Raw genomic sequence first — 72,089 nt, 5'->3', positions numbered from 1 at the left:
AAATTGTTTATTTCTCATACAGTTCAAAGATCAGGTTTCAGAGTAGCAGCCGTGTTAGTCTGTATTCGCAAAAAGAAAAGGAGTACTTGTGGCACCTTAGAGACTAACAAATTTATTAGAGCATAAGCTTTCGTGAGCTACAGAGTAGCTCACGAAAGCTTATGCTCTAATAAATTTGTTAGTCTCTAAGGTGCCACAAGTACTCCTTTTCTTTTTAGTTCAAAGATCAATTAGCTTTGCAAAATCAGGTTTCTGTTTCCATCTGCTTAATCCTGTGTCATTCACAAATAACAAGGAATTAGGATGGGTTTATCTCTCTGTTTTGTAGCAATGATACAGAATGCAGGAAGGAAAGGAATTAACAGGGTTTCCAGAGTTGGGGTTGATCTAAAGGACCAAGCTAATGAGAAAGCAAGTTGTTTTGGTTTGCAAGTGAGCAAACAAGACCTCAAAGACATAAAGCTGTGTGAAAAGTCATGATCTGTGAGGGTGTTTGTGTCTGTAATATGCCCTTCTAGTTCTGTACTGATACATTAACTTACATTAACTACTGATAAAAAGATACCTTGTTTATTTCATTTTCCAAATTATATTTCCTTATAATGGAAAATGTTTAGTGTATATATATTCTAGATTTTTTTAATGACTTCCAAAAAGATTTTACTTTGCTGTTTCTGTAGGTATCGGGTGTAAGACATGGACAAAGCGTTTCCTATGCCTTGTGGGTTAAAAACAATTTACGTATAGATTGAAATTGCATTCATGGGGATAGCACCCTGGATAACATGCCTGATTTTTTTGTGAGGGTCCTACTCATATGCCACCCCTTGCCTGCTTTCCCGGGCACTTCAGTAAAGTACAAATGATGGAATGCAGGATGCTAGGTTGGAGAGAACAGGAGGAATTTCAATCCAATGTCACTCACAAATTTATTACACAATGTTCTGTTAGCACTCACCTCTGGCTACAGCACTGACTCACCCACCTAAAAAGAAAAGGAGTACTTGTGGCATCTTAGAGACTAATAAATTTATTAGAGCATAAGCTTTCGTGAGCTACAGCTCACTTCATCGGATGCATCCGATGAAGTGAGCTGTAGCTCACGAAAGCTTATGCTCTAATAAATGTGTTAGTTTCTAAGGTGCCACAAGTACTCCTTTTCTTTTTGCGAATACAGACTAACACGGCTGCTACTCTGAAATCACCCACCTAACAATCATTGAAGTCAGTTGGACTGGGCCCCAAGTCCAACCACCCAGCAATTATCCACCCCAAAATGCATTCATCCATCTGCAGCTGCATTATCTGTGTTCACTATGCCTTGGGCTTTAGCATTCTATAAACCACAGCATAAGTGACAAGCTGTAGAGCTAAGGAGGGTTATTGTTAACCGGGAGAGGATGTTGTTGAGCAGCACTCAACCTGAAGGAATGATCAAAGCTCTTTATAGGGACTATGTTTGTAGAATTATACAGTTCTTAAAGACTCTGGCTACGACCTTCAGAGTCATCTGATTGTGAAGTTAGCTACACTTGCTGGCAGCTATTTGAATGATCAAATATTCACACCTGGAAATATTTGCATCACACTTTGGTGTTAGGAAAATAACGAACTGCCCATGCTCAGTGTGTGACCTTTAACTATTCATAATGCAAAGCCAAATGTCTTTAAAGTGCAGTTCTGTTCTGAAAAGTGACTGTGTAACAATGGCCCCTTCTTACTCAGCAGATGTGTTCCTTGGGGGAATTCACCCATGTGCTGCGGTCACTTTATGCCCAGCTGTGTGTATTCAGAGTCAGATCTGTTGACTTTAGTGAGAAAAGTACATTTCTATTGCTTTGTGCTCCTTCTAGCCCTGACGAACCAACAGGGAGGAAGCTGGGGTCTATTCCTTCTTGCGCATTCCACTGAATGCATCCGATGAAGTGAGCTGTAGCTCACGAAAGCTTATGCTCAAATAAATTTGTTAGTTTCTAAGGTGCCACAAGAACTCCCTTTCTTTTTGCGAATACAGACTAACACAGCTGCTACTCTGAAACCTGTCATTAATAGAACTGTTTGCTAAGGGCCAGTCTCCTCAAGCCTCAAGGGGTGGCACAGATACCATCAAGGGCCTACCTGGGTCTGAAGAACTCAGTTACTGCTGAGAATGCGTGACAAGGAAGAGATCAGCTTGACTCTCAGATCCCAAGGGGAGCTTATGGGTCTGGCAGTTTAACGACCCCGTCTTCCGCTGGTAGTCAGCCATGTATGATTTGGAACATGTAATAGAAAATAATCACTGAGCGCCATGCTGCCATTTTTGCATTCAAATAGAAATTATTTAAAGAACTATGAGTCAAGCCCCCAAAATCATGAGATTGGCTTAAAAATAATTAGATTAAAAAACAATAGTGTGGGATTCTATTAATTTGCCTTCTTGTTTCTGAGCCTGGGAGTGGGGGTGTCACACTTTCAGGCCTTTTTTCTGCAACCAGGAAGAAAACAAGAAAGAAAGAAGGAAAACTGAGAGTCTCATAACTTGACTTGAAGAAAAGTACCAAATATTCTCAGACATGGCAACACTAAGAAATGCACTTTAAACAAAGCCCCAGCTCTCTTTCTCTAGGCTGCACACTGCATGCGCCACATTAGACTGGGAACAAACCAGAGTTGCTGTGGTAGCCCACTGAGTGCTAGGAAGTGTCTCATCAATTGTCTCAAGGGCTGAAAACTCAGTGGATTCCTGATCACACAACCCACAGTACTTAGAACTTTCTAAAAACTGTCCCCTCTGAGCTCACCCAATGTCTGAGAAATTTCAGTGCAAGAGGGAATTCCCTCTCCAACCACGAAGGACTTGGAGGATGAGAGCCGGCTGCTTTCCCTCATCCAGGGCTGCCCTGTCCTTATCTAAGGAACCACATAGAGGGATCCCCAGCTCAGCCCCCCGCCTGAGGTCTTGAATCCCAGTGTCCATGCTAGAAACCTCAGCAGCAGGAGGACAAGCGTGGGCCTAGGGCTGCTCTGACACCCCAGCATACAGACACCGCCCTAGTCCCACAGGATCTGGTCCTAGTACTTGGTGTCTTTATGGTGGCACCACATGGAGCAGGAATACACTCCCCAGACCTAGTGCTGGAAGCAGCTGGGTCCGCCTGCCCTAAAGCACCCCAGGCTCCTTCTGCCCCCGCCCCCCGACTGACTCCCCTCCCTTCTTTTACTGTGGGGGCGGGGGCAGGGGGGCTCAAAGCAGCAGCCTTGAAGTGCTGCCTTTGTTTGCAAACCCATTGGCAGGCTGCACTCGCTGTGCTGGGCTGGAGGGGGAGGGGCTGCCCTTGGAGCAGATGGTCCCTGGCTGAGGCTTTTTGGAGGCCAGACATTCCTAGAAGGAAGGGGGGGTCAGTGGAAGGGGAGAGTGGCTTTCCCTTTCTGCATACAAGGGGTCCGTGATGGGGGAAGGGACGTTTGCCTCTCCCACGGTCAGTTTCCAGAGGAGCTGCTCGAGGATTACACCCCTATTCATCTCATGTAAATCGTATCTGGAGCAAAGGGCCAGCGCCTCCTTGCGCAGAGGATCTATTATGCATAAACTGCTCACAGAGGCATCTTCTTCCTCTGGCAGGCAGACCAATCCTACGTTAACTTCAGCTGCACAGAAACCAGCCAGCACTGCCTGCTGGAGTTTAGCCATCTTAGGAGAAACTGCTGATTAACTCTTCTCCCCCCCCCAAGAGGAGTCCAGAGCTATTGGGTGGGAAAGTGCTCAGTTTATTGTTGCATTTATTTGTTTATTTGCTCCACGTTTGCAGAGACATGAAGCTCAATGGGTCTGATTCTCCATGCCTTGTGTGCTCACATCCGCAGTGCAAGGGAGTGCAAACCCTACTAGATCACAACACTAGTGTTTCACACTGGCCTGGCACAGGTGTGATATGAACAGCTCCACGAAGAGCCAGGCAGGAAGAATGCAGCCCAGTGTCTCTGATTTGAGGAGTTTTTAAAGAAAATATCGATACCAGCTTTCTGAGACCTCGTCTACACTAGGACGTTGCACCTCTTTAACTGTATCACTCGGGTGGGTGCAGTTATATTGGTAATAAAGCTGCATTATCCCAGTTTAGCTGCTCCCACATGGGAAGGGGAATAGCTATACTGCTATAAGGCAGCTCGTCCCAGTATGACCGTGTCCACACTAGGGCTCTTACCAGTATAACTATTCTGATAAAAATCCGCCCCTCCTGCCCCAACCAAAATAATTCTGTGGGTGAAAAGTTCTAGTGTAGGCCAGACCTGAGCTCTTGCCGACACTCAAATGCTGTCATAGACAGAGATAAAAACTGGGACTTTCAACTCCATTGAGATGCAAGGGAGCAGGAGACCTTTCTGTTGGCGGGGAGAGACAGATTTCAAACTTAGGCACTGATCCTCTGGAAAGGGGGATGACAAACCCTTTATTTTATGGCATGAGACAAAGAGCAAAGCTCCCCTGGTTAGTCAGTGAGCCCCAAAGCCAGAGTTTTTAGCAGCGAGGACACCAGATAGCTCCCAGAGCCCAAGATGGGACTTTCATCTGCAACAGAAAGTCCCAGACAACAGTTAGAGCTTTTAACTCAGTGAAAGGGAATGAACCCAAACTGACTGTGTCAGGGTTGCTCCTGCATATTTGAGTGCATTTGCGTACTGCACTCCCAGTGGATAATAGGTCATAAAGGGGGGGTGTAGGCTTTGCTTATAATCTAGGGATACTGGAACCCCCAGCAGGTGTGGCTTGGCATGGCTTTGTGGAGTTCAGTGGAACTACATTAGTTCAGACCAGCTGAGGGTCTGGCCCAGTTCATAACCCATGTTAATCTAGTTTAACTCTCTCTCCTCCTCTAATGGCGAGAGCACATATAGAGGTTTATAAGTCAGCTGCAGCCTAACCCCAGCTGTGCTTGTATGTAAGGACATAAGAACGGCTACAATGGGCCAGACCAATGGTCCATCCTGTCTTCACACAGTGGCTGGTGCCAGATGCTTCAGAGGGAATGATGAGAACAGGCAATTATTGAGTCATCCATCCCTTGTTGCCCACTCCCAGCTTCTGGCAGTCAGATGTTTAGGGATACCCAGAGCAGGGCGTTGATTCCCTGACCATCTTGGCTGATAGCCACTGATGGACCTGTCCTCTAGGAGCTTATCTCATTTCTTTTAGAACTGAGTTATACTTTTGGCCTTCATGACATCCTCTGGCAATGAGTTCCACAGGTTGACTGTGCGTTGTGTGAAGAAATACTTCCTTTTGTTTGTTTTAAACCTGCTACCTATTAATTTCATAGGGTGACTTCCTGGTTCTTGTGTTATGTGAAGGGGTAAATAACAACACTTCTCTAGTCACTTTTTCCACATCGTTTATGATTTTATAAACTTCTGTCATATCCCCCTCTCCCCCAATTATCTCTTTTCTAAGCTGAACAGTCCCAGTGTTTTTAATCTCACCTCATTGGGAAGCTGTCTAAGGTGACCAGATGTCCCAATTTTATAGGGACAGTCCCGATATTTGGGGGCTTTTTCTTATATAGGCTCCTATTACCCCCATCCCGATTTTTACACTTGCTGTCTGGTCATCCTAAAGCTGTTCTATATCCCTAATAATTTTTGTTGCCCTTCGCTGTTCTTTTTCCAATTCTAATGCATCTTCTTAGAGATAAGGTGACCAGAACTGCATATGTAACATTGTCGTCAGCGGGTGGGATTGAACCTGGGACCTTTGAAGCATGAGCTTCTACCGCATGAGCTAAAAGCCACATGGCCCTTAGGTAAGGCTGTAGTAGACTCACTAATCATAGAATCATAGAATCATAGAATATCAGGGTTGGAAGGGACCCCAGAAGGTCATCTAGTCCAACCCCCTGCTCAAAGCAGGACCAAGTCCCAGTTAAATCATCCCAGCCAGGGCTTTGTCAAGCCTGACCTTAAAAACCTCTAAGGAAGGAGATTCTACCACCTCCCTAGGTAACGCATTCCAGTGTTTCACCACCCTCTTAGTGAAAAAGTTTTTCCTAATATCCAACCTAGACCTCCCCCATCTTGAAGTGGTCTCGGTCCCACTAGCAGGGACAGAGCACCAGACCCAGGAGGTGTGTGGGTTACACATGCAGTGTTCAAGGTGTGAGCAGACCATGGATTTATACAGAGGCATTATGATATTTTCTGTTTTATTATCTCTCCCTTTCTTAATGGTTCCTAACATTCTGTTCATATTTTTGACGGCCGCTGGACATTGAGAAGTGTCCACAACAACACCAAGATTTCGCTGTTGCGTGGTAACAGCTTATCTGTTGGTCCAAGTTGCTGAGCCTCTGCTTCTAGATGCTGAAGTCCTTGGTTCAGGCTTCACAGCTGACCCAACCAGGGCTAGCCTGACGTGTAATTGCTGAGTCAGCAGACGCAGCCCCATCCCTTCTGTGATGTCACTGTGCACAGTTTGCATCCCAGCTGCTTCCCTGCTGATTTGTTGTGATGTCACAGACACCAGCTCTCTGAAGAGAAGCGTGTCTGTCTGTGCACCATCTCCTCGGCTTAGGGTTGCCAACTTTCTAACTGCACAAAACCAAACACCCCTGCCCTGCCCCTTCCCCGAGGCCCTGCTCACATCATCCCCCCCTCCCTCTGGCGCTTGCTCTCCACTACCCTCACTCACCCGCTCATTTTCCCCTGGCTGGGGCAGGGGGTTGGGGTGAAGGGGGTTGGGGTGAGGGCTTCAGTTGGGGTTGCCAACTCTGGGGTGGGGCTGGGATGAGGGGTTTGGGGTGCAGGAGGGGGATCCAGACTGGGGTGTGTGGCCGAGGGGTTCAGCGTGTGGGAGGGGGCTCCAGGCTGAGGTAGGGGGTTGGAGTGTGGGAGGGGGTATGGACTTAGGGCTGTGGGGGTGCGGGCTCTGGGGTGGAGCTGGGTTGAGGGGTTTGGGATGCAGGAGCAGGCTCCAGGCTGGGGCCAAGGGGCTTGGGGTGTGGGAGGGGGTGAGGGTGCAGGGTTCAGGCTCCAGGAGGGAGTATGGTTCTGGGAGGGGGCTCAGGCTGGGGCAGGGGGTTGGGGGATGGGAGGTGGTGAGGAGTGCAGGCTCTGGGTGGCACTCACCTCGGGCGGCTCCCCAAAAGCGACAACATGTCCCTCGGCTCCTAGGTGGAGGGGCCAGGGGCCTCTGTGCACTGCCTCTATCCGTAGGCACCACTTCCTCAGGTCCCATTGGTTTCCAGCCAATGGGAGCTACAGAGTTGGTGCTCGGGGTGGTGCTAGGGCAGCGCATGGAGTCACCATGGCCGTCTCTCTGCCTAGGAGCCAAGGGACATGTTGTTACTTATGGGGAGCTGCTCGGAGCCAGGTCGGGAGCCTGCCAGTCCCTTACCAACCATACTTTTAATGGACTTTTTAATCGACTTGGTGTTCTGGCAAAAACTGGACACCTGGCAATCCTACCTTGGCTGTAGGCAAGAAGGATCCAAGCTGCAAACTGTGGATCAGGGTTTCTGTCCCCTTCACAATTTCCAGCTGTGAGTTTGCTTTGGGCCCCTTTGTCACCATTTCTGGAGGAGCCCCCACAGCAGGCACGCTGGGTGTTGAGTTACAAACTGGAATCTCGGGCCAGGTCATAGAATCAGAGAATCAGAGAATATCAGGGTTGGAAGGGACCTCAGGAGGTATCTAGTCCAACCCCCTGCTCAAAGCAGGACCAATCCCCAACTAAATCATCCCAGCCAGGGCTTTGTCAAGCCTGACCTTAAAAACTTCTAAGGAAGGAGATTCCACCACCTCCCTAGGTAACGCATTCCAGTGTTTCACCACCCTCCTAGTGAAAAAGTTTTTCCTAATATCCAACCTAAACCTCCCACACTGGAAATTGACACCATGACTCCTTGTTCTGTCATCTGCTACCACTGAGAACAGTCTAGATCCATCCTCTTTGGAACCCCCTTTCAGGGAGTTGAAAGCAGCCATCTAATCCCCCCTCATTCTTCTCTTCTGCAGACTAAACAATCCCAGTTCCCTCAGCCTCTCCTCATAAATCAGGTGTTCCAGTCCCCTAATCATTTTTGTTGCCCTCTGCTGGACTCTTTCCAATTTTTCCGCATCCTTCTTGTAGTGTGGTGCCAAAAACTGGACACAGTACTCCAGATGAGGCCTCACCAATGTTGAATAGAGGGGAACGATCACGTTCCTCAATCTGCTGGCAATGCCCCTACTTATACATCCCAAAATGCCATTGGCCTTCTTGGCAACAAGGGCACACTGTTGACTCATATCCAGCTTCTTGTCCACTGTAATCCCTAGGTCCTTTTCTTCAGAACTGTTGCCGAGCCATTCGGTCCCTAGTCTGTAGCGGTGCATGGGATTCTTCTGTCCTAAGTGCAGGACTCTGCACTTGTCCTTGTTGAAGCTCATCAGATTTCTTTTGGCCCAATCCTCTAATTTGTCTAGGGCCCTCTGTATCCTATCCCTACCCTCCAGCGTATCTACCTCTCCTCCCAGTTTAGTATCATCTGCAAACTTGCTGAGGGTGCAATCAACACCATCCTCCAGATCATTTATGAAGATATTGAACAAAACCAGCCCCAGGACCGACCCTTGGGGCACTCCACTTGATACCGGCTGCCAACTAGACATGGAGCCATTGATCACTACCCGTTGAGCCCGACAATCTAGCCAATTTTCTATCCACCTTATAGTCCATTCATCCAGCCCATACTTCTTTAACTTGCTGGCAAGAATACTGTAGGAGACCGTGTCAAAAGCTTTGCTAAAGTCAAGGAACAACACGTCCACTGCTTTCCCCTCATCCACAGAGCCAGTTATCTCGTCATAGAAGGCAATTAGATTAGTCAGGCATGACTTGCCCTTGGTGAATCCATGCTGACTGTTCCTGATCACCTTCCTCTCCTGTAAGTGCTTCATAATTGATTCCTTGAGGACCTGCTCCATGATTTTTCCAGGGACTGAGGTGAGGCTGACTGGCCTGTAGTTCTCCGGATCCTCCTTCTTCCCTTTTTAAAAGATGGGCACTACATTAGCTTTTTTCCAGTTGTCCGGGACCTCTCCCGATCACCATGAGTTTTCAAAGATAATGGCCAATGACTCTGCAATCACATCCGCCAACTCCTTTAGCACTCTCAGATGCAGCGCATCTGGCCCCATGGACTTGTGCTCGTCCAGCTTTTCTAAATAATCCCGAACCACTTCTTTCTCCACAGAGGGCTGGTCACCTCCTCCCCATGCTGTGCTGCCCAGTGCAATAGTCTGGGAGCTGACCTTGTTCGTGAAGACAGAGGCAAAAAAAGCATTGAGTACATTAGCTTTTTCCACATCCTCTGTCACTAAGTTCGCAAAAAGAAAAGGAGTACTTGTGGCACCTTAGAGACTAACAAATTTATTAGAGCATAAGCTTTCGTGAGCTACAGCCACTAAGTTGCCTCCCTCATTCAGTAAGGGGCCCACACTTTCCTTGACTTTCTTCTTGTTGCTAACATACCTGAAGAAACCCTTCCTGTTACTCTTAACATCTCCTGCTAGTTGCAACTCCAGGTGTGATTTGGCCTTCCTGATTTCACTCCTGCATGCCCGAGCAATATTTTTATACTCTTTCCTGGTCATTTGTCCAATCTCCCACTTCTTGTAAGCTTCTTTTTTGTGTTTAAGATCAGCAAGGATTTCACTGTTAAGCCAAGCTGGTCGCCTGCCATATTTGCTATTCTTTCTACACATCGGGATGATTTGTCCCTTCAATCTCAATAAGGATTCTTTAAAATACAGCCAACTCTCCTGGACTTCTTTCCTCCTCATGTTATTTTCCCAGGGGATCCTGCCCATCTGTTCCCTGAGGGAGTCAAAGTCTGCTTTTCTGAAGTCCAGGGTCCGTGTTCTGCTGCTCTCCTTTCTTCCCTGTGTCAGGATCCTGAACTCGAACATCTCATGGTCACTGCCTCCCAGGTTCCCATCCACTTTTGCTTCCCCTACTAATTCTTCCCGGTTTGTGAGCAGCAGGTCAAGGAGAACTCTGCCCCTAGTTGGTTCCTTCAGCACTTGCACCAGGAAATTGTCCCCTACACTTTCCAAAAACTTCTTGGATTGTCTGTGCACCGCTGTATTGCTCTCCCAGCAGATATCAGGGTGACTGAAGTCTCCCATGAGAACCAGGGCCTGCAATCTAGTAACTTCCATGAGTTGCCAGAAAAAAGCCTCGTCCACCTCATCCCCCTGGTCCGGTGGTCTATAGTAGATTCCCACCATGACATCACCCTTGTTGCTCACACTTCTAAACTTAATCCAGAGACACTCAGGTTTTTCTGCAGTTTCATACCGGAGCTCTGAGCAGTCATACTGATCCCTTACATACAATGCAACTCCCCCACCTTTTCTGCCCTGCCTGTCCTTCCTGAACAGTTTATATCCATCCATGACAGTACCCCAATCATGTGAGTTATCCCACCAAGTCTCTGTTATTCTAATCACATCATAATTTCTTGACTGTGCCAGGACTTCCAGTTCTCCCTGCTTGTTTCCCAGGCTCCTTGCATTTATGTATAGGCACTTGAGATAACACCCTGAGTTAACTCGCTGAGGTCCACTGGATCTCAGAGTGTGGCTGGGGTTGAACAATGGTCTCATGGCCAAACTTGGTGGTTTTCCTCTTTCAGTGAGAAACCAGGAAAACCCCACTGCTTGGGGTAAAGGTGGGAGTCACCATGAGAGGCCTGGGGTCTGTTTGTACCCCAAACTCAAGTGGGAACCCTGGCACTGCAAACTAAATAACCAGTTTGCAGCTCCCCTGTTGCTGAGAACGGAGCTACTCAGGTGTAGATACCCTTGCTAGTAAAATGCTCCTTGTGGAGTCGCATTGCTCACTCCTTAGGGCTGGGCTCCGAACTGCCCCTGAGGGTCCTGGGACTTGACTCCTCCCTCCCTAGCACTCCTCTGAAGATCTCCACTGTCACTGGGTTGGAAACCTTCCCCCTGTGCCTTGCTTCTAACGGAAGCAATCCTTGATGTGTGCTAGTCTGGGAATATGAACAACCTCATGCTCTGGGCTTCCCCACAGGAGCAGCAGGGCTGGCAGAGGGGCCTTCCGGCTCGGGGGAGTGGAGCACACCTGCTCCAGAGGCTCAGGGGATGCTGCATTCAGAAGCTACTTGATGCCAAAAGCCCAAAGAGGGCACGGCTCTCCTCTTGTGAGTTATGCGGAAATCTGATGAACTTGGAGTCAGGGTGTTGTCCCGCCCTCTTTTCTCCTCAAAGCATGTCAGCTCTGCCCCAAACATGCCTGATATTCCTTCCTGCTGCCCCTTACGCAGCCCCCTGTGCTGCTCCACTGACCTCTCTTTCTTCCAGTCCCTAGCTGAACACCCTCGTCTGCTTCTGGGCCACCTTCCCGACATCAGCCCCTTCCCCCCTGGCTGGCTGGGGAGAGCAGATGTTTATTCATTTCATAAAAACCTTTTGTCTCATTTGGAGCCAGGAACGTAGGCCAGGGCTACAATGTAACTGCACGATCCTATTACAGCCCTCCCCGTCTGTTCTCACATCCTGATCCGTGTCTTAGATTAGATATCAAGCACTAAGGGGCAAGGCCAAGCCTGCCCATGTATGTATAGTGCCCAGCACCGTGGACCCCTACGCAGCAGGTTGGAATGTCCCAGCACATCTCACAGGGCTTTATTAGGATAATTGGCTCAGAGACTCATTGTCAGGAGGCCAAAGACTAGGGTGCGAGCATCAACCCTGGGTCTTTTGCCGAAGACAATTTGTCCTGGATAACACTCATTTGCACAGCCACATGGCAATCAGTGCTCATGTGAGTGGTGAGCGTGCAGGCACATTTCTGAGTGTGGGAGGCTGGGGTAGGCGTAGGCAGTGGTTACAGCAGACTGAATCAAGAAGGGGACCTCCATCAGCCAAGCAGGGGGAGCTGTGGGGAGCCCCTGCTTACCCAGAGACTGAAATTAATGGGAGCACCTCTCTGCATTTAGGGAACAGGATGCACAGTGGGGCGTTGTTTGCTATGGGGGACAAGGGGCAGTTGCCCCATGCCCCTAACTTCTCATAGGTCTATGTGCTCCAGTATGTCTTCCATTCCCCCCCACCCCTGATTTCAGACATGGTCATTAGGAAAGCAATAATTGCCCAGTTTTTCTTGTTTGTGATGCTGCTTGGGACACAGAATTTCTATATGCTGACACAACTTTCCTTTCTCCAACCCCTCAACTTTTTCTGAAAATACACCCCAGTACAGCTGGTCAGCACCTCAGGAAACCTTACTAGAGCTAGAGAGATGAGCAGTGGACTTGTGTGTGTATGGAGGGGATGCGAGGGGGGGCGGGGGTTGCATGTTGGTGCTTGTTGTGTGGGTATCAACAGAAATAGTCTTCTTTGTAACCTACCCTTTCTCCTTCTGGCTCCTGCCAACATGCGTTACTGCTCTGCTTGCAACAGCAGAATTCGCTGCTCTGGGGATGGTATGTCCTATTCTGACTTTGGGAAGAAACTTCTGCTCGTTTGAGTCCCATCTCCTCTAAATCTGGGCCAGCCCAGTCCTCCCGCTAAGTTCCCTGCCTTTTGCTGCTCGTGCTCTCGCTCCTGGGGCTGGAAGTCAGCCCTGCTGGGCCTTCCCCCTGCACAGGTAGGGATCCCTTAGCCGTCAGTTTGCAGCAGTAGCCAAAGGACACACAGAGGTCGCTGTTTGTTTGGAGCAGGACTTTGCTGCTCTGGCAGCTGGGAAAGCACCATCTGGGGATTCCATTGCCTCTTACTTTTCCCTTCTAAACCCCCGTCCATGTGATGAGTTGTGATGGGGAAAGCAATGAAGTGGATTGTAGGCAGGGATCCAGACAGCATAGCACATCCTGCCAAAGAAGGGCTGGGCATTGCAGTAGTAACGGGGAAGAGCTGATGCTCCATAATTAAATGCCAAAATCAGTTTGGTGAATAACATCTCCCACAAGGCCCACAACCTGCTCACCATGAGCACTTTGCAACTGGATGTGATTTTCAGAGGGGTGGTGTGGTACAGGAGGGGCTTGCCTTTCGCTGTGCCTCCATCCCTGGCTTGACTGGGACAAGTTAGGGCTGATCACATTAGTGGAGTGAATTACTTTGTCCACCAAATAGAACCCTTTGCCCTGCAGGAATCATTCAGGAACTGATGCTGATTCCTGTCATGTCTTCGTTATTCTTAGGTATTCACCCCAGAGTTTAGGTAAACAATGTGCAGTCTTTTTTTATTCCCTATTCATTATTTGTAACGTATGATTGGTCATCTCTCTCTCTCTCTCTTCTCATTCATTTAAAATCTTGTGTGTCAGAGCTTTAGCTGATCTCTAACTATTAGAGACCAGGATAAGCCTTAATGTCTAATGTAGTGGGCAGATTATCCCACATACTTATTGTGGGTGCTTTACTGTCCTTGGAAGGGCCTACTGATGACCCCACTGTTGGAAACTGGGCTAGATGGAACTCAAATCTGACCCAATCTGGCAGTTCTGTGTTCTCACGGCATCAGCTCATCTTAATCACGTGGTATTGTTCTTGCTGACTTATTGGACAACTGACACTTTTCCAGCGGGAGCCTAATGAATGGCAAACACAGGCTAATGCACCTGCTGGGGCACGGTTCCGTGAAGAATCATGGGTGTTAAAATTTATGACTCTTTTGAATACTGTGACAACTAAACCTGCTGACCCTGACTCTTGGTGGGTGATGCCCCCTCTGTGCTCTCCCCAGGCAAGGTGCTGGCACTGAGCAGCTTGGACTGAGAACAGATAGACTATGACACATGCAGCTTGGCTGTTTACAGGTCACAGAGGCCATCGCTTAACTGGGCAGAGTGGGCATTCCACTGGTTTCATGGCAGCAGGGCATGGGGATGGCCCAAGAGATGTAAATCCCCAAACCCAGTGAACCAGCTGAATGGGACTTTTCGGTGCCAGGTGTTGTGCTTCCCTCAGATGATGATTCTAGCTTCAGCTGGGCCATGGAAGGAGGAGGTGGCCTGTCAGAACCAGGGAGGCCAGAACAAGTTGGGCCTATGTGGCATCCCTGGCTTTCCCGCTGCGGAGCGCAATGCACAGTAGCAGGTCCTGACCACTGGGGGCAGCACTCTGCCGAGCTCCCCGCTAGCCTCTTGCGATTCATCGCAGTGCGCAGCCCAGCTCCGCAGCAGTTCTAGCACGCACTGTGAGGCACCTGCCTAGCGCACAGCCCTTGCAGGCCACCCACTGAACCACCTGTTCCTGTGCGCCCCACCCAGCCCTCCAGCACCCCTGCCCCCGTGCCCTGGAGAGCACTGCCTGTCAGTGCCAGTCTCACTGCTGGCCCAGATGAGTCATAACAATAATGGGACGCAGCTCTGCTTTCCCCAGCCCCCCGCCAGCTGCTCGGCTCTGAGGCCTGGCGTGCGGCTCGCCTGGTACACTGCCAGAGGCCGAGCCATCATATCGCAGTGCCTGAGCGACTCGCTGCTCGCCTGCCCCAGCCTTGCTCCCACTGATGGTATTATTGGGCGAGCAGTTGGGTGCTGGGGAGCCTGACTTGATCTACGGCCCGTAGCATGGAGCAGCCACATCTCAGCAGCCATGTTTAATTCAGGCCGGCTGCTGCCTGGCTCCATAAATCAGCCCTCATTTCCACACATGCTCTCGGTTTAATGGCGCCCTGTCGCAACTGAAGGAATTAGTCATTCCCTACTGACAGGTTTCAGAGTAGCAGCCGTGTTAGTCTGTATTCGCAAAAAGAAAAGGAGTACTTGTGGCACCTTAGAGACTAACAAATTTATTAGAGCATAAGCTTTCGTGAGCTACAGCTCACTTCATCGGTTGAAGTGAGCTGTAGCTCACGAAAGCTTATGCTCTAATAAATTTGTTAGTCTCTAAGGTGCCACAAGTACTCCTTTTCATTCCCTACTGGCTCTGATCTTTATATACCCTTCTTGGCACTGCCTAATCCGAGAGGCCCGTGGGGGCCTATGCACAGCCGAGCTGCCATGCCGCCGCTCACATGATCCGAGGCTGATGACTTTCCTCTAGTCTCACTTTCCCAGAGGCTTAAGGGGCCCAGCAAGCAGCAAGGTGTAGAAGGGAGTTGACCAAACCTCCATGGAAGCTGGTGGGAACCTTACCATTTACCTCAGTGGGTGCTGGAGCCACCCCTGAGTGCTCACGGTTCTGTGACCTGCAGGGTTTGCTCTGCTGCTCGTGATTTCCTCACTGCCCGAGCACTCTCTTCCCCACCGCCCCCAGTCTCTCTGTTGCTGTTGGACCTCTCCTTGTTTTCCTACAAGATCTCTTCGGGGCTGTGAGAACAGCTTCACCAGCAAAGGTGAGAGGAGGTACCAGATCTGTGTTCCCCCATCACTGCTGCATAGGACTCCTGGCCCAGCTGCAGTCTGACAGGCCACCCTCAAGCGCAAGGTCTGCTGGAGTAGTTCTCAGTCTGAAGGGATGATCTATCACTGGGGAACATAGAAATACTTCTTTGGAGCAACTTTTTTGCCTTTGGGGGGCAGCAGATGGCATCAGTGTCCCCAGGCAAGTGACTGGCTGCCCCCCAAGGCCTCCACTCCCTGCCCTTCCAGTGGCCCATGCTGAACACCGTCACAGTGTCCTGCATGCTGATGAGGCATCAGAGAGAATCGTTGCCAATGAGGGCATGCAGCACACATTTCCTTGCCCACGGGTTTTTCTTCCTTCCTTGCTCATGGCTGGAGGAAGAGTTTGCTTCATATGATCATAGAAGATTAGGGTTGGAAAAGACCTGAGGAGGTCATCTAGTCCAACCCCCTGCTCAAAGCAGGACCAACACCAACTAAATCATCCCAGCCAAGGCTTTGTCAAGCCGGGCCTTAACAACCTCTAAGGATGGAGATTCCACCACCACCCTAGGTAACTCATTCCAGTGCTTCACCACCCTCCTAGTGAAATAGCATTTCCTAATATCCAACCTAGACCTTCCACACTGCACTTGAGACCATTGATTCTTCTTCTGTCATCTGCCACTACTGAGAACAGCCGAGCTACATCTGCTTTGTAACCCCCTTTCTGGTAGTTGAAGGCTGCTATCAAATCCTCCCTCACTCTTCTCTTCTGCAGACTAAATAAGCCCAGTTCCCTCAGCCTCTCCTCATAAGTCATGTGCCCCAGCCCCCTGATCATTTTCGTTGCCCTTCGCTGGGCTCTCTCCAATTTGTCGACATCCCTTCTGTAGTGGGGGGACCAAAACTGGATGCAATACTCCAGGTGTGGCCTCACCAGTGCAGAATAGAGGGGAATAATCACTTCCCTTGATCTGCTGGCAATGCTCCTACTAATACAGCCCAATATACTGTTAGCCTTCTTGGCAACAAGGGCACACTGTTGACTCATATCCAGCTTCTCATCCACTGTAATCCCCAGGTCCTTTTCTGCCAAACTGCTGCTTAGCCAGTCGGTCCCTAACTTGTAGCAGTGCATGGGATTCTTCTGTCCTTAAAAGGAAAAACAAAGGACCACAAAGTATAGAAGGGATTGATGCAGCTGTTTTACAAAAGAACAACTGAAGATTTGGTAAACCTGCATTACAGTGAGAAACAAATGGGTCTCAATCTATGTAGCTTATCACGAATCTGTGACTTGATCACAGTCTAACAGTACCTTCAGAAGAAAGAGATTTCCAATCAAGTGAGCTGTAGCTCACAAAAGCTTATGCTCAAATAAATTTGTTAGTCTCTAAGGTGCCACAAGTCCTCCTTTTCATTTTGCGGATACAGACTAATACGGCTGCTACTCTGAGATCTCTCCCTTGCAGCTGCTCAACATGCAGTCCCCATGTGTCCATGGAGAAGATATTTCAACACTCCCTTCTTCTGGGAGAAGCAGGCACACTCCCCTCCTGCAGCTACTATGTGGCAGCAGGAGCCCTGGGAATCTGATTCACACTGATTGAGCCAAATTGGCATTACCAAACAGCGTGGTCATGTTGGCTGTGGCAAACCTGGAGGATCAGTCACAATGAGGATGATACAAGCTATGGTCCGATTGTTTTAGACCTTGGGGCCCTGGGTTGTGGATGGTCCTTCCCTTACATAGAAAGAGCTACAGTACTGCACAGCAATGATCCAAACTGCTGCAGCTTACAGTAGTGACACTGCAGCTTATGGGACTGTTAGTGTATGTCTACGCTGCAGTTAGACAACTGCAGCTGGCCCGGGCCAGCTGGGCAAAGGGGCTTGGGCTAAGGGGCTGTTTAATTGCAGTGTATAAGTTTAGGCTCTGGCTGTAGCCTGAGCTCTGGGACCCTCTCATCTTGTAGGGTTCCAGAGCCCAGGCTCCAGCCCCAGCCCAAATGTGTACACTACAATTAAATAGCCCCTTAGCCCAAGCCCTGTGAGCCTGTCAGCTTGCATGGGCCAGCCACACATTTCTTATTGCAGAGCAGACAGACCCTCACTGATAAAGCTCATGGCTTACCTCCATACATCACATTCAGAATTAAATGTAAAACTCACATATTGACAGTGGCTCATTACAGACACACACACACACATAGAGGCATGCATGCATACCAGCAACAAAAACACCTGCCACTGGGTAAAAGAGAGTGTATTCCTATAATTTTAATTTTTACTTGAGAATTGTGCCAATATTATGGTGATATGGGCCACATGAGTCAGACAGACAGATAGCTAGATCTCTCACTTACCTTAAGTAATGATACTTAGCACTCATATTGTGCTTTTTAGGTCAAATGCTGATCTCAGCACATCCGTGTCAGTTTAGAACTCATTTCCCATGATTATCCAAGTGTGAGAGCTTAAAATTTGCTCTCCATGAGTGTTCAAGTCAGGAAAACTCACTTGACTGTTGGTGGAAAGTGATGTCATTTCTGCTCCCTGATTGACTATCAGGCCTTCTAAATCTAGAGAATAATGAATGATGAATAGTGAATAATGAACAGAGCACATGCTGCCAGGGGGAATTTTTAGACTTCTTTTGTGATATTTTTGGGATTCATGAACATTTCCCATAATGTTTGTGAACACTCATCACAGAACTTGTGAATAACAAATAACAGAGCTCCACAAATAATGAGCAACAAAGCTTTCACTGGCATAAATATTTGTATATCAGTTCTATAATATTCGGCTGTGCTCTCCAATCTTTCTGTGTTGCTCCCTCAGAAACAGAGTAAAGAACTCAACAATTTCATTGTTACTGGCCAGGATTTAGCTTCCCAAAGACTCTCAGTGTATCAGATACATTCGCCATAACCTGCCTGTCCTCTCCTTTGTCCAGATTTGGCTCCTGCACCTGAAAACTCTGGGTTCTTCTGACAGCTGGAATCTGTTAGACCCTTCCAGGCTGGAGTCATGGGGTGCTGCCGGACAGCAGTGACAATCTCTGAGAGGCCTGAGAGCCAATGCTTGTTGTCTAGCAGCCTAATCTCCAAGGGAAGGGCTGCTAAGGGAGACTTTGGTTTGGATTCTTCAGTATCATCCTTCCATTCCATCAGTGCCTTATCTGCCCTGTGCCTGGTGTGAGGAGGCTGGTTGCTCACCATCCCTGGCTGTGCACACTTACTAGCTAGCATGGAGGCCAGGGTTGGCTAAGCCTGCCCTGGCACAGCTGTGGACACCAGCTGCAGTTTTGGCAGGAGACGTTTTTGCTTATTATGTCCCATGCAGGTTCTGAGGCAGCTGAGGAGGTGGTATCTGCTGTTCAGCTTCCTGGGTTTATCAGTAATCTCCCTGGGCTCCAGGGAGATTCCTGGTGAACCCAGGAAGTTAAGTGACACATACTGTCTCCTCAGCCACCATGGAACCTGCATGGCACATATCAAAAGCTCAGGCTCTTCTCCCGGAGGAAAAGAAACAAGAGCTTTTAGCGAGTGAATTGTTAATGGCTCGCTTCTGCCGCTGGGGCTTGTTGTAATGCAGCCAGATCTGAAATCCTTCCACTGCAGGTGGACTCATGTGGACTGTCACCAGCTCTAAATTGCTTTGATTCATCCTGTAGAACCACAGTCACTTCTGTATAATGCCAGATGCACAGACAGGGCTTGAGAAGCGGGAATGGGCACTGAGAGCTAGAGGATTTGTGGAAATCTCTGTGAAAACACCATTGGCCTTGCATGGACACAGTCATGTGGGATCTCAGATGGCTTTGCGCAGAAAACATTTCTATGACTCATGGAGGAAGCTAGCCTTAGAGATCCAATGAGGCTGCTAGATCTTTGTCCCATGCTAGAGTTACCTCACATCTACATTATGTGGACATGTCTTATTGTTATGTTTGTGTCAAATGAGTCTGAGCTCATAATCAATAGTTGTTAGAGTTACCCAAGCTGTTCTGCTCTATCAGAGCCGAGGCAATGTGAGATGAAGATGTGGGCAGCGAGGCTCATCCCGCTAGCTGAAAGCCTGAAAGAATGTGATATGGCTGTGAAAAAAGCTAATGCGGTTTTGGGATGCATCAGGAGAGGCATTTCCAGTAGGGATAAGGAGGTTTTAGTACCATTATACAAGGCACTGGTGAGACCTCACCTAGAATACTGTGTGCAGTTCTGGTCTCCCATGTTTAAAAAGGATTAATTCAAACTGGAGCAGGTACAGAGAAGGGCTACTAGGATGATCCGAGGAATGGAAAACTTGTCTAATGAAAGGAGACTTAAGGAGCTTGGCTTGTTTAGCCTAACTAAAAGAAGGTTGAGGGGAGATATGATTGCCCTCTATAAATATATCAGAGGGATAAATACAGGAGAGGGAGAGGAATTATTTCAGCTCAGCACCAATGTGGACACAAGAACAAAAGGGTATAAACTGGCCACCAGGAAGTTTAGACTTGAAATTAGACGAAGGTTTCTAACCATCAGAGGAGTGAAGTTTTGGAATAGCCTTCCAAGGGAAGCAGTGGAGGCAAAAGATCTATCTGGTTTTAAGATTCTACTCAATAAGTTTATGGAGGAGATGGTATGATGGGATAATGGGATTTTGGTAAGTAACTGATCTTTAAATATTCAGGGTAAATAGGACTAATCCCCTGAGATGGAATATTAGATGGATCGGATCTGAGTTACCCAGGAAAGAATTTTCTGTAGTATCTGGCTGGTGAATCTTGCCCATATGCTCAGGGTTTAGCTGATTGCCATATTTGGGGTCGGGAAGGAATTTTCCTCCAGGGCAGATTGGAGAGGCCCTGGAGGTTTTTCGCCTTCCTCTGTAGCATGGGGCACGGGTCACTTGCTGGAGGCTTCTCTGCTCCTTGAAGTCTTTAAACCACGATTTGAGGACTTCAATAGCTCAGACATAGGTGAGGTTTTTCATAGGAGTGGGTGGGTGAGATTCTGTGGCCTGCGCTGTGCAGGAGGTCGGACTAGATGATCAGAATGGTCCCTTCTGACCTTAGTATCTATAAATCTATAAATCTATAAATTCATCTCCAACATTAACAAGCCATTAATGATATGTGGAAAGATATTACCCAAGCCTCAGGCCATAGGCTGATTGTCTCATGGAGCCTCTTTACCGAGATTCTGCATCATACCATGAATTGGGGCAGCATGGCAGAGCTAGACTGTACATTGAAGGATCAGGGTTTGGCTGCTGGTGTAGTCAGGATGTCAGGCTATAAGGAACAATGATCTCATATGACAACTTGCAGGGGGACCTATGATACTGTTTTGACACAATGTCATCTTGATTATTTGTTAGTAACAAGGAATCTAGACAAAAGCCTGCCTGATGTGTGTCAGGGACGGGTGGTGCCCATTGTGACAGCCAGGCTGATGGAGCTCAACTGTTCTTAGTGGTGGCAGATGACAGAACAAGGAGCAATGGTCTCAAGTTGCAGTGGGGGAGGTTTAGGTTGGATATTAGGAAACACTATTTCACTAGGAGGGTGGTGAAGCACTGGAATGAGTTACCTAGGGAGGTGGTGGAATCTCCATCCTTAGAGGTTTTTAAGGCCTGGCTTGACAAAGCCCCGGCTGGGATGATTTAGTTGGGGTTGGTCCTGCTTTGAGCAGGAGGTTGGACTAGATGACCTCCTGAGGTCTCTTCCAACTCTAATCTTCTATGATTCTATGATTTACCTGAATGTGAGTTCAACTATAAAAAGTATGTAAAAGTTCATAAGATGTTACAATACCCTACAATAACTAAGGTTGAAGAGAAAAGGTACGAAAGGGAGACAGAAGAACTGAATTGGTCTAAACGAAAAGGCCAACCTGATCTGATTTAAAGACTGGGTTGAAATGATGCTTGTTAAAAACAGATGTGGAGCTGGAAGTTAATGAGCCAAAATTGGTATGTCAGATACTAGAACTAAGATACTAGAACTAAGTGGTGCACAAAATAATGAGGGGTTGGACTATTCCACCCCCTGCTCCCTTCTTGGGTCCTTAAAGTAAGAGATTTTGTGGGGAAAGAATGAAAGAACAAGAAGCTCAGATGGAAGAACAGAGGCTACTGCAGTGAGCTTCATCATCCATGGCTGCCACACCCACCATCTCCTGGGACCCTGAACCTTCTATGTCCTAATCCTGAGGGATGTCCTGACCTGGCTAGAGAGAAGGATCCAGAAGAAATCAGGGATTTGTATCATGGATTTCCACTGTCTCTCCACCAGGTTTTTCCTCTTGCTCTTGCTGCTGTGACCGCTTTGCTCTGCTGCTGCATAACAGAAATGAGTCAAGACCAGCTGTTTTTTCTGAACCACTTTGAACTAGAAAACAGTGGACAAAATGAAAAGGAGGACATGTGGCACATTAGAGACTAACAAATTTATTTGAGCATAAGCTTTTGTGAGCTACAGCTCACTTCATCGGATGCATTCAGTGGAAAATACAGTGGGGAGATTTATATACACAGAGAACATGAAACAGTGGTTGTTACCATACACTCTGTAACGAGAGTGATCACTTAAGGTGAGCTATTACCAGCAGGAGAGCGGGGGTGGAAACCTTTGTAGTGATAATCAAGGTGGGCCATTTCCAGCAGTTGACAAGAACATATGAGGAACAGTAGTGGGGGGTGAGGGGGAATAAACATGGGGAAATAGTTTTACTTTGTGTAATGACACACCCACTCCCAGTCTTTATTCAAGCCTAATGTAATGGTGTCCAGTTTGCAAATTAATTCCAATTCAGCAGTCTCTCACTGGAGTCTGTTTCTGAAGTTTTTTTGTTGAAGAATTGCCACTTTTAGGTCTGTAATCAAGTAACTCTGAGTTACTTGCACCTTCTTGGTGCCAGCCACTTGCAGAGCAAGAGTCCTAGATGGCCTCCAGTTCTGGAGATCCTTTCTCTCTACATCACACCATAAAGTTAGCTTTTCATAACTGCTGGTGCCTGGTTCCTCTTTTGGATGACAGTTCAGAACAAGCCTTGTTTTACTGGCACTGGTTCTGCCCTCATAAGCTGCTGAGCTTGGGTGTTTGCCGGCACAGATTGCTTGAGTTTCCCTATGGTGAAAGCACAAGGATGGTCACCAATGAGGCTACCAGTTTTTTCACTTCTGATACACAGATGGAAACGAGAGATGAATCTGCCCCCAGATCTCAAATGACGTCTGTGAATGGGAAATGCAAGGGAGAGGGGAATAAAAGCAGAACAAAAAAAAAATAAAGTTGTTGAGCCTCTGACAGATATTGCTGAATCAATACTGGAAACCCCACCGGGGTCCTTCAGCAGAGCTGATACGTTACCTACCCCACATCTCTCTGCATCAGGGCGGGGACCCTCTCCTGTGGGGAATATGGCTCTGTCAGCTTCCTTTACACTTGCCAATTCACTCCACTCCACTCCTCAGCACTAGCTCAGATTAAACTTCAAAGGCTCTTTCTGCCCCTCCGGCACTTCCCAGCCTAGTGCCACCTTGTGAAACACAAGAGGAGAACAGTCAGTGTGAAACTACAGAGCTAAACATTCCCCACCCCCTCCTCCTCATTCTTTGATTCAGCTTTTTAACTTTATCTGCTCTTGTTGCCAGTTACCACCTGGTCTGAGGGCTCTTTCTAGTCACTGCAGTTTACTAGACATCTGAGAGAGAGACACGCAATAATTAACACAGCAGAACTGCAGCTATTTGCATAGCTGGGACTTCCACTGAACAATTCTAGACAGTCCGAAAAAAACATAAAACTACACATCATATTGGCATGAATCAAAAAAAGAAGGCAAGGAAGAAAACAAGGTCTGGCTAGAAACTGCATGTCTCGGGGGACTCCCCTGACTCCTGCACTATATTTAGTCACTCAGGGGGAAAGCTGGTTGATGTATTCATTGTGTAAAAAGAAAAGGAGTACTTGTGGCACCTGTTAGTCTTTAAGGTGCCACAAGTACTCCTTTTCTTTTTGCGAATACAGACTAACATGGCTGCTACTCTGAAACCTATTCATTGTGTGTAAATGTAACCCCTTTCCCCATACATGAATCAACCCTGATTTCCTTTGGTCTGATTTGTTATTCATGAGTACTTCTTGGATGGACAATTTTCAGCAAATAGGGTGTTCACTAGATATGGACTGGAAATATTTTTCCCATCCCAAAAGATTTCTCATCCTGAGATTTTTTTCTATCCCGAATTGAGACAAAAAGTTGAATTCTCAAAAAAAAAAAAAAAAATTAACCAAAAATAAAATAAAATAAAATTTCAGATCGGGTAAATCAAAACTTTTTTTGATAATTTTGAAATGTTTTGTTCCAATTTTGATCTTTATCATCTTTCTTTAGTATAAATTATCTAAAATTTCAAAACAAAAAGTCATTTCAAACCAAACCTGAAGAATTTCATTTAAAAATAAAGTGGACTGTTTCAACAATTTCAAAACTTATTTTTTTAAATCAGGAGATTCATCAAAATTATTCTTATCCCGTGGGCAGTTCTGATTTTGACAAATTGGCATTATCCAATGACAAAACGTTTAAAAAAATTCCTGCACAGTTCTAGTGTTCACAGATTGTTCTCTTGGACTCTTCCCTGTTTGCCATTATTCATTTGTGGCACATGGTGGGTCACCGGAGTCACATGGCATTGCTTCTCTTCCCAAGCTGATTGAAAGTTTTTAAACAGGAGAAAGAGGAATGATAAGTAGCAAGCAGCAGTACTCTCTCTGTACAAAGGCCCTTGCTTGCATGGGAACCCAGGTGTTTGGGCAAAGAGCAGCCGTTTGTTCCCAACACAAAACCTAGTCCGTGCAGGTTCTGCCAATGCCAAGTCACCCTGCAACAGGTGAGGAAGGAATGGCGTCTGGACAGCAGGTCCCTTTCTCTTGGTGCGGGGTTGGAGTAGCTGGTTGAGTCCAGACTTGTGCTCTGAGGATGATGAGGCTATTTTCGGGAGCTCAAGGTAATGGTGCTTCTAGGTCTAGTCAGCTGCTCTCTGCACGGCGGCTTGATGCCCACTGCTCTCCCTCTCACTGGGCCTTTACATGCAGTGCGGGCCCTAGTTGCAGTGGGCACACCTGAGGCCAGATCCTCAGTGGGTGTAAGTTGGCCTCCGTTAGAGTTCATGTGGCTTCCCTGATTTATACCAGATGAGGATCCATCCTATGGCTGTTCTGACAGGCTCCTGTAGGTGAGAGTTAATCCATGTTGGGCTCTTCACTGGGTGACTTTAAATTAGCACCAGAAAGTGCCCCTCGGGGAAGGGAGCGAGCTGACCTGACTCTGTAGGCCTTTCCCACCTCTGAGCTTTCTGACTTGAGTGATAGAGAGACCAGCACTCCCTGGTACTAGGGTGGATTCAGATATGCCCTCTCATTAAGAGCAAGGCCCAAAGCCTGCAGCTGTTAGTCAAACACAGCTCCCAGGGACTGGTAAAGGGGGTTTGCCTGCCTGAATCTGGCAGGACCTGGGTCTAACTGCAAGGTGCTGCCACGGGCTCCATCAGATCATTTGGGACTGTTTATCCTAGAGGGCATGTGTGACATTCCCCCAGGGTACAGCTGTTTCCCCTCGATTCTCCAACCTGGGCTGCCTTTTACCCTGCTTCGCCATGAAAGCCACCACTCGTGGTCTGCCCCCACCCAGCCTCCAGCATGTGAATCACTCCCAGCTATTCTGAGTGCTATGGCCAGCCACCCATGAATTACACTGCAGAGTGACATCAGCAAACTCCCAGACCCAGACGTTCCCCTAGAAATGTGTGTCCTGGCTAATGCAAGCTCATAAAAAGTCCATCATTTCATCAATAGAAAATGATATGCACAAATCTTGTTATTCCAAATAGAGTTTCCCAAACACTTCAGTCCAAACACACACTGGTTTAGATAAAGCAATAAAACAAGTTTATTAACTACAGACAGACAGATTTTAGGTGATTACAAGTAATGAAGCATGAAAGTCAAAATTGGTTACAAGAAAATAGATGGTAAACAGCAATTAATAGCTAACAAGCTAAATGAATTCAAAGCAAAAGTTTCTTTCAGTACATGCTCCTGCAGTCTTACTGGCTGGAATCCTTTCAGCCGGGACCCTTCTCCTAGTTCAGGGTTAATTTCCTTGTCCTTCAAATATTGTTGATGCTGTGAGCAGAGAGAAAGGGAGGAGTATTTGGGGGCATCTGATCCTGTTTCTTTGAAAGTCATCTCCAGTTGAGGTTCATGTTGCTGCTAGCAGGTTGGCTCACAGGACAACTGAAGCAGTTGCTGGTAAAAAGCACTTTATTTCCCTTCCCACAGCAATATATATACAGCACTTGTTTATTCCTTTTCTGTTGTTTATCACCCAATGTTCTCATCATTCTTATCTTTGGGTTCCATTATCTTGTGGTAGTAAAGACTCTCAGGTGCTGCTTCAGATGCATTCACAAAAAGAAAAGGAGTACTTGTGGCACCTTAGAGACTAACAAATTTATTAGAGCATAAGCTTTCGTGAGCCACTGCTCACTTCATCGGATGCATTTGGTGGAAAAAACAGAGGGGAGATTGATATACACCAATAATCTCCCCTCTGTTTTTTCCAACAAATGCATCCGATGAAGTGAGCTGTAGCTCACAAAAGCTTATGCTCTAATAAATTTGTTAGTCTCTAAGGTGCCACAAGTACTCCTTTTCTTTTTACGAATACAGACTAACACGGCTGCTACTCTGAAAGGTGCTGCTTATATCATTAGTCCTTAGTTCAGCCAAAGTTTAGTCCTCAGTCCAGCCAAAATCTTTTGGCCTTGTCCTTTATCTCTTGTTACCCGCAGCCCCTCCTCTTGTACTGTTCTTTTCCATTACTTGGCACACATTTCTAAAACATCTGATACTCAGCATTTCCCACATCTCCCCCTTTTTGTTTAAAAGCAGCTTGAATCATCCGTGACATTCCCCAATGCATACATTGAACTATATATGGACCACACAAACAAATTATACCAATACAGATACCAATTAATAAAAGAGTGTGCTGTAATGATGTTATCCATATTGTGTTCTAATTTTGCAAATAATTCATGAACAGAGTGAGAATGATCTGACAAATTAACACAACACATACCCTCAAAATCTTCACATCCGTGTCCATGTGCTAATAACAAAAATTCACTCGCAGCACTATTATATAAAACTGCATGGCAAATGCTATCTACATCAATTAATAACTCAGTTAATACTTCAAAAATTAGATTAAACTGTTTAATACTCCAACACACTAATTTCTCTAAATTAAAAACATTTTCCATAATAGCAACACCAGGGATGCTTAAGCAATAGAAAATCAATCACAGCTCGATTATCTAAAATGGCATCTCTTAATTCCTGTTGTTCCATACTTAAAAGAGCAATTGCCTGTGATGTAGCATTAAGCGCTTTAACAGCAAAACAAGCTAATGCATTCAAAGTTTGCACCGTGTAATAAGTTGCAAAGCCAGGAATGCCTGCAACGGCATTCATCAAAGCCAAATATTCTGAGTGACTATATAAGGTAACATCGGCGGAACACGTATTTTGCAGGGCCGTGCTTCGCCAATTTTGCTGCTAATTCTTTCCAGGCAACAAAAGGGTCATTCGGCTAAGACAGCACAAGGTATTATGACTTAGATTGGCAGGAATATAACTAAAGGTTCGTTCACCGCAGGTAAAAAACCAACCAGACGGCAAAATAATATGTCCATAATTAAAAGAAACATTAACCGCATTAGTACAATTCAAAAGGGGGGCACTTACGGTTTGGCAGCCCATGGGTACCTTTGCACGTGTGCAATTAACCACTCGCGCACACGTTACATTATCTGCCCCGGCTGGGTACGGGGTATGTAAAGATAGGGCCCCAGGGGGCAAGGAGTAATTGGCGGGGCCCCAATTTGCCATATTCGAATACTGTGAAGACAAATTGGCAGAAGCTGCAAGCATGGTGTGACTGCCAATTTCTTCGGGATGATGACATATGGGCACAAGACAAGTGCCCAGTAGTTCCCCGGCTGCCACAGAATCAGACAAACAAAAGTGTGTGACATTGGCTATCAATGCTAGACGTTCCCATAGGTTATACGTCATTCGCACGCGTAGGGGTACAAGGGGTCCCCCCTGTAACCCAAGCAATACCACTATAACAATATCGATAACCCACATCCTCATTCTGGAAATAAACAGGATATGGCCACAAGCACAACCTCCTCTGATGCTTCCCCTCCAAGCGCGGGATCTTGTTCTCCAGGCGCCGGGTTCAAGGGCGAGCGAGGTTGCTGTAGCCACGGCCGCACCCACTTAGCAGGTATCTACCGAGGACCTTCATCAAGGGAGACCCAAGCATAACCCCGTCCCCAGGTTAGCAATTGTGCTGGCCCCTTCCATTGTTGAGAGGCATAATCAAACCATTTCACCTTAGGTTTCTTCTGCTCATGTTCTATCCCAATACTTCCTAGATGTCTTTGCATTGGAACATGATTGTTATCAGCACTACTAGGTTGCAACCAATTAAGGACATATACCACTTTAGCTAATCGCCCAGCTGGTGTCTGAACTACTGCATCCTGTCCAGTTTGTGCCTGCTTATCCAACATTCCTTTCAAAGTACCATGAGATCGTTCAATAATGGCCTGGCCTGTTGAATTGCCTGGCACCCCTGTTTTGTGTGTTATCCCCCACATTTGTAAAAAGGTTGCAGTGCGCCTGGCCACATACCCAGCTCCATTATCTGTTTTTATCTATCGGGGCACCCCTAATGCAGCAAAACATGCCTGCCAATGTTTTATCACTTCCTTACTGCCCGTGGACACGTGGGGTGTAGCCCAGATAACTCCAGAGAAGGTGTCTACTGACACATGGATGTATTTCTGCTTTCCGAATTGGTTATATTGGGTGACATCTGACTGCCATAATGTTAAAGCCTCTAGACCTCGGGGATTAACCCCTTTGGGAAAGGTGGGTGTCAACCTATTACATTCTGAGCAAGAGGCTACAATACTTCGGGTTTGGGATATAGGTAGAGAGAATTGTCGCGCTAGGGCTTTCGCTAATTGATGGAAAAATCCATGAGACAGGTGAGCTTGCTCAAACCAATTGGGTACTACAACAGATCCCACCAGTGCATCTGCCTGATCGTTGCCCATGCTTAAGTATCCAGGCAGGCCAGTATGGCTCCTGATATGGCCTACAAAGTATGGATACTTTCTTTCATTGAATCGATGCCAAAGGCGCAAGAGTATCTGTTGCAATGCTGGATTATGAACCTTTCCCAGCATAGTTCTCTCCAACCTGTTTACTAACCCCACGGCATATTTAGAATCGCTCATCACGTTGAGCGATTCTTGGTTCCAGTGATCAAATGCCAAAAGTATAGCTAGGAGTTCTAATATCTGTACCGACCCCTCGCTAATAACCTTCTTATGGGCCCAAGTATGTCCCTCCCACCAGACTACCCCTGCTCTCCCTCTTCGCCCAGCCGCATCAGTAAATACTGTTATTCCTGTCACTGGATTCTCCTGTCTCATAAGGTGTTTTTCCAACTGCAACGGGGAAGAAAACAGGCGGCGGGGAGGGTAATGACAACTCAATTGTCCCTGATAATTTGCTAGGGCAACAGCAAACACGGTGTCATACATCAACAGATGTGTAATCATCGTTTTTGAAAATGGCAACAAAATCTGATGCGGATCAATTCCTGTCATTACGGTTACTCTTTTCCGCGCTTGCACTATTAGCATGGCTATTGCTTCAATTCTGGAAGTTACCATACGCACATTTTTACATGGTGGAAATATCCATTCCAAACCGACTAGGGGGTCTTTATCCCTAGTATCCCACTGAAATAATAGCGCTTCCAATACTGCATCTAGGCTAAAGACCGCTACCACGAAGGGTAAGTTTTCCCGATATCTCCCGGAATAACCATCCCCCACCTTCTGCCCTATTCGTTGTAATGCTTGCTTCTGTAGTACCGACAGTTGTCGTTTATCTCCAAGGGCTCTCCCCCCTTCTAATAAGGGAAGAAGAGGAATTATATCCTGATTTGTGATGCCACAAAGGGGGCGAAGCCATTGCAGTTCACCTAGCAGTTTCTGTGCATCATACAGTGTGCGCACATGAGGAGAGATTTTCAACTGCTGGGGGCGTACGGTGCAGTCAGTGATCCGAAGTCCCAAATACAAAAAAGGGGCTTTAGTCTGAACCTTTTCTGGGGCCACAAACAGACCAGCTTCTGCTAACGTGGAGGTGATCTGTGTTATAATCATGGGTTCAAAGGCTACTGGTGCCGCAAATAAAAGATCATCCATGTAATGATATATTTTCCATTGGGGATATTTCACTCGGATTGGGCGTATTGCCCATGCAACGAAGAGCTGGCAGATGGTAGGGGAATTTTTCATTCCTTGGGGCAAAACCTTCCACTGATACCGTACGGAAGGTGCTTCACGATTTACCATCGGAATAGAGAAAGCAAAGCTTTCTCTGTCTCTCGGGTGTAATGGAATAATAAAATAACAATCCTTCAGGTCAATGATTAGTAATGGCCACCCCGATGGGAGCATGGATGGGGCAGGTAAACCGGGTTGTAAAGCACCCATGTCGCCCATAATAACATTAATGGCACGCAGATCTTGGAGCAAACGCCATTTTCCTGATTTCTTTAGGATAGTGAATACAGGTGTATTCCATGGACTAACTGAGGGTTCTAGATGGTCAAGACGTACTTGCTCCTCTACTAGTTTTGTTAATGCGGCAAGTTTTTCTGTTGGCAGCGGCCACTGAGCAACCCAAATCGGCTCATCGGATTTCCATTCCAATGCCAGGGTTGGCCGCTCCTCAGTGGCCGCTACTAGAAAGGGGGGAGATGATCACCACCCCCTATTGACTCAAGCAATCCCTCCCCAACAGCCCCGCGGAGAAGTTGCCCCGCGGAGGCTGTCCAAGCAGCCTGCGTATTGTTTGTCCTCACGCCCTGCCGGCTGGCGCTCCGCGAGGCGTTTCCCAACCCCGACAAAGGGGTCCCATCTTTTTTAAACCGGGAGTGACACTCAGTAGCTTTATGACCGAATTTTTCACATCGATTACATGTCCCGGGAAATGGGGAGGGAAGTGCATTGTTTTGTGGCTGACCTCTTTTCTTGGGGCAATCCCATTTTAAATGACCCATCTTTCCACACTGATAACACGCCCCCTCCCTTCCTCTACGCCAATTCGACTTGGAGGTATTCAAGGCTACCGCCAAGGCGCGTGCATGAATCTTTGCCTTATCCTCCTCCTCCACCAAAGGAGCATGAGTGCAGGCTTCAATCATGTCGACTAGGGAGGCCGATTTTGGTAAAGTCACCAAAATCTTCTTACACGTGGGGTTAGCATTTTGAAGGGCTAAATCTACCCCCAATGCCGATCTGGCGTCTGGTGTTAAATTAGGGGCCCTATCCAATGCCGTCCTTAGGCGGTCCAAAAAGAGGGCAAAAGATTCGCCCACTCCCTGCGTGACTTTTAAATAGGGAGGTGACGGGGCGCCCAAATCAGGGAGCTCTTTGAATGCCTCCAATGCTAGAAGCTGAGACTGTTGTAATATTTGGGGTACCAATCGCGCCTGTAGCTGAGACTCTTCAAATCGCCCCTGTCCCAACAACATGTCTATAGTTGCTACATGGAGATGGTCGTCCTGGGGTCTATCTAAATTAAGCACTGCCACGTGCTCAGCCTTCTTTCTCCATGAATCCTTCCATAATAATCTCTGTGTGGGTGTTAACAACATATCTGCAAATTTCTGGGTGTCAAAGGGACACATCGCTTGCCCCAAGAATATTTGTTCTAATAACGCTTGTACATATGGATTTTTCAAGCCGTACGCCACAATAGCTTTCTGAGCCTCCCTCATCAATTTCCAATCTAACGGCACCCAAGATTTAACCCCCTCCCTTGATACCGATACCGGGAAAGTAGCCGGCATGGCATCCAAAAATTCCCCTTCAATTATAGCATCTTTTATCAATCCATGCCAGCGCTTAATTGGGTCAGGAGATCCCGCTCCTCCCCCCATCCCTCCAAATCACCCCCGTCCCCCGTTCTTCTTGCCCTCGTCCAATTGAAGAACACGTAGGTGGCGGAGGTTTCACTCTTGGTCGAACCAGTTGCGTAGCGGGGGCATAAATTTTGCGATATTCTTCCTCTGCTGTCGGTCGCAACTCTCCCTCGGGAGTGAGGTGCTCCGTACAACCATAATACCCACACAACCTACAAATATGGGGCAAACATGAGGGGTCAGGTATGCCGTGCTCTTGAAGCTGTTGTAGCAGATGCGGTCGTGACGATCCTTGCGGTCTGTTTTCCTTTCTATCCAGCTCATCCATCATCTGTTGAGCTGCAATACCTTCCTTATAAACCACCGAATTATCTGGTCCTGCGTCAAGTTATCAAACTCTCCAGTTTTAGGCAAGTCAATAATCCGAACGTGTCGGGGAGGGGCTGGGGGCACAACCGTGGGCGGCAATCCTGACCCCCCTTGTAACGGGTTCTCTGGCTTGCCCGATGACAATTCCCCTGACACCGGCTGATCCACGGCCATCGGTTCGCCCCGATCTGAGTCGTCATCCTCCAAGGGCAACGGTACCTCACTGGGGTCCAATGGCGCCAAAGGAATCATAGGCGTTGTTTTACCAAAAAAGTCTTTCGCTCCTACTGTGAAGGCCCCTTTTGCTGATGATTCTAATGCCTCGCGTAAGGCAATACGCGCCCCTGCCTGAGCCACTGCGGTGGTAACGGCTCGATGAACAGTCCGCCAGATAGGGCTCAAGGCAGCAGCTTCTTTATTTCCGACCCCCATAAAGTCCCAGAGGTCTTCCCCCACTGTTTTCCACACCGAGGAGTCAAACACATTCTTTGCATTAACCAGGACACCCCGTCGCTTTCCCCACCGAAGCAATTTTTGAAGAGCTTCTGGGGAAAATTTTTCTCCCTGGTTATTAAGCAGATTGCTTAAGACCTTAAACACGGCCTGCTCATCTGCTGATGCTGCCGCTCCCATTATGAGAGATATTCCCCGCCGCTCACCTTTCAGTGGGAGCTCCCCCGCCTCTTGGGCGTCCCGGTCCCTCACCTGAACGGAGGACACCGGCAGCGGCGGTCCCTGCTATTTCTTCCTCTGTCCGTGGTATCAAATTCACAGAATTCTATCACGTCGGGGTCACCATTTGTTGCTGCTAGCAGGCTGGCTTACAGGACAACTGACACAGTTGCTGGTAAAAAGCACTTTATTTCCCTTCCCACAGCAATATATATACAGCACTTGTTTATTCCTTTTCTGTTGTTTATCACCCAATGTTCTCATCATTCTTATCTTTGGGTTCCATTATCTTGTGGTAGTAAAGACTCTCAGGTGCTGCTTATATCATTAGTCCTTAGTTCAGCCAAAGTTTAGTCCTCAGTCCAGCCAAAATCTTCTGGCCTTGTCCTTTATCTCTTGTTATCCGCAGCCCCGCCTCTTGTACTGTTCTTTTCCATTACTTGGCACACATTTCTAAAACATCTGATACTCAGCATTTCCCACAGGTTCAGAAGGTAAAAGGACTGCGGGAATGGGAACCTCCTGCTGTATCTTTGCCAAAATGTAGATTTCGCACTCATATCCTTTTTCCTGCCAAAGAATGGCCATTTAACTAGGTGATAGTCCATTTGATTTTGTTGACACCTGGCTGAGGTGTCACTTTGCCTTTTGTCTTTGAGGAATTGGCTTGTGCCTGCTTTTCTGAACTTGGAACATGCCCCAGTAATGTAATACAGTAGGATCTTATAACTTTACATACAATGTTACCAAACATATTTTACCAGGACAATAATGATCAGCAAATAATGAGTTTCCAGAGGCATACTTTGTACAAAATCCATTCTAGTTTTGTAAAAAGGGTGACTGTAGGGATACAGATGGCCACAGTGTGATACGATATTTAAATAAACCATGATTAATACTCCTGTTGGGAACCAGTCTCATAGTAACTGATGTGCTGCAGAATCTGCTGCATTGGCACACAAGCTGTTGCGCCCCAGAACATGGCAATGAAGCAATGGTCTGAAATCCCAGAGGCTTGTGGGAAGGCACTGTGCTGGGGGAGGCTCACTCTCATTCACAAAATTGTCTTTAAAGGGTTGTCCCCCATACCCGATTCCTTGACCCCTACCATTAGATAGTACTGACTCCTCGCCTTTTTCCATAGCATAGTGCCTTACACTGCCCAAGCCTGCTGCTTGATCCCTCCCACTGGGCTCAGCAGGATTCCTTATGGGTCCTACACAGTGTATGGGCGCACAGTAAGCACCACACAAGGGCCCCTTGCCCTGCATTAGGGTTGTGCAGACTTGCAGGTGGCAGCACCAGGAGGGAGGGACTGTGCCCCAGGAAGTGCTGGCCCGCCCCAGCTGTGCAGTGTGCTCCCCAAACAATGCCTGGCTGGCTCCAGGGGCCTGTGTACAGGTGGGGTCATGGGCCAACCTCCCCTCTCCCTCCCCTTTGTTCTGGGATGCATTGTGACCCTGAGGGTGCACCGAAGGAGCAGCCCAAGCACTCACTGGAGTGCAGGACCTCAAGCTGTTGCTGGCCCTTCTGCTGGAGCTCTCCTGTTGCCCCACACACCCACTCCAGGGCCAGCCCAGTGTGTCCAGAGAGTGTTGATTAGGGCTAGATCCTGCCTGCAGATTAATCCAGGCACTGCCCTAGCTGCAGCTGGCATCACCTAGGAAATCTGTGGGCAGAATGTGACCCTCAGAATGGGGGGTGGCTTGCCGAGGTCACTGGCAACAGGATCTAGGGCCTGGCACCTGCTGCAGCTGATTTAGTTCTGATAGCTTCCTCTGGGGGCTTGTGTGACAAGAGCAGGATGGTGCCTCACTCCCCTCAGGGGCACATGTCTCCACAGCACTGGCAGCACCAACATGTACCCTTGCCAAGGGGCCAAGGACTGGCAGAGCATGGAGAGGGAGTTACCCCGGGTCAGAGCTAAAGCTCAGTGGTTGACGGTGATGTGTGAGGGAAGATTGTAGTGTGTGGGTCCAGGCCGTGTTCCTTGTCTGGGAACAGTCTCCAGGCCTTGAGTCTTCCCTGGTGGGATCATTTACACCTGGGCAAAGGGAGCATGCAACCCCTCCCCCCAGAATTCTGAGCATTTACACTAACTCTGCCCAAGATATTGACACAAGGTGCAGGCAAGGGAGCCAGGCTGCAGGGTGCCAGGCTGGGGGCCAAGCCCGCAGGGGGCTGGAAGGTGCCAAGCAGGGGATCAGACCCACAGTGGACTTCCACGGTAGGCAGGTTGGGGGGTCAGGCCCACAGGGGGCCGGCAGGCTGGGGATCAGACGCTCAGTCTGGCCCTTTTTCAGAAACACACGCACTTTGCCTATTAATGCTGTGGGAGAAAAGGGCAGAGATATTCTTTGCAGAGCTGGCAGGTAAACAGCCGGCGGGAGTGCGGGAGGGAAGGAAGGGGGCGTCCATGCACTCTTTCGAGTTTTCATTGAACTATTGAAGAACAGCATCTGGGACAGGGAGCACAGGGCATGAGCCACTACAACCTCGCTAGCAGCCCAAGGTTTCCCCAAGGCAGGGGAAGGTGACAGAGGCTGCTCACTGGCTTTAGGGCTGCTTTGCACCAGCAGATGATGGGGAGAGCTCTCCTCTCCTGGGGAACTGAGCCTTTGCACCACGTGGCACCAACTCACACTGTTACCTCATAGGAAGCAACTTGTACATCGCACCAGGAGTGCCATCTAAATTAGTGTGCCACAGCCAGCGGTGCCCATGGCCTAGCTTTTAGACTCACAAAATGCATCCCCCAGGCCTGCTCCCCTGCACCTCTCCCATGACAGGCGCACCACATGAATCAGGGAGCTGAGGAAGGAGACAAGAGTTGTATCATGATGGCTGGGAAAGATAAAAGCATGAATGAATGCAGGATTAGTGGCCATGCATGAGGGTCACTGGCTCCCACCCCTGGTAGGGACCCTGGAGAATCCCAGGGAATGGTGAGTGAACCAGAGAAAACACTTCCTCTGGGCCTACTTCTTCCTGCCTGCCCTCCCCGAAGTGCCCCTCTATAAATAGCAGGTCGGTGACTCATTCTGGGGACAAGGCTGGCTCCGTTCTCTCTGCTTTCTGTTTCTACTGTGTTCACCCACGGGGTGGATGATGTCAGGTTTTTCTCTGTAAACCCTGCACAGAGTTGTGCAGCAGCACTCTCTGGAGAATTTCTGAATGGCCAGTGGAGCATGGTGCCCTGCGGGTGAGTAAGAAGGACCTTGTGGGGACCCAGGCAGGGACAGGGAAAGGCCACTGCTGATGCACAGGTTTCAGAGTAGCAGCCGTGTTAGTCTGTATCTGCAAAAAGAAAAGGAGGACTTGTGGCACCTTAGAGACTAACAAATTTATTTGAACATAAGCTTTCGTGAGCTACAGCTCACTTCATCGGATATATTCAGTGGAAAGTACAGTGGGGAAATTTATATACACAGAGAACATGAAACAATGGGTGTTACCATACGCACTGTAAGGAGAGTTTCAGAGTAGCAGCCGTGTTGGTCTGTATTCGCAAAAAGAAAAGGGGTACTTGTGGCACCTTAGAGACTAACAAATTTATTAGAGCATAAGCTTTCGTGAGCTACAGCTCACTTCATCGGATGCATTTGGCGGAAAAAACAGAGGAGAGATTTATATACACACACAGAGAACATGAAACAATGGGTTTATCATACACACTGTAAGGAGAGTGATCACTTAAGATAAGCCATCACCAGCAGCAGGGCGGGGGGAAAGGAGGAAAACCTTTCATGGTGACAAGCAAGGTAGGCTAATTCCAGCAGTTAACAAGAATATCAAAAAGAAAAGGAGTACTTGTGGCACCTTAGAGACTAACAAATTTGTTAGTCTCTAAGGTGCCACAAGTACTCCTTTTCTTTTTGCGAATACAGACTAACACGGCTGCTACTCTGAAACCTAAGAATATCAAAGGAACAGTGGGGGGTGGGGTAGGGGGGAGAAATACCATGGGGAAATAGTTTTACTTTGTGTAATGACTCATCCATTCCCAGTCTCTATTCAAGCCTAAATTAATTGTATCCAATTTGCAAATTAATTCCAATTCAGCAGTCTCTCGTTGGAGTCTGTTTTTGAAGCTTTTTTGTTGAAGTATAGCCACTCTTAGGTCTGTGATCGAGTGACCAGAGAGATTGAAGTTTTCTCCAACTGGTTGGCAAGGGGCTTTGTTGCAAGGATAGGTTCCTGGGTTAGTGGTTCTGTTGTGTGGTGTGTGGTTGCTGGTGAGTATTTGCTTCAGATTGGGGGGCTGTCTGTAAGCAAGGACTGGCCTGTCTCCCAAGATCTGTGAGAGTGATAGGTCGTCCTTCAGGATAGGTTGTAGATCCTTGATGATGCGTTGGAGAGGTTTTAGTTGGGGGCTGAAGGTGATGGCTAGTGGCGTTCTGTTTTCTTCTTTGTTGGGCCTGCCCTGTAGTGGGTGACTTCTGGGTACTCTTCTGGCTCTGTCAATCTGTTTCTTCACTTCAGCAGGTGGGTATTGTAGTTGTAGGAATGCATGATAGAGATCTTGTAGGTGTTTGTCTCTGTCTGAGGGGTTGGAGCAAATTGTAGAGCTTGGCTGTAGACAATGGATCGAGTGGTATGATCTGGATGAAAGCTGGAGGCATGTAGGTAGGAATAGCGGTCAGTAGGTTTCCGATATAGGGTGGTGTTTATGTGACCATCGCTTATTAGCACCGTAGTGTCCAGGAAGTGGATCGCTTGTGTGGACTGGTCCAGGCTGAGGTTGATGGTGGGATGGAAATTGTTGAATTCCTGGTGGAATTCCTCTAGAGCTTCTTTTCCATGGATCCAGATGATGAAGATGTCATCACTGTAGCGCAAGTAGAGTAGGGGCGTTAGGGGACAAGAGCTGAGGAAGCGTTGTTCTAAGTCAGCCATAAAAATGTTGGCATACTGTGGGGCCATGCGGATACCCATCGCAGTGCCGCTGATTTGAAGGTATACATTGTCACCAAATGTGAAATAGTTATGGGTGAGGGAAAAGTCACAAAGTTCAGCCACCAGGTTAGCCGTGACAGTATCGGGGATACTGTTCCTGGCGGCTTGTAGTCCATCTTTGTGTGGACTGTTCCTGGTCACTCGATTACAGACCTAAGAGTGGCTATCCTTCAACAAAAAAGCTTCAAAAACAGACTCCAACGAGAGACTGCTGAATTGGAATTAATTTGCAAACTGGATACAATTAACTCAGGCTTGAATAGAGACTGGGAATGGATGAGTTATTACACAAAGTAAAACTATTTCCCCATGGTATTTCTCCCCCTGACCCCACCCTCCACTGTTCCTCAGATGTTGTTGTTAACTGCTGGAATTAGCCTACCTTGCTTGTCACCATGAAGGTTTTCCTCCTTTCCCCCCGCCCTGCTGCTGGTGATGGCTTATCTTAAGTGATCACTCTCCTTACAGTGTGTATGATAAACCCATTGTTTCATGTTCTCTGTGTGTGTATATAAATCTCTCCTATGTTTTTTCCACCAAATGCATCCGATGAAGTGAGCTGTAGCTCAGAAAGCTTATGCTCTAATAAATTTGTTAGTCTCTAAGGTGCCACAAGTACTCCTTTTCTTTTTGTAAGGAGAGTGATCACTTAAGATGAGCCATCACCAGCAGGAGTGGGTGGGGGGGGAGGAAGAAAACCTTTTGTCGTGATAATCAAGGTGGGCCATTTCCAGCAGCTGACATTCTTGAAATTCTGGAAATGGTCCACCTTGATTATCATGACAAAAGGTTTTCTTCCTCTCCCCAACGGAGGCACAGAGAGCAAGTGCAAGGCCCTGGCATGCCAGGCCCAAGGGAGGGAGTCTCCCTTGCAGCCTGAAGGCCAGGCTGGGACTGACCACTGCAGAGGTGCATGGCCAAGGGCCTGGGGCACAGGGTGGAGTCTCTCAAGTGCTTAAGTGACTTAAGGAGAACATAAGAACGGCCAGACTGGGTCAGATCAAAGGTCCATCTAGCCCAGCATGCAGTCCCCCGACAGTGGCCAGTGCCAGCTGCCCCGGAGGGAATGAACAGAACAGGGATTCATCAATGATCCATGCTCTGTTGCCCATTCCCAGCTTCTGACAAACAGAGGCTACGGCAGTGGTGTCTAAACTTTTTACACACAAGATCACTTTTTGAATTTAAGAGCATCCCAGGATCTACCCCCATCCCTTCCCCAAGGCCTCGCCCTGCTCACTCCATCCTCCGCCTCTCAGTCACTTGCTTTCCACCACCCTCATTGACTTTCACTGGGCTGGAGCAGGGGGTGGGTTCAGGAGGGGGTGCATGCTCTGGGCTGGGGCCAAGGGGTCACAGTGTGGGAGGGGGCTCTGGGCTGAGCCTGGGGCAGGGGGTTGGGGTGCAGAATGCAGGCTCTGGGAGGGAGTTTGGATGCAGAATGGGGCTCTGGGCTGGGGCAGAGTGTTGGGGTGCAGGAGGGGGTATGGGGTGCTGGCTCTGGGAGGGGGCAGGGGGTTGGGGTGCAGGCTCCCATCGGGCAGCACTTACCTCAGGCGGCTCCCGGTCAGCAGTGCAGCCGGGCTAAGGCAGGCACTGCCCCCGCAGCTCCCATTGGCCACAGTTCCTCATTCCCGGCCAATGGGAGCTGCGTGGGTGGTGCTTGTAGGCAGGAGCAGCGCACAGAGACCCCTGCCCCGCCCTCCGGGACGGGGGGGGGCGTGCTGGCCGCTTCCAGGAGTGGCGTGGGGCTGGGCAGGTAGGCAGCCCCGCTGCCCCACTGGACTTTTAGTGGCCGGAGATTGCGATCGACTGGGAGAGTCTCCAGGATCGACCAGTCAATCATGATTGACCGGTTGGTGACTACTGGGCGAGGGAGGGACATCATCAGTCTCATTGAAAGTCGATGAGAGTCTGCAGCTCTTGAGCTCCTAAGTCACTAAGAAAGCCCACCCCAGGAGCTCCCCCTTTGGGCTCTCACACTGCGGCCTGGTGTCTGTCTGAGACCACGGGTTGGTTCAGGCTAGTGCGCCTCTCCTACAGGCTTTGCACAGTGTGTGTGTGTGTGTGTGTGAGTATGTGTGTGTGTATGTATGTGTGGGGGGGGGCTCACACTGCACCCAGTTTGAGCAGGACATGGTCACTGGGCTCTTCCTCTGCTCCTGGGGGCCACTGCTCTCAGGAGCTACCCCTGGAGTGCAGCAGTGTAACGGGATGATTTAGCCTTACAAGTCAGGGTCTTTGCATTCCAGTCCCACCTCTGCCACTGACTTGCTGGGAGACCTAGTGCCGGGTGGCCTTGCTCTATGCCTCAGTTTTCCCATCAGCTAAAATGGGGATAGTGGCACTGACACACCTCCTGGGGTGCTATGCAGCTGGGTTCATTGGTGCTTGTAACATACCCTGGGACCCTCCGATGGGGGTGACTTACCTCTGTGCTGGTGGCTGGGTGCCAGGGAGTGCAGTAGTGGCCGGTTTCTGGTATGGAACAGCCCCACAGCACTGTTGTTTCATCCGTAACCGGCCTTTCTATCCTGAGCTCCCAGTGCCCTGATGTCCCTGAGCTGCCCTTTGTGCATCACAGCCACATGCGCTGGCTCAGCATGTCACAAACCCCCATCAAATGTCTGTGGGGAGCATCTCCCTGCAGCTTGGTGCCAGGGCCAGAACACAGTTCATCCCTGCCTGCACCTGATGGCATCAGTCACTCCGGGGCCACGTGGATGTGAATGGCTCCTGGTCTGACTGCGGACACATGGCAGCACCAGGGGCTGGACAGTGGAGGGTTGGGACCCTGGTTTTTATCTCCTGGGGAAAAGCAAGTGCTCAGGACTTGATAGCAGGCCAAAGCTGAACAGATTCCACTGGCACAGCCTTGGCCTTTCCTGCTGGTGCCTCCTCCAAGGGCAGGGACAAGTGGATGATGCTTCCTGAGGCCAGGGGTAATGTTGGGTAGAGAGTTGCCCCCTCCATGGAACTAGGGTTCCTCCGAGTTCCTGCGGCTGCCTTGGCCCCCGAGGAGCTGTATGAGCAGTGTGTGTTTCTGACTGGTGGGCTAAGCATGGTTGGGGTAGAACTAGCAGGAAGGGTGCAGGGAGCTTGTGGAACCAGCCTGGCTGGGCTGGGGTAGTACGGGGAGGGAGGGTTCACCACTGGCCCTGCAGCCAGTGTTGCGAGTGGGAGTGTCTTTTCTCTTTGTTCCATGGATACCTCACCATGGATGAGCCCTTGGCCTTTTTCCAGAGGGCAGCCCAGCAAGTGTCCTGGGTCCGGCACTTACACAGAGCTGCCCCTCCCCAGGGCACCCTGTACTTGGCTGCAGAGAAGGGGATGCATGCCTGTTTTCCACCCAGATGACCACTGTTCATTGAAAGGCCATGGGGAGGAACTTGCACAAAGTAGCTGTGGAAGACGGTTCTGTATCTCTCTTAAATAACCATCCATGCCAACCCTCTGTCCGCAAGTGTGCCCAAAACTCCAGACCATGGGGCTTGGCAAGGAGGGGCAGGTCTGTCAGTTCCCTCCCTTTGGGCCATGCAAATGATCCCCCAAAAGTGCCCAGTTCCAGGGAAGCCTGCACTTCAGCAATTACTAGCGCCTCTCTTGCCGCTACGTGCTTCTCCTGGGAAGCCAGGGACTTTGTTTAAAGAAAGAACAAGGATGAACATGTCCCCTTCCATGAGTGGACCTTAGCTAAAATGCTGGCTCCAAAGGGCCCAAAGCTCTGTGTTGGGTGGGATGTCCCACTGGACTCATATCTGACTCCAAGGGGCCTAGTCCCTACAATCAGCCCAAGTACAGACACTGCCCTGCATACCCTGGGAATTTTGGGATGCTTGTGAGCTGGCTCCAGGGGTGAATTCTCAGCCTGAGCCCAGCTGTTCTGTGAGTGATGGTCAGGCCGGTCCCCTTTCACATGCAGCTTCACACAGCTCCATGGGCCCTGGGAAGACACCCCCCTCCCCACCGATCCTGTGCTTGCAGGGACAGAGCTGCAATCCCAAATGGGACTGAGGACCTCAGGCACTTGTGCCGTTGCAAAGGGCCTAGCAGAGATTGAAATGAAGAGAAGAAGGCCTTTGTACCAGTGTAGCAAGGTAGAATCTTGCCCCCCACCCCTTCCACTGGAACTGACTGCAGGGAAGAGGAGAATCACGCATCCCCCAGGGCCATGCTGGGGCGAGTGTTAGGAAAATCTGCCTGGATCCCACCCCCTGGCAGCCCCATGGCCAAGTGTTTGATCAGCTCACTGCAAAGGACACAGCCAGGCAGAGTGTGAGTCCAGCCACACCCAAAGCCACCTATTTCCAGACCTCCTGCTTCTGGGGATGGGCCCACCTGCCATTGCAATGCTGGGTGTCACTGTGGCAAAGCATGAGAACTGTTAACAGCAGAAGCCAGAAGGGACCCACCATAGGAACATACGGTAGGGATTCCCCTGCTCAACAGCTAGCCCCAAGGTTTGGATTTGCTGCTGCTGGCATCAGAAGGCAGATAACATCTCTGCTGCTGTGTCCAGAGGTTTGTCAATTTGGTGACTGATGTCTGGCTGGCGCCCTGTCTTTTTCTGAGACGCAGGCCCATGTGGCACCTCCAGGAACAGTGTGTGCTGTTCTGGTCTCCCATGTTTAGGAAAGATGAATTCAAACTGGAAACAGGTACAGAGAAGGGCAACTAGGATGATCCAAGGAGTGGAAAACCTGCCTTATGAGAGGAGACTCAAAGAGCTTGGCATGTTTAACTTAACCAAAAGAAGCCTGAGGGGATAAATACCAGGGAGGGAGAGGAGTTATTTAAGTTAAGCACCAGTATGAACACAAGAACAAATGGACATAAAATGGCCAGCAACAAGTTTAGGCTTGAAATTAGATGAAAGTTTCTAACCATCAGAGGAGTGACATTCTGGAACAGCCTTCCAGAGGGGAGTAGAGGAGGCAAAAAACCTAACTGGTGTCAAGACTGAGCTTGATAAGATCATGGAAGGGATGGTATGATGGGACTGCTTACAATAACATGTGGCCCATCTGCGACTGCTAGTAGCAAAAATCCCCAACGGCCGGTGATTGGGACACTAGCTGGGGAGGGCTCCGAGTTACTACAGGGAATTCTTTCCCAGGTGTCTGGCTGGTGGATCTTGCTGGAATGCTCAAGGCCCAACTAATTGCTATATTTGGGTTTGGGAAGGAATTTGCCCTGTGGTCAGATTGGCAGAGACTCGGAGCTTTTTACCTTCCTTTGCAGCGTGGGGCATGGATCACCTGCAGGTTTAAACTAGTGTAAATGGTGCTGTGATGAATTGGGTCACAGAAACCCCTTTGGGAACTGCCACCTGATGTGCTGAGACTACCCTGAGCCTTGTTTCCCTGCCAGCTTGGGACTGCAATGCCCTGTCTGGTTGTGCCAGACATGCCAGCCTGCTACAAACACAGACCCAGGTCTGAACCACGTCCCCCAAAAGCTGCAGGCTTAACTGAAAACACCTTAAGAAGTGCTCCTGTCTTCAACAGTCAGATGCCCAGTTTCCAATGGGGTCCAAACCTCAAATAAATCCTTTTTACCCTATATAAAGCTTATACAGGGTAAACTAATAAATTGTTCCCCCTCTATAACACTGATAGAGAGATATGCAAAACTGTTTTCCCCTCCAGGTATTAATACATACTCTGGGTTAATTAATAAGTAAAAAGTGATTTTATTAAATAAAAAAGTAGAATTTAAGTGGTTCCAAGTAATAACAGACAGAACAAAGTGAATTACCAAGCAAAATAAAATAAAACACACAAGTCTAAGCCTAATACAGTAAGAAAACTGAATACAGATATCAGGGGCTAACTGTGTTAGTCTGTATCCACAAAAACAACAAGGAGTCTGGTGGCACCTTAAAGACTAACAGATTTATTTGGGCATAAGCTTTCGTGGGTAAAACACCACATCTTCAGATGTTTTACCCACGAAAGCTTATGCCCAAATAAATCTGTTAGTCTTTAACAGACTCCTTGTTGTTTTTTTGAATACAGATAAAATCTCACCCTCAGATGTTTCAATAAGCTTCTATCACAGACTGGATGCCTTCCTTGTCTGGGCACAATCCTTTCCCCTGGTACAGCCCTTGTTCCAGCTCAGGTGGTAGCTAGGGGATTTCTCATGACTGCAGCCCCCTTTGTTCTGTTCCACCCCCTTATATATCTTTTGCACAAGGCGGGAGTCCTTTGTCCCTCTCTGGGTTCCCACCCCTCCTTCTAATGGAAAAGCACCATGTTAAAGATGGATTCCAGTTCAGCTGACATGATCACATGTCACTGTAAGACTTCATTACCCACTTGCCAGCACACACTATACAGGAAGACTTACAAGTAAACAGAGCCATCTACAGTCAGTTGTCCTAGTTGATGGGTTCCATCAAGATTCCAAATCACCGTTAATATCCCACACTTTGCATAATTACAATAAGCCCTCAGAGTTATATTTCATATTTCTAGTTTCAGATACAAGAATGATACATACATACAAATAGGATGACCACACTCAGTAGATTATAAGCTTTGTAATGATACCTTAAAAGAGACCTTTTGTAAAACATATTCCAGTTACATTATATTCACTCATAAGCATATTTTCATAAAATCATATAGAGTGCAACATCACAGGTGGATTCTCTGTAACTTGAATTCTTTAAATCCTGATTTGAGAACTTTAGTAACTCAGCCAGAGGTTAAACAAGCCTTACTGAGGGCATAGGAACAAACCATTCCAAGGTGCATAAAGAATAGCAAATATGGCAGGCGACCAGCTTGGCTTAACAGAGAAATCTCTGGTGAGCTTAAACACAAAAAGGAAGCTTACAAGAAGTGGAAACTTGGACAGATGACTATGGAGGAGTATAAAAATATTTCTCGAGCATGCAGGGTGTAATCAGGAAGGCCAAAGCACAACTGGAGTTGCAGCTAGCAAGGGATGTGAAGGGTAACAAGAAGGGTTTCTACAGGTATATTAGTAGCAAGAAAAAGGTCAGGGAAAGTGTGGAACCCCTACTGAATCGGGGAGGCAACCTAGTGACAGATGATGTGGAAAAAGCTGAAGTACTCAATCTTCTTTTGCCTCAGTCTTCACAGATAAGATCAGCTCCCAGACTGCTGCACTGGACAGCACAGTATGGGGAGGAGATGAGCAGCCCTCAGTGGTGAAAGAACAGGTTAAGGACTATTTAGAAAAGCTGGACATGCACAAGTCCATGGGGCTGGATTGCAATGCAATTGGAAAAAGGCTAATGTCATGCCCATCTTTAAAAAAGGGAAGAAGAAGAATCTGGGGAACTACAGGCCAGTCAGCCTCACCTCAGTCCCTGGAAAAATCATGGAGCAGGTCCTCAAGGAATCCATTTTGAAGCATTTGGAAGAGAGGAAGGTGATCAGAAAGTGTCAACATATATTCACCAAGGGCAAGTCATGCCTGACTCATCTGATTGCTTTCTATGATGAGATAACTAACTCTTTGGATATGGTGAAAGCGGTGGACGTGATATATCTTGACTTTAGCAAAGCTTTTGATACAGTGTCCCACAGTATTCTTGCTAGCAAGTTAAAGAAGTATGGATTGGTTGAATGGACTATAAGGTGGATAGAAAGCTGGCTAGATCATCGATCTCAACGGGTAGTGATCAATGGCTCGATGTCTAGTTGGCAGCTGGTATCAAGCGGAGTGCACCAGGGGTCGGTCCTGCAGCTCGTTTTTCAACATCTTCATTAATTATCTGGATGAGGGGATGGATTGCCCCCTTAGCAAGTTTGCAAGTGACACTAAGCTGGGAGGAGAGGTAGATACCCTGGAGATACATAGAGATAGAGTCCAGAGTGATCTAGAGAAATTGGAGGATTGGGCCAAAAAAAATCTGATGAGGTTCAACAAGGACAAGTGCAGAGTCCTGCACTTAGGACGGAAGAATCCCATGCACTGCGACAGGCTGGGGACTGACTGGCTAAGTGGCAGTCTGGCAGAAAAAGACCTGGGGATTAAAGTGGATGAGAAGCTGGATATGAGTCAGCAGTGTGCCCTTGTTGACAAGAAGGCCAACGGCATATTGGGTTCCATGAGTAGGAGCACTGCCAGCAGATGGAGGGAAGCGATTATTCCTCTCTATTTGGCAATGGTGAGGCTACATCTGGAGTATTGCATCCAGTTTTGGGCCCCCAACTACAGAAAGGATGTGGACAAATTGGGGAGAGTCCAGCAGAGGGCAACGAAAATGATTAGGGGGCTGGGGCACATGGCTTACGAGGAGAGGCTGAGGGAACTGGGCTTATTTAGTCTGCAGAAGAGAAGAGTGAGGGGGGATTTGATAGCAGCCTTCAACTACCTGAAGGGTGGTTCCAAAGAAGATGGAGCTCGGCTGTTCTCCATGTTGGCAGATGACAGAACAAGGAGCAATGGTCTCAAGTTGCAGTGGGAGAGGTCTAGGTTGGATATTAGGAAAAACTATTTCACTAGAAGGGTGATAAAGCACTGGAATGGGTTACCTAGGGAGGTGTTGGAGTCTTTTAAGGCTCAGCTTGACAAAGCCCTGGTAGGGATGATTTAGTTGGGGTTGGTCCTGCTTTGAGCAGGGGGTTGGACTAGATGATCTCCTGAGGTCTCTTCCAACTCTAATCTCTATGATTCTATGATCTATTACTGGAGGGGTTGGGCGAGGTTGTTTGCCCTGAGATGTGCAGGAGGTCAGACTAGATGATCATGATGGTCCCTTCTGGCCTTTAAATGTATGAGTCTGTGTTGGCAAATGAGGATCTGAGCTGTCCTGGATCAGGGACTGGCAATGGGAGTTGGTGTCCACTTGGTCAGTTATAGCCCAGGTCGTTAGTGACAGGGGAGTGCCTGCTCAGTGATTTAAGTGAAATGTATTGGAGGTGCCAGCCCAGTGCCTAGAGGGCAGGGACAGGTGACCACATCCCAAGAAACCACCGGCTCCTTTTCCCTTCCTCTGGCCTTTTCCCCTTGTGAACAATCTCAGCACTGAGGATTATAGCCTAGTTGGGCTCCCCTCTGAGCGACAGAGGGAGAGCTCCCTGGTGAAGGGGCGAGGTGCACTGCTGGGGAGTATGGAGAAACCCTGCACTGCTGCTCTCCTCAGCTGCGCTTGTACTGGCTTGGCCATTCACCCCGTCCCTGACACCTGTGCATCACAGACGCTTTCTTGAAGGAACACTGAACAAAAGGCCTTGTTCTCCCTGCCCTGCACCTGTGCAAAGTGAGTGCAAACACCACCTTTCACACTGGCATAAATGACAAGCCAAGGTGCAGAGCAGGGCCACAAGGGTGTCTGAAAGGGGAGCTCACAAGCCACGACTACACAACTAGGCCTCCAAGCTCTTCGGGGTAGGAATTGTCGTTCCCTAAGTGTATGTACAGCACATAGCACTCAGGGGCCCCACCTGGCAGAGGCCTCCAGGAGCTACCACAATTGACATATTAAATAACAAGAATGGCTGTACCTTCTAGTGGCTGGGGCCTGCAAAGAGGCTACAGCCCCATCACCAGCAGCAGCTGATGGGGAGACTTCATCAGCTCAAGTGAAGCCAGCCTCTATTTTGAGATTCAGAGGCTGAGAGTTCTAGTCTGCATGCATTGGGCTAGCTGGGCGCCCTTCTTTCTTTAGGAGAGTGACTGCAGCTGATAGCCTTCTGGGCTCCCTGCCATCTCTCCTCCCATGATCCCCTCCGCCTTGATAGGAGACAGGACTACAGCATCCTGCCCTTAGTGGCCCAGTCATGGTGCCAATGATGGGGAAACAGCTGCCCAGTCTGACAGGAAGCCATGTGACTTAATAAGCTGTTCTGGCCTCTGGCTGTTGCAATGCCTCTCCCTGTTTTCGGTTACGTGACACTGCCATGCTGTCTTCTGTTGTGGGCAGCTGGACACTGCTTCCTCTCTGTACTGAAATAGAATTCTAGGAATCAACGGCAACTGCCTGGTTCCGCCATGCAACATACACGCTCCATTTTCCATTGCATCGACAAAGCAGAAGAAACGCCCACAGCAGGAGCTATCCAGAGCCCCAGCTGGCATGTTGCAACCCAGAAGTGCACTCCACCCTCCATAGTCCACTGCAGAGCTCTGCCTTCTATGCCGGGGAATTCTCATAGCTCCACCATGTCTGTATTGCAGGAGCACATCAGATGGGACCACCTGGAAAGTCTGGGGAGCAGCCACGCAGATGGTGATTCCAGTTTCCCCAAACTGGAGATTGGAGATTCCTGAAAGTTTGAGGGATATGGGAGCACTCTCTCGCTCTCTCTTTCTCGCTCACTGTTGCTCTCTCAGGTTTCTCGAAGGTGCTTGTTATCATGATATTTAAACACTGGCTTATGTCCATCATTAATCCAACCGGTTTACCAAGAGTGAGGGTAGATTCTCTCAGCCAAGACTAGGTGATCCATTCCAGAAGATTTGCTCTAGCTCAGCCAGACGTTATGGGCTGGATTCAGGAATCGCTGGGTCAGATTTCTTGGCCTGGGTGATGATTAGGCCAGACAAGATAACACTAATGGTACCTTCTGGCTTTATGCGCTTTTAATCCAGCCAACGTCCTCTGCCTGAGAAATCAGACTCTCCTGGGAATGGACGCCCCCCTCCAGCCTGCAGGGGTACAAGGCAGGCTTTCCCGAGGTGTTCTGGAACTTTCCCCTTTGGCCCCAACTCAGAATTGTGGCTGGGAGGGGACAGCGACAGGCTACTGGCAGTCGCCACACACTGCCGTGTGGGGGCAGCTTTCCACTCTGCCTAGTGCTCCAGACTGGTATCTACAGGGCACCTCAGCACATGGAACATGCTGCCTGCGGTAATGCCAGGCATTATTCATCATTCTTCCTAGCAAATCACTGCGCTTTGCATTTGCTTCCCAACTGCAGGGATCGCTCAGTTTTGTAAAAAGAAAAGGAGTACTTGTGGCACCTTAGAGACTAACAAATTTATTTGAGCATAAGCTTTCGTGAGCTACAGCTCACTTCATCGGATGCATTTGGTGGAAAATACAGTGGGGAGATTTATATACACACACAGACTGTCCACATATCTATTCAGGAGACACCATCAGAGGGCCTAATCACATCAGCCACACTATCAGAGGCTCGTTCACCTGCTCATCTACCAATGTGATATATGCCATCATGTGCCAGCAATGCCCCTCTGCCATGTACATTGGCCAAACTGGACAGTCTCTACGTAAAAGAATAAATGGACACAAATCAGACGTCAAGAATTATAACATTCAAAAACCAGTCGGAGAACACTTCAATCTCTCTGGTCACTCGATTACAGACCTGAGGGTGGCTATCCTTCAACAAAAAAACTTCAAAAACAGACTCCAACAAGAGACTGCTATATTGGAATTAATTTGCAAACTGGATACAATTAACTTAGGCTTGAATAGAGACTGGGAGTGGATGAGTCATTACACAACGTAAAACTATTTCCCCATGTTCATAGATTCATAGATACTAAGGTCAGAACGGACCATTCTGATCATCGAGTCCGACCTCCTGCACAGCGCAGGCCACAGAATCTCACCCACCCATTCCTACAAAAAACCTCACCTATGTCTGAGCTATTGAAGTCCTTAAATCATGGTTTAAAGACTTGAAGGAGCAGAGAAGCCTCCCTCAAGTCACCCATGCCCCATGCTACAGAGGAAGGCAAAAAACCTCCAGGGCCTCTCCAATCTGCCCTGGAGGAAAATTCCTTCCTGACCCCAAATATGGCGATCAGCTAAACCCTGAGCATATGAGCAAGATTCACCAGCCAGATACCCAGGAAAGAATTTTCTGTAGTAACTCAGATCCCATCCATCTAATATCCCATCTCAGGGGATTAGGCCTATTTACCATTAATATTTAAAGATCAATTAATTACCCAAATCATCATACCATCTCCTCCATAAACTTATCGAGTTTAATCTTAAAGCCAGATAGATCTTTTGCCCCCACTGCTTGCTTTCCGTTGGAAGGCTATTCCAAAACTTCACTCCTCTGATGGTTAGAAACCTTCGTCTAATTTCAAGTCTAAACTTCCTGGTGGCCAGTTTATACCCATTTGTTCTTGTGTCCACATTGGTGCTGAGCTTAAATAATTCCTCTCCCTCTCCTGTATTTATCCCTCTGATATATTTATAGAGAGCAATCATATCTCCCCTCAACCTTCTTTTAGTTAGGCTAAACAAGCCAAGCTCCTTAAGTCTCCTTTCATAAGACAAGTTTTCCATTCCTCGGATCATCCTAGTAGCCCTTCTCTGTACCTGCTCCAGTTTGAATTCATCCTTTTTAAACATGGGAGACCAGAACTGCACACAGTATTCTAGGTGAGGTCTCACCAGTGCCTTGTATAATGGTACTAAAACCTCCTTATCCCTACTGGAAATGCCTCTCCTGATGCATCCCAAAACCGCATTAGCTTTTTTCACAGCCATATCACATTGGCAGCTCATAGTCATCCTATGATCAACCAATACTCCAAGGTCCTTCTCCTCTTCCGTTACTTCTAATTGATGCGTCCCCAGCTTATAAAACTAAAATTCTTGTTATTAATCCCTAAATGCATAACCTTACACTTCTCACTATTAAATTTCATCCTATTACTATTACTCCAGTTTACAAGATCATCCAGATCCTCCTGTATAATATCCCAATCCTTCTCTGAATTGGCAATACCTCCCAGCTTTGTATCATCCACAAACTTTATTAGCACACTCCCACTTTTTGTGCCAAGGTCAGTAATAAAAAGATTAAATAAGATTGGTCCCAAAACCGATCCCTGAGGAACTCCACTGGTAACCTCCCTCTAACCTGACAGTTCGCCTTTCAATAGTACCCGTTGCAGTCTCCCCTTTAACCAATTCCTTATCCACCTTTTGATGTTCATATTGATCCCCATCTTCTCCAATTTAACTAATAATTCCCCATGTGGCACGGTATCAAATGCCTTACTGAAATCTAGGTAAATTAGATCCACTGCGTTTCCTTTGTCTAAAAAATCTGTTACTTTTTCAAAAAAGGAGATTAGGTTGGTTTGGCACGATCTACCTTTTGTAAAATCATGTTGTATTTTGTCCCATTTACCATTGACTTCAATGTCCTTAACTAATTTCTCCTTCAAAATTTTTTCCAGGACCTTGCATACTACAGATGTCAAACTAACTGGCCTGTAGTTACCCGGATCACTTTTTTTCCCTTTCTTAAAAATAGGAACTATATTAGCAATTCTCCAATCATTCGGTACAACTCCTCAGTTTACAGATTCATTAAAAATTCTTGCTAATGGGCTTGCAATTTCAGGTGCCAATTCCTTTAATATTCTTGGATGAAGATTATCTGGGCCCCCCGGTTTAGTCCCATTAAGCTGTTTCAGTTTTGTTTCTACCTCAGATATGGTAATATCTACCTCCATATCCTCATTCCCATTTGTCATGCTACCATTATCCCTAAGATCCTCTTTAGCCTTATTAAAGACTGAGGCAAAGTATTTGTTTAGATATTGGACCATGCCTAGATTATCCTTGACCTCCACTCCATCCTCAGTGTTTAGCGGCCCCACTTCTTTCTTTGTTTTCTTCTTATTTATATGGCTATAGAACCTTTTACTATTGGTTTTAATTCCCTTTGCAAGGTCCAACTCAACTTGACTTTTAGCCTGTTTCACTTTATCCCTACATGTTCTGGCCTCAATAAGGTAGCTTTCCTTGCTGATCCCTCCCATCTTCTACTCCCTGTATGCTTTCTGCTTCTTCTTAATCCCCTCTCTAAGATGCTTTCTCATCCAGCTTGGTCTACAACTCCTTCCTATGAATTTTTTCCCCTTTCTTGGGATGCAGGCTTCCGATAGCTTCTGCAGCTTTGATTTAATGTAATCCCAGGCCTCCTCTACCTTTAGATCCATAAGTTCTTCAGTCCAATCCACTTCCCTAACTAATATCCTTAATTTTTGAAAGTCAGCCCTTTTGAAATCAAAAACTCTAGTTGCAGATTTATTTTTGTTAATCCTTCCGTTCAGTTTGAACTGAATTAGCTCATGATCACTTGAGCCAAGATTGTCCCCTACAACCATTTCTTCTATGAGGTCCTCACTACTCACCAGAATTAAATCTAAAATGGCATCCCCTCTAGTCGGTTCAGCAACTACTTGATGAAGGAATCCATCAGCTATCGCATCTAGGAAAATCTGAGCCCTGTTATTATTACTAGCCCTGGTCCTCCAGTCTATATCTGGGAAGTTAAAGTCTCCCATGATCACGCAGTTTCCATTAGTATTTACTTTATTAAAAACATTAAAAAGGGCTCTGTCCATATCCAAATTAGATCCCGGAGGTCTATAGCACACCCCAAGCACCATCGTAGGAGAGGCTCTACTAGTTATCTTCCCCAATGTAATTTTTGCCCAGACAGACTCTGTCTTATCCATTGCATCGCTTCTTATTTCTTTACATTCTACCTCATCATTGATATACAATGCTACTCCACCCCCTTTACCTTTGTTTCTGTCTTTCCTAAACAGCACATACCCTTCAATACCTGTAGTCCAGTCATGACTACTATTCCACCATGTTTCTGTTATCCCTATGATATCTGGTTTCACTTCCTGCACCAGTAGCTCTAGTTCCTCCATTTTGTTACCTAGACTCCTCGCATTGGTGTACAAACGTCTTAATTTTTGCTGTTTGGCCTCACTCACATTTTGTACCCTATTAGGCACAGTCATTCTACCACCAGTATAACCTATTAGACTAGTATCCACACCGCCCTCGCTCCTTATATACATTCTCCTACCCACGGCTGTATCCTTTCTTACTTCATCTTCTTCCCTCTCAATGCTATAATGTGGCGTAGAGATTACCTGGACCTCTCCCAACCATCTCCCCCTAATTCCTAGTTTAAAGCTGTCTATCAGTTGTGCCAGCCTCGATCCTAGAAGTCTATTTCCTTCCCTACTCAGATGAAGTCCATCCCTAGAGAACTGTCCTCTGTCCGTGAATGCCTCCCCAGTGGCCATACATCCCAAAACCCTCCTTATAGCACCACTGCCTAAGCCATCTGTTGACAGTCATAATCTTGTCACACCTTTGTTGCCCTTCTCTAGGAACAGGAAGGATCCCACTAAAGATCACCTGAGCCTCAATTTCCTTAAGCGTCTTCCCCAGCCTAGCATAGTCTCCCTTAATACTTTCCAGCGAGAATCTAGCCGTATCATTTGTTCCCACATGAAGGATAATTAGGGGATTCTTTCCCGCTCCCTTTAGGATCCTTTTCAACCTCAGGTCTACATCACGTATCTTAGCACCTGGAAGACAGCACACCCTTCTATTCTCTGGATCAGCTCTAGTTACAGGCCTGTCTATTCTTCTCAATAAAGAGTCCCCGATCACATAGACCTGCCTTTTCCTGGTGACAGTGCTATTCTCCACTCTCTCCCCTGTTCCCTCTGGCTACAGGTTCTTTCCATTCCTATTTTCCCTTATAATCCTCTTCAACCCATCCTGTATCCTCCTGGGGCTCATATTTGGTGTAGTCTCCCTTGACTCTTCCGCTTTTCCTATAGGACTAGCCTCTCTTCTCTTCTTCCTTACCCTTCCACCTTCAACAAGTACCTGCTGAGCCCCTTCATTTTCTAACTCTGCAAACCTGTTCTTGAGCTCTATTTCTCCTTCACTAGCCCGTCTTTTCCTCTGCCTGGTCGTTTTAGTCAAATGCTTCCACTGACCACTTTCCTCACCCAGTCTCCCCTCAAAATTACCCAGCCCTGCTTCCATCTGTGAGTCTGAGCTTTTCCCTTCAGATACCTCATATCTTTGCTCCATCATCTGCTCAAACCCCTTCCTAAACTCAACCAGACTTTCCACCTGCATCTCCAAACCTCGGATCTTTTCCTCCATCAGCTCTATCAGACGGCATTTCATGCAGAAAAAACTCTTACCGGGTCCCCCCTCCAGGATCATGTACATACCACAGCTTCCACATCCAGTCATCCTCAATGTGTCTTCCACTACAGGAGTCACTCCCACAGCTGCCTCCGTATCTGTCATCGCCTTCCCACCTATGTCCTGTTAATCTGGAAAACACAAGCAAGACCACCCCCCCAGCAAAAGCAAACCCCAAACAAGCACCACAATACAAACTCCCCTTGCAAACTCCCCTGTTTACAGCTCTGCTTGCTAGCTCCTGTGCCGCTGCCTGACTGGCTGGCTACCTTTATAGGACCCCTAGTCAGAAGCCCCACCCCCTAATCAGGGCTCAGCTGCTCTCCCAGCACAAAGCCCCTACAAGCCTCTACACACACACACACACACACACACAAAATACAAAACCAAGTACAAATATCTTCTCCTCCAACAGAACTCCCACTCAAACTCCCCTGTTTACAGCTCTGTTTGCTAGCTCCTGTGCCGCTGCCTGTCATTTGTTACTCTCCTGAGTAAACATTTCACCCACCTAAGAAGGGAGCACAAAATATACCTGGGCAGTTTCCCAAAGTCACAAATGATTCTGGGTGCCTCACTTTTACAGACCCCATTTGAGATACTTTAAAGGGGGCTATTTCAGGGGGCACGTGCTGGGAGCTTTCTGAAAATCAGGGTCTCAAGTTGGGCATGGCCCCCAATGCAGGCACCCAAATCTCTCGTCACTTCTGAAGTGCTGGGTTCATGTGGCAACTTGTGCACCTCAGCTAGCAAACAGCGAATAGCCCGAGCGAATCCATTAGCAAAAAGCTCATGCAATCACCCTGTCCAGAGATGAGCCATGCCTGCTGATAATGGGGCTGGCAGGGTGAGGGCAGTGGCTTCAGCAGGTGTTCAGTACAAGCCAAGCAGCAACTCTGGTGGGCGGGGGGGGGGGGAAGGACAAGACTCAACATGCACCCCCTGCAGCAATTCCCAGCAAGGTTCTCTTGATCACTCCAATGCGTGTGGGCAGGGAGGGGTATTTGAACCCCCTGGGACACAGGGCTTGACACTGACCAGTGTGGACCAATGAAAGGTCAAGGCACCTTCATGCAGGCTCCATGCTGCTTGTGGTTTTCTGGTTCTGCCTGCTGGGTTACAAAGGCATGACCCCTTCAGCACAGGCAGGTGTGGTCCATAAGCAGAGGGTCTTGGAGACACAACTGGGCTCAGAGTTGCAAATTCATAAGATGTTGGTGACTTAAGCACTGCCCTGAATCCCTGGCAACCGTACGAACATCCCCCATAATAAGTCCTCAGACTCCACCAGAAGCAGGGACTCCAACTCCCCTCCTCTGTTCTCAAATGTACTAGATCGCATGCCCTGATTCTCATGGGTGACTTTAATTTTCCTGATATCTGCTGGGAGAGCAATACAGCGGTGCATAGACAATCCAGGAAGTTTTTGGAAAGCGTAGGGGACAATTTCCTGGTGCAAGTGCTAGGGGAGCCAACTAGGGGGAGCGCTTTTCTTGACCTGCTGCTCACAAACCGGGTAGAATTAGTGGGGGAAGCAAAAGTGGATGGGAATCTGGGAGGCAGTGACCATGAGTTGGTTGAGTTCAGGATCCTGACGCAGGGAAGAAAGGTAAGCAGCAGGATACGGACCCTGGACTTCAGGAAAGCAGACTTTGACTCCCTCAGGGAACAGATGGCCAGGATCCCCTGGGGGACTAACATGAAAGGGAAGGGAGTCCAGGAGAGCTGGCTGTATTTCAAGGAATCCCTGTTGAGGTTACAGGGACAAACCATCCCGATGAGTCGAAAGAATAGTAAATATGGCAGGCGACCAGCTTGGCTTAATGGTGAAATCTTAGCGGATCTTAAACATAAAAAAGAAGCTTACAAGAAGTGGAAGGTTGGACATATGACCAGGGAAGAGTATAAAAATATTGCTCGGGCATGTAGGAAAGATATCAGGAGGGCCAAATCGCACCCGGAGCTGCAGCTAGCAAGAGATGTCAAGAGTAACAAGAAGGGTTTCTTCAGGTATGTTGGCAACAAGAAGAAAGCCAAGGAAAGTGTGGGCCCCTTACTGAATGAGGGAGGCAAGCTAGTGACAGAGGATGTGGAAAAAGCTAATGTACTCAATGCTTTTTTTGCCTCTGTTTTCACTAACAAGGTCAGCTCCCAGACTGCTGTGCTGGGCATCACAAAATGGGGAAGAGATGGCCAGCCCTCTGTAGAGATAGAGGTGGTTAGGGACTATTTAGAAAAGCTGGACGTGCACAAGTCCATGGGGCCGGACGAATTGCATCCGAGAGTGCTGAGGGAATTGGCGGCTGTGATTGCAGAGCCCTTGGCCATTATCTTTGAAAACTCGTGGCGAACGGGGGAAGTCCCGGATGACTGGAAAAAGGCTAATGTAGTGCCCATCTTTAAAAAAGGGAAGAAGGAGGATCCTGGGAACTACAGGCCGGTCAGCCTCACCTCAGTCCCTGGAAAAATCATGGAGCAGGTCCTCAAAGAATCAATCCTGAAACACTTAGAGGAGAGGAAAGTGATCAGGAACAGTCAGCATGGATTCACCAAGGGAAGGTCATGCCTGACTAATCTAATCGCCTTTTATGATGAGATTACTGGTTCTGTGGATGAAGGGAAAGCAGTGGATGTATTGTTTCTTGACTTTAGCAAAGCTTTTGACACGGTCTCCCACAGCATTCTTGTCAGCAAGTTAAGGAAGTATGGGCTGGATGAATGCACTATAAGGTGGGTAGAAAGCTGGCTAGATTGTCGGGCTCAACGGGTAGTGATCAATGGCTCCATGTCTAGTTGGCAGCCGGTGTTAAGTGGAGTGCCCCAGGGGTCGGTCCTGGGGCCCGTTTTGTTCAATATCTTCATAAATGATCTGGAGGATGGTGTGGATTGCACTCTCAGCAAATTTGCGGATGATACTAAACTGGGAGGAGTGGTAGATACGCTGGAGGGGAGGGATAGGATACAGAAGGACCTAGACAAATTGGAAGATTGGGCCAAAAGAAATCTAATGAGGTTCAATAAGGATAAGTGCAGGGTCCTGCACTTAGGATGGAAGAATCCAATGCACCGCTACAGACTAGGGACCGAATGGCTCGGCAGCAGTTCTGCGGAAAAGGACCTAGGGGTGACAGTGGACGAGAAGCTGGATATGAGTCAGCAGTGTGCCCTTGTTGCCAAGAAGGCCAATGGCATTTTGGGATGTATAAGTAGGGGCATAGCGAGCAGATCGAGGGACGTGATCGTTCCCCTCTATTCGACACTGGTGAGGCCTCATCTGGAGTACTGTGTCCAGTTTTGGGCCCCACACTACAAGAAGGATGTGGATAAATTGGAAAGAGTACAGCGAAGGGCAACAAAAATGATTAGGGGTCTAGAGCACATGACTTATGAGGAGAGGCTGAGGGAGCTGGGATTGTTTAGTCTGCAGAAGAGAAGAATGAGGGGGGATTTGATAGCTGCTTTCAACTACCTGAAAGGGGGTTTCAAAGAGGATGGCTCTAGACTGTTCTCAATGGTAGCAGATGACAGAACGAGGAGTAATGGTCTCAAGTTGCAATGGGGGAGGTTTAGATTGGATATTAGGAAAAACTTTTTCACTAAGAGGGTGGTGAAACACTGGAATGCGTTACCTAGGGAGGTGGTAGAATCTCCTTCCTTAGAGGTTTTTAAGGTCAGGCTTGACAAAGCCCTGGTTAGGATGATTTAACTGGGACTTGGTCCTGCTTTGAGCAGGGGGTTGGACTAGATGACCTTCTGGGGTCCCTTCCAACCCTGATATTCTATGATTCTATGATTCTATGATTCTATGTAGTCACAAATTGGCTAACCAGCTGTAATTATGCCCCCCATTTTAGGGGCAGTGGCTTGAGGCACAGAGAGCAGATGGGATGAGCACTGGCTTCCCTTTGCAGACACAATTTGGGTTACACAAAATACATGGAGGGTAGAAATCTAACCACCTGCCTTACAGCCGCCTGCTGTATCACACCCTTCAGCGGTAGCTAGACTCTCAAGTGGCCATTTGGGCCACTGTTTATTGGCAAAGATTGTGGGTACAAATGGCAGGCCATCCATTGTTCTTAAGTGAGGTGTCAAAGGTGATAAACCAGAGCAGCAGAAAAAGGAGTAGAATCCAGGTGTCCAAGTCCTGAATCCTTGGCCGTTGCTCCAATCAGTAGACTACGCTCTCTCTCAAAGTAACACACATAGTTCTGGCTGCAGATCACAGAGAACAGGCTAATATCAGGGCATCCAGGGCAGGTACAAGAGCTCTGGGGGTGAAATTTTGTATGGGGTGTTGCTGAGCTTAGCTGTATTCTCATTGGTTTGTCCACAGGCTGCTAGGAGAGTGCTAGTTAGACACATGATGTGCCGTGAGTGATGCTGTGAGAGACATGGTGGGGGAGGCAGTTTGCTTGGTTTTCTTTCCATTACACTTGGGGAGGCAGCCCAGCTGTTCCGGCTCAGCTCTGACAGCCTCCTCTTTGTCAACAGCACTTCACTTCTCTGAACCAGCAGCCTTCTTTAAAGGAGGCAAATCAGGTTAGTGCATCCAAACAGGAAGTGGCTGAGTATCTGGGTGGCTGAATCAACATCCTGCGGCTGGGCCTTCCCGACTATCGCCATTACCAAATATAGCAGTTTCCGCTGGATCGAAGCTTCAGGCAGGAGCCCAGTTCAAGCTGTGGATCCTGGATATGGCATTTAACAGCCCCACTCAACAAAGTGACATCACCTGAGTCATGGACTCACCCCCAGCCCCTTGGCCACATGGGCCCAGGGCTACAGCTGCTCACAATGTCTGTGCTAAACGGAGTCCCTGGCTGCAGGCTTTCTGTCCTGAGGGGTTGGATCCCACCCCTTTCTCAGGGGTGAACAGGGCTGGAAAGAGGGCGATGGGAAGGGGATGCTGCTGGTTCTGGGGAGCAGGCTTGTCCATGCATCTGCCGAGTGTCCCCAGCTCATTCTGTCATGCTGGAGTAAACTGTCAAAGGGATTCTTAGGGCAGCTACATGCTGAGGAGGCTCCAGTGTTATTGGCAGCAGGGACCAGATCAGGGACGTGGGCCCCAGTGCTAATTCTCCTGCCAGGATATCACAAACTCTGGGGGCTTGGGTCAGTCTCAGATCCATTGCAGGGCAAGAAGGACCATGGCTCCTGCCACTGTAAGGTGCCACCATGAGCTAGGAGCTTTGAGGCTTTTTCCACGCAGTCCTCCTCGGATGAATTCAGGAGGGATGCTGCAGAGGAGAAGGCAGAAAGTTCCTCATTCATTCACAACCTGGTTCAGTTCTCCACTCCCTGCACCTTGGGGCACCATTTGAACATGTGCAAATGCTTCAGTTCCTATCTGGTCATGTTTTACACCTGCTTTGCACACGTGCAAACAATGGCATAGCAAGCCAGGCAGGGGAGAGCCAGAGTGTCATAGTGCCACCTACCCAGTCTGGCTTCAAGGTAGTTGCTGCCTCAGTTTCCCCTTACTCAGATAGGATCTTGTGCCCTGACCAGGCAGGACTTGCTGTCATACCCAAGTCTCTTTCTGGGCACAATTTTATTCTTCAATGGTAAAACTTAGGCAAAACACCCAAACAAAAGCAGTTTTAGGGCCCATCCTTGGTTCCGACTATGATGGGTTCAGTCACAGAGACCCCCTTGGGACTGTCACCCGATGTGCTGAGATTACCTCTGAGCCTGTTTTCTCTGCCAGAACCCTGTCTTGTTGAGCCAGATATGCTAATCTGCTGCAACACAGACCTAGGGTCCGACCCATGCCCCCAAAGCTGCAGACTTAAGTAAAACAGCTTAGCAAGTGCTCCTGTCTCCAGCACCCAGACACCCAGCTCCCAATGGGGTCCAAACCCCAAATAAATTTTGTTTACTTTGTATAAAGCTTATACAGGGTAAACTCAAATTGTCCACCCTCTATAACACTGATAGAGAGATATGCACAGCTGTTTGCTCCCCCAGGTATTAGTCACTAACTCTGGGTTCAATGATAAGCAAAAAGTGATTTTATTAAGTATAAAAAGTAGGATTTAAGTTGTTCCAAGTAATGACAGACAGAACAAAGTAAGTTACCAAGCAAAATAAAATGAAACATGCAAGTCTAAGCCTAATACAGTAGGAAATTGAATACAGATAAATCTCACCCTTAGAGATGTTCCAATAAGCTTCTTTCACAGACTAGACTCCTTCCTAATCTGGGCCGAATTCTTTTCAGACCAAAGTTGTAGTTTATGGCCTGGGTCCAGCAAACACTCACACCCCTGTAGTTACTGTCCTTTGTTCCAGTTTCTTTCAGCCATCTCTTTGGGGTGGAGAAGCCATCTCTTAAGCCAGCTGAAGACAAAATGGATGGGGCTTCCAGGGCCTTTTATATTGTCTTGCAGGCAGAAATCTTTTCTTCTGTGCAAAATCACAGCAACAAGATGGAGTTTGTAGCCACCTGGGCAGGTCACATGCCCATGAATGATTCAGCTTTTTGCAGGCCGATGCCATTGTTTATATGTTAGTTTGAACGTTCCCAGGAAAGCTCAGATGTGGACTGGTGTCTCCCAAAGTTCATTGTCAGTTAAGTGTTTCTTGATTGGGCACTTACTCAGAATAGTCCTTTCTCGAGAAGGAATAAAGGGAACAAACAGGAAGAACAGGACAGCTTAATACGTATGCTAAATTATAACTTATTGGCTTCACGGAGACTTGGTGGGCTAAGTCTCATGACTAGCATATTGGAATAGAGGGGTATAGATGGTTCAGAAAGGACAGGTAGGATAAAATTGGAGGAGGGGTTGCATTATACATCAAGAATATGTACACTTGTTCTGAGGGTCAGTAGGAAGTGAGAGGCAGACCATTTGAGAATCTCAGTGTAAAGATAAAAGGGGTAAAAATAGGGGTGACATGATTGCAGTGGTCTAATGTAGACCTAAAAAAATCAGACAGAGGAGGCAGATAAGGCATTACTAGAACAAACAGAAATTTCCAAAACACAGGGCCTGGTAGTAACGGGGATGTGATAAATAAAGGCGGGGGATAACTCCTGACTGACATCCAGCCAGCAAGTTAGCTGTAAAATCCTTCTTGGTAGCTGTTCTTTACTTGCTTTACCTGTAAAGGGTTAAAAAGTCGCTGAGGTAAAGAAAAAAAGTGGGCACCTGACCAAAAGAGCCAATGGGAAGGTAGAACTTTTTAAAATTGGGAAAAACTTTCCCTTTGTCTGTTGTTCTCATGGCTGCTCTGTCCCTCCAGCCCAGCTATAAGCAGCTAAGCCAGCTATGATCATAAATCAGCCTAGAACCACTTATCTGAACTCCACTGTGTCCGTAGATCCGAGTGTTTAGCTAGGCACGATCAGGGTTATTTCTTTTATTTCTAATTGGCTTGTGGACTCCTCTGTGCTAACCCCAGATGCTTTTGTTTGCTTGTAACCTTTAAGCTGGACCCCCAAGGACACTATTTTGGGTGATTGATTTTTGGAATTGCTCTTTTAAAATCTAGCAAAAGCCTAAGTTCCAGATGTATTTTCTCTTTGTCTTTTTAATAAAATTTACCTTTTTTAAGAACAGGATTGGATTTTTGGTGCCCCAAGAGGTTTGTGCATGTTGTTTGACTAGCTGGTAGCCAAAGCTAATTTCCTTTGTTTTCTTTCTCAGCTCTTCTCTGGAGTGGGGATGAAAGGGCTTGAGGGTACTCCACAGGGAGGAATTCCCAAGTGCTCCTTCCTGGGTTCAAAAGGTTCTTTTTTTTTTTTTTGCGCATTTGGGTGGTGGCAGCATTTACCAAGAGAAGGTCAGAGAAAAGCTGTAACCTTGGGAGTTTAATACCAGCCTGGAGTGGCTGGTATTAATTTTTAAAATCCTTGTGGGCCCCACTTCTGCCCTTGGAGTCAAAGAGTTGGGATTCAGACTTGACAGGGGGACTTTAAACACTCAATTAAAATTACCCAAATACAGCAAAACAGAACATTTCCAATAAGGTTGTGGGCTGTACTACGGATAATTTTTTGTTCCAGAAAGTGGAGGAAGTAACCAGGGGGACAGCCATTCTAGACTTGATTCTGACAAACAGGGAGGAATTGGTAGTGAATCTGAAGGTTGAAGGCAATTTGGGTGAAATTTATCATGAAATGACAGATTTCATAATCCTAAGGAAAGGAAGAAGTGAGAGCAACAGAATAAGGACAATGGACTTAAACTCAGAGAACTGGTAGGTAAGATCCATTGAAAGACAATCTGAGGGAAAAAGGAGTTCAGGAGAGTTGGTAGTTTCTTAAGGATACAGTATTAAAGGCACTACTGTAAACTATCCCAATGTGAAGAAAAGATAGGAAGAATATGGCTGCATCAGGAACTCTTTAAGGGCATGAAAAATCAAAAAGGAATACTCCAAAAAGTGGAGGAGGAGTACAAAAAAATAGCATGAGCACATAGGAACAAGATCAGAAAGGCTAAGGCACAAAATGAGTAAAACCTAGCAAGGGACATAAGAGCCAATAAGAAAAGGTTCTTTAAATACATTAGGAGCAAGAGAAAGATGAAGGAAAGTGCAGGCCCTCTGCTTAGTGTGGAAGGAGAACTTATAATGGATGGCATCAAAAGAAAGCTGAGGGGTTTAATGCCTATTTTGCTTCATTCTTCGCTAAAAAGGTCATTGGTGACCAGATACTCCACACAATTAATATTAACAAGAGGGAGGGACCACAAGCCAAAAAAGGGAAAGAACAGGTTAAAGCGTATTTAGATAAATGAGATATATTCAAGTTGGCAGGGCTTGATGAAATTAATCCTAGATTACTTAAAGAACTAGTTGAAGCAATCTTGGAACTGTTAGTGATTATCTTTGAGAACACAGGGAGGAGGGGTGAGGTTCCAGAGTGTGGAGAAGGGCAAACGCAGTATCTATGTTTAAAAAGGGGAACAAAGGACCCGGGGAATTACAGACCAGTCAGCCTAACTTCCATACCCAGAAAGATACTGGAACAAATTTTCAAACAATCAATTTGCAGAAACCTAGAGGACAATAGGATTATAAGGAACAGCCAGCATGGAATTGTCAAGAACAAATCATGCCAAACCAATCTAATTTCCTTCTTTAACAAGGTGGCTGACCTAGTGGATGTGGGGAAGTGGTAGACATGAAAGATCTTTGATTTTAGTAAGAATTTTGACACACAACATTCTCATAAGCAAACTAGGGAAATGTGGTTTAGCTGAAATTTGTGCACAACTGGTTGAAAGATCATACTCAGAGAATAGTTATCAATGGTTCACTGTCAGACTAGGAGGGCACATCTGGTGGGATCCTGCAGGGGTCAGTTCTAGGTTCCAGCCCTACTCAATATTTTCTTTAATGACTTGGGTAATGGAGTGGAGAGGACACTTATAAAATCTGCAGATGACACTAAGCTGGAAGGGTTTACAAGAACTCTGGAGGACAGGATTAGAATTAAAAACAACCTTGACAAATGGGAGAACTGGTCTGACTTCAACAAACTGAAATTCAATAAGGACAAGTACAAAGTACTTCAATTAGAAAGGAAAAATCAAATGCACAATTACATAATGGGGAATAACTGGCTAGGTGGTGGTACTGCTGAAAAAGATCTGGGGGTTAGAGTGGATTCCAAATTAAATATGAATCACCAATGTGATGCAGCTGCAAAAAAGGCTAATATTCTGGGATGTATTAACAGGAGTGTCATATATGAGAGATGGGAGGTAACTGTCCCTCTCTGGCACTGGTGAGGCCTCGGCTGGAGGGCCGTGTCCAATTCTGGGTGTCACACTTTAAGAAAGATGTGGACAAATTGGAGAGAGGCCGGAGGAGAGTAACAAAAATTATAAAGGTTTAGAAAGCCTGACCTCTGAAGAAAGGTTAAAAAACTGGACATGTTTAGGCTTGAGAAAAGAAGACTGAGTGGGGACCTGATAAGAGTCTTAAAAACAGTGAGGGCTGCTGGAAGGAGGATGGCGACCAATTGTTCTCCAGTTCCACTGAAGGAAGGGTGAGAAGTAATGGGCTTAATCTGCAGCAACAGCAAGGGAGACTTAGGTTTGATATTAGGAAACATAGATGCTGATTAGCTTAGCACCCTCCTTCCCTCCCCAACCCGGTGCCTTCTGTCCGCTGATGACCCTGCTGCTCAACTCCTCTCTCTCCCTCTCAGTGCCTCTTGCCCACCGCGATCAACTGTTCTGTGGTGTGCAGGAGGCACTGGGGGGGAAGGAGGGGAGTAGTGAGGACAGGGCGTGCTTGGGGGAGGGGGAAGAACTGGGTGGGAAGAGGCGGGGGGGGGGGTGGCTTGGGAGAAGGGGTGGGGTTGGGGCAAGGCCTGGGGCATGGAAGAAGCTGGTGCCTGTGTTAGGAAAACTTTCTATCTATAAGGGTAATTTGGCTCGAACAGGCTTTCAAGGGAGGTTGTGGAATACCTGTCATTGGAGGTGTTTAAGAACAGGTTGGACAAACCCCTGTCAGGGATGGTCTAGGTTTACTTGGTCCTGTCACAGTGCAGGGGACCTAGCTGACCCCTCGAGATCCCTTCTAGCCCCACATCGCTATTAGGGTTGCCAACTCTGACGGAAGCTATTCTGAGAGATTCCCCCCCCCCAACATGGTGCAATATCATTTTCTTAAAATATCCTATTAAAATCTCCTGAGTTGCTTTCAGTAGTCACTGGGAGATCGATGCCGATTCCAGGAGACTCCAGGCCAGTCCTGCAGGGTGGCAACCCTAATTGCTATTATTCTGTGATTGCTGTCATTGTTGCAAGTGTCTCTGCCCCGGATACACCTACCTTTATCGGGACATCTGGTCACCCTACATGGAAATCGGGACTGTCCTGATATTTAGTTGTTTGTCCCACGTCCCAACCGATGTACGGTCAGGACGCCATTTGTCCCGATACTTTGCTTCGGCGGCTCACAGGCGTTTTTTTTTTTTTTTTTTAAATTTGGGGTGGCAAAAAACCTAGAGCCGGCCCTGGTGTGTGTGTGTGGGGGGGTGAGCCTGTGGCTGCCCCCCTCCCCCATGTGTTCTGATATTTTGTTCTTGTCATCTGGTCACCCTACCTCCACGTGAAGCGAGCTGCACAACGCACAGCGCTAATGGAGTGCAGCCCAGAGGTGTGAGCCGAGGGTGCCCTCTAGCCAATGCAGGAGGATTTCTCATGGAAATACCTCAGAGCACTTTAAAATCCACCTTCTCTATGTGCAGTGCCCGTGGTATCTCACTGAGTGAGGCATTCTGGGAGCTCCTCAGTGGTCCAAGCCATGTGAGGGGAATTACCGGAGGGCAAGACAGAATTTTAAAGTGACAAGTTCCTAGCTATTTTTGTGCTGAATGCCACATACACACAGAAGCAGATTAAGATTTATTGGGGCTATCGGCACAAAGAACATTCGGGCCTCCCACATCCCCAGCCCTGGGCCCCACCCCCTGCTTCTCCCCTTCCTCCCAGAAGCTAGAGCCGGAACATAGTAAGAGCTGCCCAGGGAGCCTTGGGCTGCTGTGCCTCACAGGCCGGGGGCTGCTCTTGGGCTCCCTGGGCCCCCGCCCAGGGCAGGTGGAGGGTCCAGGACTCCCCACAATAGCTCGGGCTCCTTGGACAGCTCTTAAGTGATCCACAATCTCAGCATCTCTCCTTCTCTGGCTCTGGAGGGCATTAACCCTATGGCTCCCTTGCTTAAATCAGGATCAGGGTTCCATTCATGAGAATACACAGACATCACAAACACAGAATAACGGATGGCCCCTACTCCAAATAATTCCAATCATTGTTAAAAGCCAACACAACAAGTGAATGTGATGAATATTAGGAGGCTAGCAATGAGGGACTCTTGAAGTTATGGAGCCTGACAACAGGCAGGTCCCAAATCAGGTGTTTTTTTTTAAAAAATAGCATTGTTAGAGATCCCTATCAAACCAGATCCCCGGGACCTCCTCAAGGCCTCACCCCAGGAACAAGTGACCTGGGCTTGCTTGCCATTATTTTTAGAGAATTTTATTTATTTTCTACTTCTGTACAGACTCTTCTCACCAGGGCCCATTAATTCCCATCTCTTCAATCCCCTCCAACTGGGGGCCAGGCTGGGTTCATGAAGCATAGGGAGTCCACTGATCAGTTATGGAATGCCTGCTTTAATGTCCCCACCTGTGCAGGTGACAATGGGGCCTGCCCAGTACCTAACTCTCTACTTAGGCTGACAGTCACTACGGACTTCCTTATTGCTATTGACCTTATGTGGAAGGGGCTCAGATACTGCAGTGATGGACAGCAGGACAAAACCCTGAGATAGCAAGTTAGACATCTCCTAGCCCTACAAGAGCACTCCCAGAGTCTGGAAATGCTGAAACATGAGGGGCTCCTCACACTAAAAGGAGCCTCCATGTAGAACTGCTGAGAGGGGATATGGAGCTACCAGGGCCATGTGCTCCCAAAAGCCTGGCCTCACAGAAAGGAGGGGACCAAGGTCAGCTCCATTACCAGTTGCAATTAGCAGTAAGAAGTACCTGGTAGAACAGCCCCTTTGTGCTGCACAGAATTCCTCTTGGAGGTAACAGCCAGAGCTGCCGTCTCAGGGAAACAAACCCTCCTGTTAGCCCCATAGAGTCAGCTGCAGACTGTATGGGGGTAGCTGTGCTGCAGGAAAAGATGTGCAGGTTGGAGAGGCAAGCAGAGATGCTATTGAGAATCAGAAAAGCTGACGAGTTCCTAGACAACCAGGGTTGGGGAACACCAGTCCCCTGATTTCAAAAGAAAGGAGCTGGGCACCAAGAAATCAGATAGAGGAAGTCAAAGAGAAGGCCTTGCAGTTCATAACAACCAGAGTCAAGAGGTCATGGTAGCATTCTACACAGCTGCAGACAGATCAAGAAGGGCAGGATGTGGGCCCCAGAGAGAATTCTGCACAGCTAGAAGTTTAAATTAAAACTTGGTTCTCAATGTGGAAACTATGGAAGATACATAGAATCACAGAATATCAGGGTTGAAAGGGACCTCAGGAGGTCACCTAGTCCAACCCCCTGCTCAAAGCAGGGCCAATCCCCAACAAAATCATCCCAGCCAGGGCTTTGTCAAGCCTGACCTTAAAAAACTCTAAGGAAGATGTCAAGGTTCCTTCCCCACTCTGAACTCTAGGGTACAGATGTGGGGACCTGCATGAAAACCTCCTAAGCTTACTTTTACCAGCTTAGGTTAAAACTTCCCCAAGGTACAAACTATTTTATCTTTTGCCCCTGTACTTTATCGCTGCCACCACCAAACGTTTAACCAGTATATTACTGGGAAAGAGTCCGTTTGGGAACGTCTTTCCCCCCCAAAATCCTCCCAACCCTTACACCCCCTTTCCTGGGGAAGGCTTGATAAAAATCCTCACCAATTTGCATAGGTGACCACAGACCAAAACCCTTGGATCTTAAGAACAATGAAAAAAGCATTCAGTTTCTTAAAAGAAGAATTTTAATAGAAGTAAAAGTAAAAAGAATCACCTCTGTAAAATCAGGATGGTAAATACTTTACAGGGTAATTAGATTCAAAACAGAGAATCCCTCTAGGCAAAACCTTAAGTTACAAAAAGACACAAAAACAGGAATCTACATTCCATTCAGCACAGCTTATTTTCTCAGCCATTTAAAGGAATAAGAATCTAACGCATCTCTAGCTAGATTACTTACTACGTTCTAAGACTCCATTCCTGTTCTGTTCCCGGCAAAAGCATCACACAGATGGAGAGAGAGGCTTTATTTCTCCCTCCCCCCAGCTTTTGAAAGTATCTTGTCTCCTCACTAGTCATTTTGGTCAGGTGCCAGCGAGGTTATCCTAGCTTCTTAACCCTTCACAGGTGAAAGGGTTTTTCCTCTGGCCAGGAGGGATTTTAAAGTTGTTTACCCTTCCCTTTATATTTATGACAGAAGGAGATTCCACCAGCTCCCTAGGTAACCCATTCCAGTGTTTCACCACCCTCCTAGTGAAAAAGTTTTTCCTAATATCCAACCTAAACCTCCCACACTGCAACTTGAGACCATTACTCCTTATTCTGTCATCTGCTACCACTGAGAACAGTCTAGAGCTAGCCTCTTTGGAACCCCCTTTCAGGTAGTTGAAAGCAGCTTCAAATTCCCCCCCCCCATTCTTCTCTTCTGCAGACTAAACAATCCCAGTTCCCTCAGTCTCTCCTCATAAGTCATGTGCTCCAGCCCCCTAATCATTTTTGTTGCCCTCTGCTGGACTCTTTCCAATTTTTCCACATCCTTCTTGTAGTGTGGGGCCCAAAACTGGACACAGTACTCCAGATGAGGCCTCACCAATGTTGAATAGAGGGGAATGATCATGTCCCTCGATCTGCTGGCAATGCTCCTACTAATACAGCCCAAAATGCCGTTAGGCTTCTTGGCAACAAGGGTACAATGTTGACTCATATCCAGCTTCTTGTCCACTGTAACCCCTAGGTCCTTTTCTGCAGAACTGCTGCCTAGCCACTTGGTCCTTAGGCTGTAGCGGTGCATGGGATTCTTCCGTCCTAAGTGCAGGACTCTGCACTTGTCCTTGTTGAACCTTAAGAGATTTCTTTTGGCCCAATCCTCTAATTTGTCTAGGTCCCTCTGGATCCTATCCCTAGCCTCCAACGTATCTACCACTCCCAGTTCAGTGTCATCTGCAAACTTGCTGAGGGTGCAGTCCACACCATCCTCCAGATCATTAATGAAGGTATCGAACAAAACCGGCCCCAGGATCGACCCTTGGGGCACTCTGCTTGATACCGGCTGCCAACTAGACATGGAGCCATTGATCACTACCTGTTGAGCCCGATGATCTAGACAGCTTTCTATCCACCTTTCATCCAGCCCATACCTCTTTAACTTGCTGGCAAGAATACTGTGGCAAGCAAGAATAGCTTGACCCAAGCTATATGAAAATAAGACTTGCCTGCAAAGAGTTCTCCAGCCATTCAAGAAAGTCAGACAATCCTTGCTGGAGGTTAAATACTCAGAAGACTCAAAAGAACATTCTGCAAGGGAGAAGCAGACAATGGGACAGTGTGTTGCCTTCCCAGAGCCAAGACATAATATACCATTGTAAGATTGGCTAGGTTTCTGAAGTTAACAGGAAAGGATCCATTGGTTTGGGTCATACTGGCACTAATGACACTGTATTTTAGGATATCTTGCAGATAGTAGTTGACTTCAGGGAACTCAGAAGTGTACTGAAGAACATCCATGCAATCCTCTCTGACATACTTTCTGTCCCATGAGCAAAGGAAGATAGGAGGCAGAAGGTTCTGAAAGAGAGTTGCTGGCTAGGTAAGTGGTGTAAGGTGGAGGGCTTTGGTTCTGTGAAACATTGCTCCACCTTTCATGGGGAGAAGGGGCTGTATAGTTTGGATGGCCTCCACTTAAGTAGAAAGGGGACCAATCTCCTGGGGGATAGGCTGGCTAGAGTATTCAGGAGGGGGTTAAGCTAATGAAAAAAAGGGAGAGTAAAAAGAGGGAAGATATGAGCACTGAGCACAAAACTGAGATGTTGAGAACAAAATAAATCAAGGAACTAAAGGACATGAAGAAAAGAAATTCTTGTATTATTTATACACACGGTTTGGAACCTGGGTAACAAACAAGAGAAATTGGAATTGCTCATTTTTTAGCATAAATTTGATCATAGAATCATAGAATCATAGAATATCAGGGTTGGAAGGGACCCCAGAAGGTCATCTAGTCCAACCCCCTGCTCAAAGCAGGACCAAGTCCCAGTTAAATCATCCCAGCCAGGGCTTTGTCAAGCCTGACCTTAAAAACCTCTAAGGAAGGAGATTCTACCACCTCCCTAGGTAACGCATTCCAGTGTTTCACCACCCTCTTAGTGAAAAAGTTTTTCCTAATATCCAATCTAAACCTCCCCCATTGCAACTTGAGACCATTACTCCTCGTTCTGTCATCTGCTACCATTGAGAACAGTCTAGAGCCATCCTCTTTGAAACCCCCTTTCAGGTAGTTGAAAGCAGCTATCAAATCCCCCCTCATTCTTCTCTTCTGCAGACTAAACAATCCCAGCTCCCTCAGCCTCTCCTCATAAGTCATGTGCTCTAGACCCCTAATCATTTTCGTTGCCCTTCGTTGTACTCTTTCCAATTTATCCACATCCTTCCTGTAGTGTGGGGCCCAAAACTGGACACAGTACTCCAGATGAGGCCTCACCAGTGTCGAATAGAGGGGAACGATCACGTCCCTCGATCTGCTCGCTATGCCCCTACTTATACATCCCAAAATGCCATTGGCCTTCTTGGCAACAAGGGCACACTGCTGACTCATATCCAGCTTCTCGTCCACTGTCACCCCTAGGTCCTTTTCCGCAGAACTGCTGCCGAGCCATTCAGTCCCTAGTCTGTAGCGGTGCATTGGATTCTTCCATCCTAAGTGCAGGACCCTGCACTTATCCTTATTGAACCTCATTAGATTTCTTTTGGCCCAATCCTCCAATTTGTCTAGGTCCTTCTGTATCCTATCCCTCCCCTCCAGCGTATCTACCACTCCTCCCAGTTTAGTATCATCCGCAAATTTGCTGAGAGTGCAATCCACACCATCCTCCAGATCATTTATGAAGATATTGAACAAAACGGGCCCCAGGACCGACCCCTGGGGCACTCCACTTGACACCGGCTGCCAACTAGACATGGAGCCATTGATCATTACCCATTGAGCCCGACAATCTAGCCAGCTTTCTACCCACCTTATAGTGCATTCATCCAGCCCATACTTCCTTAACTTGCTGACAAGAATGCTGTGGGAGACCGTGTCAAAAGCTTTGCTAAAGTCAAGAAACAATACATCCACTGCTTTCCCTTCATCCACAGAACCAGTAATCTCATCATAAAAGGCGATTAGATTAGTCAGGCATGACCTTCCCTTGGTGAATCCATGCTGACTGTTCCTGATCACTTTCCTCTCCTCTAAGTGCTTCAGGATTGATTCTTTGAGGACCTGCTCCATGATTTTTCCAGGGACTGAGGTGAGGCTGACTGGCCTGTAGTTCCCAGGATCCTCCTTCTTCCCTTTTTTAAAGATGGGCACTACATTAGCCTTTTTCCAGTCATCCGGGACTTCCCCCGTTCGCCACGAGTTGATATGAGTCGCCATGAGTTGATCTAGTTGATATGACTGAAACATAGAATCATAAAATATTAGGGTTGGAACAGAACCTGGTGTTTTGATTTACATGATTGGAATGTTAAAATCAATGAAGGATCAAATGGGCAGAAGGTGAGGGGGAGTGGCACTCTATGTAAAAAATGGCTTTACCTGTTCTGAGTCACTGACAAATTGGAAGAAAATGCTCTTGAATGCTTATGTCCTAACAGATAAAGTACAGGATGGAGTATTAGGTAGTGTCCGTTACAGATCCCCAAATCACACTAGGGGACAGGACAACCACCTCCTTATACACCTATTTATAATATATTGGGGAAAAAAAGCTGTGTGATCATGCAGGATTCAGCTTGAGTGACATATGCTGGAGGTCTCATGCTGCCAGGACTAAATTTGGCATTTCTAAATATTATAGATGACAATCTCCTAACTCAAACAGTGTTGCAGCCAATAAGAGGGATTTCTTTATTAGATCTATTCCTAATAGATAAAGAGGAACTACTCACAGAACTAAAAATAAATGGTACCTTGGGTACAAATGATCATGACTTAATTACATTTACAATGTGCAAGCAGAATAAAGTTTTCACCAGTAATATATATGTCTGATACTTTAATAGGACCAGGTTTCAGAGTAGCAGCCGTGTTAGTCTGTATTCGCAAAAAGAAAAGGAGTACTTGTGGCACCTTAGAGACTAACAAATTTATTAGAGCATAAGCTTTCGTGAGCTACAGCTCACTTCATCGGATGCATTCGATGAAGTGAGCTGTAGCTCACGAAAGCTTATGCTCTAATAAATTTGTTAGTCTCTAAGGTGCCACAAGTACTCCTTTTCTTTTTAATAGGACCAATTTCACAAAGCTGAAAACAATTATGAGCCAACTCTGGGAAGAGTTTAATCAGAAAAATGTGAATGTAATTGGGAATCATTTCAGAACACCTTACTAGATGCCCAAAAAGCCACAGTCCAACAGTCAAGGAAGAAGGTTGTACTGGTTAAAACAATTACCTGGTGTAGAGGGGAAGTAAAGGTAGGGGTGTGTGTGTGTGTGTATACACACACACACACACACACACATAATGGCAAATTGCCAGCACTACTTTGATGGGTCTCGCACTCTCTCTTCTTGGGGAGGGTTCAGGGCACCATTTCTTTCCCCTGAACTGGGGTATTAACTGCTCCACTAGTGTCCTAGAGGAGGGGAGTGGAGTGGGAGGGACCCAGGCCCGCCCTCTACTCCGAGTCCCAGCCCAGGGGCCCTAGGAATAGCAGTAAACTGTTTGAACTAGCAGTTCCTTCCCCTGGGCTACTTTTCTCTCCTGCCCTTCAACTTGTGGGGCTTCCTGCCCCCCTTCTGCACAAACCAGGTGTCCCTTTACCTAGGGTCAGGGTCTTGATCTTAGCCCACCACAGCACTTCTCCAAACTCTCCTCTGCTTCCCTCCAAACTGCTCTCTGCTCCAACACCAAACCACTCTGCTTCAACTTCTTCCCTTGTCTGATTGGAGGGGGGGGTTATCAGGTGACTGGCTTCAGGTGCTCTAATTGGCTTCAGGTGCTTTAATTGGCTTCAGGTGCTTTAATTAATCTA

The 72,089-nt window shown here is 47.5% G+C and overlaps 2 long non-coding RNA genes across 2 annotated transcripts; one reads left to right on the top strand and one right to left on the bottom strand.

Moving 5' to 3' along the window:
• Window positions 1-21,676: 21,676 nt before the first annotated feature.
• Window positions 21,677-44,287, bottom strand: LOC122458297. Its single transcript, XR_006278276.1, has 3 exons — window positions 44,121-44,287; window positions 25,977-25,981; window positions 21,677-21,687 (listed from the first exon to the last, which is right to left on the bottom strand). It is a non-coding gene; the product is annotated as an uncharacterized LOC122458297 (long non-coding RNA).
• On the top strand, window positions 34,808-44,253 carry LOC122458296. Its single transcript, XR_006278275.1, has 3 exons — window positions 34,808-34,818; window positions 39,479-39,481; window positions 44,114-44,253. It is a non-coding gene; the product is annotated as an uncharacterized LOC122458296 (long non-coding RNA).
• Window positions 44,288-72,089: the final 27,802 nt, after the last annotated feature.

Source organism: Dermochelys coriacea, chromosome 19 (genome assembly GCF_009764565.3).
Source record: "Dermochelys coriacea isolate rDerCor1 chromosome 19, rDerCor1.pri.v4, whole genome shotgun sequence".
NCBI classification, from domain to species: domain Eukaryota; kingdom Metazoa; phylum Chordata; order Testudines; family Dermochelyidae; genus Dermochelys; species Dermochelys coriacea.
Note: the sequence above shows the minus strand (reverse complement) of the source record. Positions and strands in the feature narration are given on the sequence as shown.